General features: G+C 49.8%; 1 protein-coding gene across 2 annotated transcripts; it reads left to right on the plus strand.

The window, feature by feature from the left end:
* The first annotated feature begins 8,104 nt into the window (after positions 1-8,104).
* PLA2G4E (phospholipase A2 group IVE) lies at positions 8,105-41,886 on the plus strand. 2 transcript variants are annotated; one of them, XM_036084593.2, is made up of 20 exons: positions 8,105-8,218; positions 13,346-13,418; positions 19,495-19,631; positions 21,593-21,724; positions 22,545-22,585; positions 24,795-24,837; positions 25,700-25,763; positions 26,570-26,730; positions 26,828-26,917; positions 27,282-27,319; positions 29,038-29,173; positions 30,434-30,570; positions 32,792-33,014; positions 34,953-35,067; positions 35,582-35,719; positions 36,069-36,176; positions 36,710-36,913; positions 37,770-37,936; positions 39,199-39,382; positions 39,799-41,886. In XM_036084593.2, exons 1-20 carry the CDS (start codon positions 8,105-8,107, stop codon positions 40,017-40,019), a joined length of 2,526 nt encoding a protein of 841 aa, XP_035940486.2. In that variant the 3' UTR covers positions 40,020-41,886. The 2 variants fall into 2 exon arrangements, with proteins under 2 accessions (XP_035940486.2, XP_077935618.1); XM_078079492.1 differs by lacking the exon at positions 39,799-41,886 and adding an exon at positions 39,609-39,784.
* Positions 41,887-51,067: the final 9,181 nt, after the last annotated feature.

The raw sequence follows: 51,067 nt of genomic DNA on the forward strand, positions 1-51,067 counted from the left end.
TCAACAAGGGCTCCCTTTGCTCCACGTCCTCGCCAACACTTGTTATCTACTGTCTTTTTGGTAACAGCCAATCTGACAGGTGTGAGGTGGTATTTCATCGTGGTTTTGATCATCTTTTTTTTTTTCCTTAATCCCCTTGGTAAATCTTTGATTCTCAGGAGAGGATAATTCCTAATCAGAGTCCCTCACTCAAAAGCAGTGTCTGTTCAGAGTCCGTTTCTCCAGAATCAGAGCCTAGTGAGGAGCCAACGTTCTCCCCCAGTGTAATGTCATCTGCTGCAGGTACCTGGCGCCACGTGGGCTCCATGGCCAGGTGACTTTTGCCCGATACCCAGGCCCTCCCAACCGTTTAAAGCAGCCATATGGAAAAACAGTGTCTGCCTATGTGGACTTACCCCTACCTAACCATGACGGACAGGACTCTGCTCTGGCCTGGCGGGGCCGACTAAAGGCAAAATGAAGAAATGAATAGAATCTGCAACCCGCCCCCCTTCCCCCCCCATCTCCCTCTGACAAGCCTGCTCTGGAGTCAGCCCCCTCCTCCACAGATAAGCACACCTTTATCTTTCCCGAGCCCCAGCCCCTTAGGTCCCGAGTGGCAGCTAGAGAACCTGGGCCAGGCTGCATGGAGCCAATCGGGCATGTGGAGAGGACGAGACCCAGCAGCATTCCTCACAGGTGCAGAGGGAGAGGTGGATGGGGGCCTTTCGTAGCCCACAGCTTGCCCCCGGGGGCCACACTGGGCTGATAAAGGAGGCACGCCTGCCTTCCAGCGCTCGCAGGCCGCACAGTGCTGCTGGTCACCTGTTCTACCCCGGGGGGCGGGATTTGCTGTCTTTCTCAATCACTCTGCTCAGGAACTTTCCCCAAGCTTTACCACGGCCGGCAAAAATCATGATTCTTGCACTTGATATCCAAGACTTTCTTTGGTCTCCTTTCTGAGTCTTCACCCCCTTGCTCATGCTATCTTGCCTGACACAGATGCCTCTTCCTGCTTTATTCATCAGGGCTCTACCCTTCCTTCGAAGGCAAGTGCAAGGTCTTCCTGTGGCCAGGCAGCCTCTTCTGACCTTCCCGGCCCTGGGTGGCGATGCTTTCTGAGTGGCATACTTTCACACCTCTCCTCATATGTGACAGGATCATCCGGAGACCACTTGCGTGACCTTTCCGACTCACCCAAATAGACAGGAGCTCCTTGGGCAGGGATGATGTCTTAGTGTCTCTGGTATTACTGTGCATCACGCATCTCTGGTGAGAGCGTCGCTGACTGAAGGTCAGCCATGTCCTTAGCACTTTATCTCCTTTAGGCTCCGTAACCACCCCGTGAGGTAGAAATCATTATGCTTTCCATTTCACAGATGGAGAAACTCAAGTGTATAGGGATAAATTCACCCAAGTTCAGGCAGCTAATGGATAGCAGAAGCAGTGTTCAAATCCAGGTCTTTGAAACTTGAAAGTCTAGACCCCTAACCAACTATAGCATGTTCAGTCAGGTTTGAGACAATGGCAATGTCATCCTCACAGAAGCGACCAGTGACAAAGGGTAAGTGCAGTGTACAAAAGGCTCCAGCCAGTCTTGCTATGTGAGAGAGAGTCAAGAGCTGGGAAATAAAACCTATCCTCTAGTTGAAACCAGAGACCACAACTGTTAGGAGCAGGAACTTCACAAGATGGAGCAATGTTGGGCTGTTGACACAAGCACCTTCAGGATGCGAAGCGCTCGGCTGGGCCTTAAACATCTTGTTATAAAGAGGAAGAACGGGGGGCGCCTGGGTGGCTCAGTCAGTTAAGCGTCTGCCTTCAGCTCAGGTCATGATCCCAGGGTCCTGGGATCGAGCCCCGCATCGGGCTCCCTGCTCAGCGGGGAGCCTGCTTCTCCCTCTCCCACTCCCCCTGCTTGTGCTTTCTCTCTCCCTCTCTGTCAAATAAATAAATAAAATATTGAAAGAAAAAATAAGAGAGAAAGAACGGAAAATACTTGTGAGCCAGATCTATTGACAACACAAAGAATATTACCTTCTTTGGGATGAAGGTCCTTTCTTGTCATGTTTATGCGCATTTTGTATCTCCTCATGAAATGGAGTCACGTCTAGCTTGTTGGCCAGAGGTTCTGATACATCTCGACATATTAACACTCATCTCCCGATGTGTGTCTTGTTAGAGCCAGAAGTTCTGGGGTCAGACTGACTTGCCTCCCAGTCCTGTCACTTACCATGGTGACCCTGAGCTAATTACTTATCCTCTCCATGTCTCAATTCTTTTTTTCGTGAGATAATAACACTAGCTACTTCACAGGTAATATAAGATATGTAGAATAGTCTTTGTCACTTTGTTTACATTCAGTAAATGTTAGCCACTTCGTTTCTATTGACATCTGCGTAATGTTCCAGGTATGTGAATGCGTCTTAACATTCAAACCATTCCTTTACTGGTGAGGTTAGGTGTTTCCAGTTGATGAACAAGACAAGCAATATCTCTACCCTATAAAAGGTTACAGTCTGATAGAAAGAGACAAAAAGAATCAATGAACAAGATAATCCAAGATATGATACATTAAATCAAACCAAATAACCACAGTGACCCAGAAGCAAGTAGATGGGTGAGAGGCATACATGTTCTGGAGGGCGGTCAGGTAAGAGTTGCTGGAGAAGAGGACACTTGAGCAGATCTGTGACCATGAGAAAGAGCAGCAACACACAGAGTCAGGGTCAAGGATATCAGGCCAGGGAATGGCAAGTGCAGAATCCCTGATGTAGGAAAGAGCTTGCCATGTTCCAGGCGGGGAGGGCTGGTGTAGCTGGAACTTGTGCATGAGGGGAGGAGGAGAACAGATGTGAGCAGCCAGACCACACCGGACCTTTCAGGGCCATGGCAAGAAGTGAGAGCCACCAGGGGCTGGGAGATTTTACTCAGGGCCATCACAGAACCTAGCTGATGTGGTTATTTGGTTTGATTTAATGTATCATATCTTGGATTATGTTTTTAGGAGACCACTTGTGCCTTCTGCAGAGAAAGGCTTGTAGGAAGGCAAGAGTGGAAGCAGGGAGACCAGTCTGGCTAATGTAGTCGTCAAGATGAATGGAGGTGATGACTGGCACTAGACCAGTGGCCGTGAAGCTGGGGAGCGGTGGAGGGAAAAAATCTCCCCTGAGTGCCGAGGGCTGAGGAAGTGGAGTGTGGAGTGTGTCCTCTTTGGTCCCATGAGCCCCGTGCTTGCCCTCTTGATTGGTTGTTATGTCCTTGTACCCGCATATCCTTCCCCATTCTCTCGTTGTTGGGAAAGGCAACTATGATTCAGCCTTCTCAGCGTTTTCCGATTTAATAGCTACAGTGAAATCTCATTGGTGTTTCAATGTGCCCTTCCCTGAATGCAGATGATTTTGAGCATGTCCTCAAATGCCTGTTAGCCTTTTGGGTTTCCCTTCCTACATAAACTGCAAGTTCCAATCTCTGGCCCATTTTTATGTTGGCACAGCCATCTTTTTCTTGCGGATTACGTAAGAATTCTTTGTATATGCTAGATGTTGATCCTTTGGTATTTGCAAAAGCATTGAAAATACCTTTCATCATTCTGTCTGCATTCTATCAACTTTTTCGGTGTGCTCTTAGTTGATAGAAATCCTTAATCCTTATGTAATGACATTTAGAAATGTTTTTGCCTTATGGTTCATGGTTTCAAAGTGTTGTTTAAGAAATCTTTCTTAAAGTAGATAAGACTTTCTTAAGTAGAGTCTCCTACATTGTCTTCTATTCACTTTATGGTTTTCCATTTCAGGTGTTGATCCCATTTACAGCCTTTTTTTTTTTTTTTTTTTTTAGTATAGAAATAAGTGGGAATACTGTTTAATTTGTTCTATTTAGGGAGCCACTCATGTCCACATCATCTGTTAAATAGCTGTTCTTTCCCTATTGATTTGTGGTGCCAACTTTATCAATGATTACGTTCCCTTAACTATCAGGGCGTGTCTCTAATCCCTTAATTTCGTCCCATTGGTCTGGTTCTTACACCAACAACATGCTGTTTGTCTAAGTGTGGCTTTGTAGTTTATCTCAGAATCTGGTAGGGTAAGACTCTCCTCTTTACTAGTATTTTATTTATTTATTTATTTATTTAAGGATTTTATTTATTTATTTGACAGAGACAGAGAGAGCAGGAACACAAGCAGGGGGAGTGGGAGAGGGAGAAGCAGGCTCCCCGCTGAGGAAGGAGCCTGATGTGGGGCTCGATCCCAGGACCCTGGGACCATGACTTGAGCCTAAGGCAGATGCTTAACTGACTGAGCCACCCAGGTGTCCCTTGTCAGTATTTTTAAACGATGGGTTTATTACCCATGGATATTTATTAAGAGGACTAAATTTGGGATATATTTTGCAGGTAGCAGTGTGCTTGTGGCATCTTTTGCTTTACTGAAATTTTATGTTTCTGTATATTCAAATCTGGTAACATATCCTTATTGGCTTCTAGGTTTTGTACCTCATCTAGAAGATTCTCTTCATCCCAGTATCTTATTAATATTCTCTAATATCTTATTTTAAATCTTCTATAGTTTTATTTTAATGGTTAGATATTTAATCTGTCTGGAATCTGTTTCTGTGTTGTTATGAAATTAAGATCTAACTATTTTATTCCAGTGGCAAGCTAGCTTTTCCAATAATGAATAACCCATCCTTTCATCCGTATTTGAAAGACTTCCTTTATCATATACTAAAATTCCATATATACATAGGACTGTTTGGGGGCTTTATTTTTTTATTTTTTTTTAAAGATTTTATTTATTTATTTGACAGACAGAGACACAGCGAGAGAGTGAACTCAAGCAGGGAGAGTGGGAGAGGGAGAAGCAGGCTTCCCAAGGAGCAGGGAGCCCAAGGCGGGGCTCGATCCCAGAACCCTGGGATCATGACCCGAGCCGAAGGCAGACGCCCAATGAATGAGCCACCCAGGCGCCCCTGTTTGGGGGCTTTACTTGCTTTAAGGAAGGTACTGGAATCCAGAATTTGTTGGCAAAGGATGGATAAGCGTCGGATGCATTTGAGCAGGAGGATGGCAGATCGAAGGGGTGGTTACAAAGCTCCCTGGCCAGCCAGGTGTGTGGGGGATGAATCCCTGAGAGGAGGACAAGGCTGAGAGACAGATGCCACTGGCAGGATGGGAAGGAAGGGACAGGCACCAGAGGCATCTTGAAAGAGGAAAGGTGAGGAATTCACCCTTGTGGGGCTCCCGGGGAAGTGATGTCAGCTGAACCAGCGGGACAAATGTACTTTTCAATGCTGGCTTACCTGAGGCCAAGGGGCTGCTGGCGAGAGGCAGGTCCTGGTCACCCTAGTCAGTGGGAGTCAGTTAACAAGGCCCCGGACACTGCCATGGGCAGAGGCCTCCGAGGACGCAGGTTGGGGTTTCTGGGGGAGATCTCAGACTCCCTGCTCATCCAGGAGGAGAGGGGCTGGGTGGGAAAGAACTCAGTCCCTTCCACTCTGCAGCAGCAGCTTTAGAATTTCCCCACACAGCGACTCTGGGACAAGGGGAGAAAGGGGACCTGGCCTGGAGTATCAGCTGTGTACCAAGAGAACTGTTTTCGCTTAAAATGTGTGTTCATTAGGAGACGTGTTAGATGAGAAGGGGAGGTTGATGCAGTTCTTACTTGGTCACATGGACTGGCACTCCTTACTCACCTTCCCAGCACACTTCCTGCCATCCCCATGGAGGCCCTTCTCCCCTCCGGCCCCACTTAAAGTCCGCGCTGGACCCTTTACCCCTGAGTTCAGCTCCCTCTTCTCCCTTCACTAGATCATAAATTCTTGGTCCTTTCCTTCCAGACCCTGCCCTGAGCAGTCAGCACAGAGCTGGGCACACAGCGGGCAGTAAGGGCCTGCTTGCTGCTGGATTGTTCCCCTTGGTTTACCACCGCACCAGCTCCCACGTGGGTCAGAAGCCACACAGAGGCTGCGGAGGAAGGGGCTCCAGCTCACCTCCTGTTAGCCTCCTATTCAATTTGATTTCATTCAGCTAAATGGGGCCCTGCTCTTGAGGCATTTATGGACAATGAGGAAATACAGGGATTGGAGACCTAGATTTTTCCATGCATTACCTTGGATGGATGGAGCGGGATGTGGCCGGGCTTCTTCAGTGAGGAGAGGATCAAGTACGAGGCTTTGGGGAATGCCCTGGAGTTTGGGGCTTGCCCTGGGCCTATTTGATAGGCAAAGGGTAAGGGAGTGAAGGGAAGGGAGAGACAGGAAGGATCCCCAGTGAGGAGGTCCCCCAGGACTCACCATACCCCTCACCCCTCACTTTCAGGACACTGTAGTGCTGTGGGTTGGGTTGCCCACAACATCAATCAGCATTGCCTTGTTAAAGTTCAGCTCTGATCATGGCACTCTCCTGCTCAAAAACCATCAGTGGCTCTTTATTGCCTATGGACTAAGTTCAAATTTAAAGCTTGGCCTTTGAGGGTCACAACTACTGGGCCCTAATGCATCTTTCCAGATTTGTTCCTTCACAGAGCATCCCTCCTCTCTGCCCAACTTCCACATTCCCACATCCCCTTCCACACCTTACTACTCCAGACTACTTGCATAGCTGAGCATACCCTGCTTTCTGGCCTCCCTATTTTTGCTCATGTTGTTCCTTCCTCCTAGCATACCTTTCTCACCTATCATTAGCTTTTGAAATCCTAGCCATCCTCTAAGACCCAAATCAGGCACCACCTCCTCCGTGAAGCCTTTCCAGATCTGCTCTTTCGCTTCCCAGCCAACATCTACCTCCTATTTTCTGGGCTCCCTAGCCAGTTATTAGCCATGTGACAGAGCTCTATAAACCACAGATGTTTACAAATGTGAAGGCTCTGTATTGCTCCTTCTAGGATGCCCCCTGTTACCATGGGAGACTTGGACCTCTGAGCCTCTGAGGGGTCAGACGCATCTGGCCCCTCACCTGCACGATCAGCAGCTTCCAGGCTGGAATTTCCTCCTCGTAGCATATGTACAGTTGACGCTCCCTAAGTGTGTGAACGAAACGGAATTTAGTGGATTCCACTGAGGGGTGTAGGTGCTGAGTTTGTGTCCTTGGCAGTGGGGTAGATGGTAGGGGAGGGGACGGATGCAGGCTGAGAGGGGTCCAGACTGAGGCCCCATCTGCCTTCTGGAGGGCCAGACAAGCAGAGGGGAGCAGGGTGGGGGACATTTCTGCCTGGCACAGGAAGAGGTCCCACAGATACCACCAACCGGTTCCATCCCTGCGTTCGGGCCTCATCAGCCCTGTGTTCGGATCTCACCCTCAATTTCACAAAATTGCTTTAATATGTGGGCCAGAAAAGCCGGTTGTAGGGCCTCGGGCGATAGCTCAGGCAGGAAACTCCCAGTGTACCTAGCTGGGTGGCCGAGCAGGCGAAGTCACCTCACCAGGCCCCTGAGTGAGCCCGCTGTCAGGCCAGAGATAGGGATCAGCTGGGTGGAGCAGGAGCATCCTCTAAGCTGCCCTGAGATAGGCAGAGGCTGGGCGCAACCTCTCTCCACCTGGCCTCCCAGGAGGGAGAGCTGGGGACACTTGCACTTGACCCTTTCCTCACCAAGGATTCAGGCAATCACTTTTTCTTCTCCCTCTAAGTTTGACCATCATCCCTGCCTCCCATGTGGTTCCTGCCCACAGCTCCTGGGCACCAAGCTGTGGGACTATGCGGAGTTTAGGAGGGAGGGTACCAACCCCCATCCCCCCCCAGATGCCCAGAAGGGTGTCTCTGAGCCATGACCTTGATAACCTGAAGAGAGGGGTCTTTCCCAAATCATGGCTGGGCTCATCCTAAAGTTGTGAGGGCCCAGCATGCTCTTCTTGCCACCCGTTCCCTTGGACAGCCAGGTGGTTCTGAGTTTCTGGGGGCAGCAGACTGCTGACCCCAAGGGTCACAACCCCCTACTGGTTCCTGCATTTCCAAGATCTGAAGGCCTCAGGGTCCCTTGATACTAAGGGGTCAAGGCCCCCCATCTTCCTACCCACCATAACCCCTCCCCTTGCAATCCCAGCCACAGCAGAGAGGTGTCCAGAGGGCGGAGCTCTGAGTCAGAATATAAATACCCAATCCTGCCACCCAGCTGGAGAGCCGCCACGATGCTCAGCGGGCAGATACCCGCCTGGATCTCCCACTACCTACCAGACCTATGCCAAGCAGAAGATGGCAAGCCTTCAGCCCCCTGTGCCTTGGAGGTGAAGGAGCCATGCTGGGTAGGTGGGCCCCGAAGCTGAGGGCAGGAGGCAGGCACAGGAGCGCTGGGAGCACTGTAGACCCCAGAGACACAGAGCACCTGGGCTTGGGCGGCCCCGACCTGGCACCCGGGGTTGTGGTCTGGCCCGGTTGGGGCTCCTGGGTGGATGGCCCAGCTGAGGGTACCCACAGACTCGACTAGGTGCTGTGGTGTGGCTCAGGGCCTTCTGGGGCCAGGCCAGCACCCAGGTAGACGGTGCTCAGCACTGCCAGGGTGGATCCGTGCTCGCCTGTCCTAGTGGTGAGCGGGCATTTACCCCGTGGACATTCTAAACTGCCACGCTGTGTGTGTGTGGGGTGGTGTCTCGGAAGGATCGGTGGCATTGCCAACCTGTCACATCAGCCCAGGAGCCCAGCTGGATCTGTGGTCAAGACTCCTGGGTCCATCTGACTCCTCATGGCCTCCTAGGGAGACACTGGGGTCAAGGGTCAGGTAGCCAGGGCTCTGGACCAGCTCTGCCTCAGCTTTCCCACTTACTTCAAGCTTCCAGTTTGCCATAGGCACGCCATGGCCGGGCCTGGCAGCAGCACCTTCTTCCTCACCCTCCTCTCCAGGCCTCTCCCCCAGCCCACACTGAATCCCTGAATGAGATGAGTGATGCCCTGAAAATGTCTTGTCCTTTCGGGGTGGGAGGTGGAGACCCCACGCAGCCTCCCAGGAGCCCAAGGAGGGGAGCTCCAAGCTGCATGGTGTCTGGTGCCCTGTTGCCCTGGCCAGGATAGGTATCACCTTCTGGGGTGTCCCCACATTTCCCCACAGCCCTCAGGGGGGCTGGAAGAGCCTCTGGTCAGCACCTGTTCCTGCCTCCCTAGTCTGGTGGAGCCTCTGGAACCTGGGCTGGGAGGGGGGAGAGCTTCCACAGAAAGGACAGAGCACCTTGAAGGGGGGCATGGAGCAGCTGAGAACTGTTCCTGTCCCTCTCAGGTCCCCGAGGCTCCGTGCCTCAGAGCTGGACTTCTTGCCCTGACCCCTCGCCTAGCTTGTGTGATAAAAAAGGCAAACAGCCATGGTAGCTCCTCCCAGGAGCGCCCTGCTCTGGGATGTTGCTCAGACTAGCTGGGTAATGTTCTGAGGTCCCATGAAGTCCCCAACCCAATGGTGTCCTTTCAGGGAGGGCCCACACACCCTGGAAGCTATCACCGGGCTGTTGGGAGCTCTGACACAGGTGTTGCAAGGAACCGGTGGGATGGATACACCCAGCTCTCTGGGGAGGAGGAGGTGGCCTCACCAGCCAGGCCTGCCCTGAGAAGCCCTGGGGAGGGAGTTCCCACAGGCTCCCTAGGAGCTGTCTGCCTTCTCCTGTACCCCAGACCTTGTGGACTGGTTTGGTTAGGGTTCACCTGGGGATCACACCCACCACTTCTGAAACCCCACGTGTCAGACCCCCTCCCCATCTCCCACCTCCACATGGGAGCCTGCCCCCAGGAGCCCATTGGTAACTATTCGTCTGACCAACTGGTGGTGACAGCTAGACCTGGGGTGCCCTGAATTGGCAGCTGAGGGCTCACTCCTGCCCCTGCTATTAAGTAGTCCAGTGCATGACCCGGAGCAAGCTTTTAGCCAGTTTGGTTAACTCTCGGTGAGAGCCAGCCTCCGGGCGGCTGGAACGTGTGCCGCCCTGCGGTCAGGTAGATCTGCGCCCGAGGCCTGGCCCTGCGGCTTCTGCACCATGTGCCCCTGTGTGAGAAGCAGTCTCCCTAAACCCAGGCTTCTCTTCCACAAGGTAGGGCTAACAGCACCTTCCTCGGAGCGTGCTGGGGGAGCTAGATGAGAACAGAGGCAGTGCACCCCGTGCGGGCTCAGGGCCTGGCATGCTGGTCCTGTCTATGAAGCTGGGGGCGGGAAGGGGGACTATTGGATTGCCTAATAGCCAGTCCGGAGGGTCAAAGAGCAACATCTTTTCCACATGAGCTGGCAAGATCCCCCTGTCCTGAGTAGGTCTCAAGGGGAAGTAGAGTCCTGGCACTCTCAGCCCCAGGAATCCAGGCCCGAGAGGAGGCCGGAGCCGGAGCTGGGTGTCTGCGGCCTGAGCAGCAGAGCCCTTTCTCCCACGGGGCTTCTCCGAAACCCATCAGGCCCACCCTCCCCGCACAGCTGTATGGTTCCTAGTGCGTCTGAATACGCTTCTCTCCTGTTGGCCAAACAGTTCGTGCCTTGAGCTCCAACCCCCCTGAGTGCTCCCTGGTCCTTACCCAGGACCCTCCAATGACCCCACGAACCAGAGGATCCGTGCCCGCCCGTGCTCCGGGGCTGCAGCCCAGCTGGCCTGATGCCCGGCCGTGGCTGTTGTTAAATAATTTGATTTTCACCCTGATAACCAGCCAAGGCATCCCATCCCAGGGACAGGCTTGTCCAAGTCGTTAAAGGGTTTTACCCTTACCACACGGTAAGCTACCCCGTAAACTTGGGTTCCATAATGTCACCAGTTTCTGGTTCCCATCTGCACAGCCACAGACATTGTGCTTTGTTTTATTGGATCTTTCTACTGTGTATCAGTTACCTCCAGGGCCATGAAGTTTCACTTCTCCCTAGTACCACTTCTGTCGAGCTGCTTAGAGCAGGAGCAAAATAGGTACATTCATTTTTGTCCAAGACGATCATTTTTCGCAGACCTGGTTATCAGAATCATCTGGGCCCAAGACTGGAGTCCCATGTTCCCACGGCCTTCCTCCCAGCGTGACCCGAGGGGTTCTCTCTCAACCCCCCTTGCCAGCTTCTGTCTCCCTGCTGGGAGATGTCAGAGTTGTTTGTAGAGCGCTTTGGAATTGGGTCTCTCCTGCAAATTCCTGAGCTAGAAGTTGTGATTTGAGACTCCAGGTAGACCACAAAGGAGCCTTCTGTGGCTCCTGGGAAGTAGAACTCCTCCAAGAACCTTAGGCTCTGGTATGCACTGGCTCTTTAAAAAAGAGAGAGAGATTGTGGAATATGGTGGCAGAAATATAGCGAGTGCAAGCATTGCAAGTAAAAGGACTATCAGGGTTTGGGGGTTATTGTGGAGTCTTGGGGGAATTCAGAGTGAAAAGAAGAATCTGTCAGGAAAAGAGGTTCTAAGAGGAAAAGATGAAGGAGGAGGGGGTGGGGACAAGTGACACCTGTCTTTGCATTGAACGTTAACGGTCGCTTCCAAGTAAGGCGACACCATGGTCATGGTTACGAGCTCAAGCTGAAGAATTAAAGCTGGATTCAAACTTGGGCTCTTTTGATTCTAGCTGAGGGCCCAGCGTCAAAGGACTCAGTCTCATATTCGCCATCTGTAAAGTGAGGCTAATAATAACTGCTCGGGGGGGGGGGGTTGTGAGGACTGAGCAAGGTGGAACACACACTACGCTTAGCATATGGCAGACGCTCGTCAGGTCGTCGCTGAGGTGGTTAGCGCTGCTGAGTCAGAGTGGGAAGAGGTGGGCAGCCTCCCTAGAGGGTGCCAGGATTAGATGACAGCAGAGGGCTTTTCCTGGAAGGCAGGGGGACCTCGAGTGAGGTCCTGAGGGAAGCCATGAATGCTCATGCCCTTCCAGACAAGACACATGGGGGAGGGCAGCCCCTCTGGGGGGTAGGAGAAGGGCCGTGATGGCTGAGAGCCCTTCAACACTATGAAATGTCCCTGAGGACTGACCCTCACCTGGGCTGAGGCCTCTGGCCGCCCATTTGAACTCTAGATGCTCCTCTGAGAATGTAGGCCAGTGAGAACAGGCTTTGCCACAACCACTCTCCTGGGTGAAAACCGACTCCCTCTTCTCGCCAGATCAGACCAGGACACCCGCTCTGCCTGGTGGAGGGGTGAGAAATGAGGAGCCCACCCTGCCCAGAATGGGTCTGGCCAAAGGCCCAGCCCTATTTCCAGAGCCAGGGGAGAAGTGGTGTTTATGGCCTTTGGCTCGAGTCATACAGCTCCAAACAGAATCCTGTGAGATCAAGTTATTGACTGTGAAGACACCCAATATTTCAGAGCTAACCTCACGAAGGGATTCCTCGCACCTATTTATAACTGTCCGTTTGGCTTTTGCTCTGATTCCGAGGCAGCTGTTGGGGATTGAGGAGGAAGAGGCCCTAATTCTATCTCAGGGTCTATGTAGCAACCTTCCCAGGCATCATTCTGAAGTTGCTGCTTAGAATGAAACCCCGGAAGAGGCTGGAAGGACAGACATCAAAATGATGACAGTTCTCATGACAAGAAAAAAGATCATTGTCACTATGTATGGTGGTGGGTGTTAACTAAACTCATTGTGGTAATCATATTGCAATATCCATATATCAAATCATTACATTGTACACTTAAAATGAATACAATGTTATATGTCAATTATATCTCAATTTAAAAAGATAGCAATACCTCTGTTATAAAGGTCTTATGAAGATTTAAAAATGTAAGAAAAGTGTCTGGCAAATAGTAAGTGTTCAATAGATGCTAGCTTGCTCTTGCAATATTATTATCTCTGACAATAGCCAAGGCAGATGAACTATCTGTGTTGAAAATAAAAATAATTATAACATTTAAAAAAACCCCAAAAAGGTGATAATAGTGATCGTCTCTGAGTGGTGGGATGCTGGAGACTCTTCTTTTTCTTCATATTTTTGTGTTTTTCCCAAAACCCCCATAATATTTTAAATAGAGAATTGCATCCTCTTAAAGATGTATAACGAGATTTTGGCAACATAGGGTGAACTATGTGGAGTGTAAAGGGTTCTAGTTCAAAGGCCTCTATAAATATGGTCATTTGGTCCGTGGGAGGGATCCCAGGGCATCTGCCATAGGCACGGGCTAGGAGTGATGGTAAACAGACTCCTCTAAGCCTGGGTAAAACTCTCGGGGAAGGGACTTCAAATCCTGAGATTCAACCAGGAGAAGCATGAACAGAACAGGCCTGAAGCCGTCCCCTTCCAAGGGGTGCTGGCTCGTAGTGGGGGGGGCAGAAAGCCCCTCACCTCAGCAGCCCTGGGGACCAGCAGCATCCTCCGGAGCCCAGAAATGCAGATTGACTGGGAGGAGCCTTCTTGGGTCTGAGCAGTGGGCGCCTGAGGCCCACTTGAGCCGCTCTGTCAGTTGTCATTGCCCGAGGAGTGAGCCTGCTACCCTCTCGACCCACAGGGCGGGCTGTCTCCATGCCACCTACTGACCGTGAGGGTCATCCGGATGACAAATGTCCGACAGGCTGATAGGGGTGAGTATCCTCCTGTCTTCCCTCCTTCTCTGCTGGAGGGACGTGGCTGGAGTCAGGCTCTGGCTGGAGACACATCAGAGGTGTGTGGGGGTGCGGGGAGGGGTGGGGGGGTGTGTCCGCCATACTCAGGTTGTATTTCAGACTTTGGGGTTTACATCATTTTTCCAGGCCCCTCCTCTCACCTGTGACCTTGGCACTACCAGCCCCTGCAGTCCGCCTGGGTCTGAGAACCCTGTCACCTCACTCTCTCCTCCCCACTCCCCCCTCCTCTAGCACCCATTTCCAGGAGCATCAGCTTCTCCCACACTGGGCCCTCCTTGCTTCTGCATGAGTTGATGTGCTGTTAGAGGTGAAGGAGAGGGAGAGGCCCATCTGTCAGCCTAGCCCCAGTGCCCCTTCTCGGCGCATGGATCCTAAGTTGGGTTCTGGAGTTCACGACAGAAGCCACATAGCGCCAGCTCTGCAGCGTAGTCCTGTGGATGCAGTTTGACTCACTGGCGCTGTTTGTGCGGTGTTTTCTCGCAGACTTAACTTCGCCCTCATCCCAGCCCCTGCTGCATTCCCAGGTTATGGGGGGCCCTGGGAAGTCTCTGGCTTCAGTGAGAAATGAATGCATCTGGGTAGGCAGGATGCTCCCCTCACACTTGTCTTTGGGGTGGAATTTGAGAACTCCAGAGAATCCAGATCCCCTCCCTATGCCACCTTCAACCTGCCCCATCCAGAGAGAAGCTTGGCCCTCAAGGAGGAGAAAGCTCTGTGTCAAGGCCCCTTGGCTAAGAGCGTGTCCCCACTCACTGGTGACCACACAGGAATAGCCCAAGAGCCACCAGGGCTCCCCAGAGCTCCATTATATTCGTACTACCCTCACCCTGGGATTCAGGCTGGAGAGGGCATCAGGGGGGCAGAGAATGCAGAGAGCTATATACCAAGTGTGCATTTTAACAAGGGGAGACATTTATACCCGAAGCAATTATAGACTAGTAACAGGAGATGGCCTTCTAACTTGTCACTATAGAATTTAGAACTGGGCTGGGGGGGGCGCCTGGGTGGCTCAGTCGTTAAGCGTCTGCCTTCGGCTCAGGTCATGATCCCAGGGTCCTGGGATCGAGCCCCGCATCGGGCTCCCTGCCCTCCCTCTCCCACTCCCCCTGCTTGTGTTCCTCTCTTGCTGTGTCTCTCTGTGTCAAATAAATAAATAAAATCTTTAAAAAATAAAAAAGTAAAAAGAACTGGGGGCAACTGGGTGGCTCAATCAGTGAAGCAGTTAAGCCTCTGACTCTTGGTATGGGCTCAGGTCATGATCTCCAGGTTATGAGAGGGGAGCAGCATAAGCGTAGGGCTACATGCTCAGCAGGGAGTCGGCTGGAGACTTTTCCCCTCCCTTTGCCCCCCCACCGTCCCACCCCCTGCTCATGCTCTCTCTCTCTCTCAAATAAATAAATAAATAAATAAATAAATAAAATCTTAAAAAAAGAACTGGAGGAGGGCACTGAAAGCTGGGAGTAGCTAAGGAAGGCTGCTCTGAGGGCCTGGGGTCTGAGAGGGGCAGAGTGTGAGCGCCTAGAGGTCCTGGGAGCCCGATCTGGGGGGAGAGGCCATCTTGAGGGCGGGAGAGAAGCCACCTGGCCTCTGTGAGCACCTGCCGGGGGCCGCCTCCAAACAACACTTGCTTCTCTGAACAACCTGAGGGTAGTGCTGACGCCCATTCGGCACGTGAGGGCTAATGATTGCCTAAAGGTGGGAGTAGTAGGGGGGACAAGCAGGAGAAGGAGGCTGGGGCCCGGCAGAGGAGGGATGGGGATCCAAGGGACAGGGCACCCGAGCTCCTGAGGAAGGGATTGCGTGATCTCCTAAGGCAAGAGGCAGACTATGCTGGAGCATAGGTGGGGAGAGGCTGACAAACTTGCTGAGAAACTGTTGCCACAATGCAGGCATGAGTGTGCAGGGCACAGGTATAGGGCCCTGGGGCTGAGGGAAAGCCACGTGGTCGGGAGGGACTCCAGCTGGACCCCCTGGAGGGCGGGTGTCCAGAGCCCAGGTCAGCCAGCGTCCAGCTTGGGCCCGCGCTGCCAAGAGGCTGGCAGGAGAGCCAGGGACTTCTCGGGCTTCTCGGGGCCTCCCAGGCCACCGGAGAATGAGCTGAGAAGTGTTCCCTGGGCAAGGCCTGGCCACCTCTTCTGCCTTTCTTGCCCATGCCACGGTGGGTCACTCAGACACTTCACCCACCCCCGGGCAGTGCCCACCCACTCCCCGCACCCCCGGGATACCCACGCTTGCACACGCCCACAGCTGCCCTCATCTGTCTCCACTCCTGAGGTGTGTCCGTCCCAACCCTGCGGGTCACCCGGGCTGCACACTCTTGTGGCATGTCTGTACCTGTGTGTGCAGACCTTCCCTTTGTCCAAGCCTCTCTCTTCTGTCTTCTCCTGCCACACCTGTCCCCTGCATATCCCAGAGGTAAGGGGATGGGGGAAGAGGCAGCCAGACAAATGGGCTGAAGTTGGACCCACCACCTTCTTCTTCCCTTTCCCCACAAGTCCCTCTGGCACACAGACTGCCTTTGGGAGGTTTCCAGGTCCCCTTGGGGAACCCCTTATTGTTTATGTTGTCCTCATTTCCCCTGAGGAACAGGGTGGGAGGCATCCATGGTGTCTGGGGGGGCCAGCCCGGGGCCCGTTGTGTGTAGACCCCACAGTGGACCTAGGCTGGGCTCTGTTGCTGCCTTGCCTGATATGGTTGGTGACTATCATGATGTCTTCTGGGTCCTGGGTTACTCTTGCCCCAAATTGTTCTCTTCTAGCTTGGATCAAAAATGAGCTTCACTCTGGTTCAATCCTCTAGTGTGTGCCTGAGTTTCCCAAGATTTCAAGAAGCCTGAAAGGGATGAGATTCGGGGATGACTCACTTGTCAAGGAGCACTCCACCCAGCCCTGGGCCAGGACTGGATAGGGTGGACCTGGAAACCTCCCAGTGGCCAAGAGCTTTTATTCCTCTTGGGAAAATCAAGTTAAAACTCAAACCAGTACCCCAAGTGATGCGAGACGGGTGTCTCTAGAGGTATTAGGAAGATCATGTTCTCAACATCTGTAGATCTCATTGAGTCATCTTCTGTCCTCCATATCCCAGGAAAGGAGACATGTCATTCAAATGACTAAGCCCTCTATCACTTAAGAGGAACAAGGATTAGAACCATCTATGCCTAGGAAATCCCCTGCAGTCTCTGAAATCCTCAGAATTGGGTCAGCATTGCCTAACCACTCTCTATTGCCAGCATGCCGGTCACTCCCCTTCCAGTCAGAGTATCCTCCGGGCCCCTGGCGGCCTTACTCCATCAAGTCATCTCTCCCTTCCGAGGATTTCCCCCTTCTTCGGCTGCACTCTCCTTCCCAACCTTGTGGAGAGAGGTGGGACCAGCTCTCTTAGGAAGAACTGAAAAACAAATCAATGCTGGAAGTGTGGGTGTCTGATCAATCCTGTCTCTTCTAGGAGTATTTGTATCTTACCTAGAGATTTAAGCCTTAGGTCAAAAATACTGAGATTTTATTTAATGGGCTTAATGGGAGAATTTTAGGCATGGACTGATAATAGGAAAGGGATTTTAGAGGCAAAGGGGCCTTTACGGAGTCGATCAAATCATGCTAAGTAAATGGGTATAGAGTTGGTGGGGTCCCTGCCTACAGGCTCCTTCCTACTATACAAGAGGCAGACCTGAGGAGAATGTCTCAGGCTGAGGAGGAATGGTGGGTGTTCCAGGAAAAGCCAACGGAGGGGTCCCAGGAGATCCGTGGGGAGTCTCCCTATAGGCAGAGCAATTAGAGATCCAAGTTGCTTACCTAAATCTGGGGTACTCGGCCCAGAATTTGATACAGTGCTCTCAAGCAGGAAGTTGGGCTTTTCCATTCAATTCATTTATTTATTCAACAAATGATTAGCAAGTGCTGACACATGGTCTCCAGGCCCTCCCAGCACTCAGGGTGCAGTGGAGACAGATGCTCTGACTTGCACTGGGGTGAGTGTAGCCAGTGCCCTGCCAAGAGAAGGGCAGAGACTCTAAGCTGGGGCGGGGGGCACCTGGCCGAGATGTGGGGGTTCAAGGAAGGCTTCCAGAGGAGGTTCCTTCTGAAACCTGAAGGGGCCAGCCAAGGGAAGGGTGAGGCAAAAGTGGAAGAGAACGGTGTTCTAAGCAAGGGAATGGCAAGACAGCATGGCACTTCTGAGACCCACAAGTGACTGGGTTTGGCTGGAGTCTAGAGGGTGAGCGCAAGCACTTGTGTGTGTGTGTGTGTGTGTGTGTGTGTGTGTGTGTGTGTGTTTGGTGGCAGGGCAGGGGCTGGGTGATAGGGAGAGTAGAAGGAGGAGGCTGAGGCTGGGGAAGTGGGAGAGACAGCCATGTTGAGTGGTTGGAACTCCTTCTTCTTGAGGGCAGATGGGAGCTACTGAAAGATTTTAAACTGGGAGTAATATGGTCAGCTCTCAAAAGATCCCTCTGGTTTCTCCTGAGAGAAAAGACGAGAGTAGGGCAAGACAAGAGCCAGGGCGCCCAGTCGGTAAGTGGCAGCAGAGATGGTGGCCTGCAACAGGGCAGTGGTGGTGCAAGTAAGAAGTGGGTGGGCTGGAGAGGTCAACGGAGTTAAACGTCATGGAAGAGCCAAGGATGGTACTTGAGGTCTGGCCTGGCCATCTGAATTGATGGTGAGGAGGAGCAGGTTGGACATGGAGGGGATGGGTGGGGATGATGAGGTCATCATTTTCTTTAGATTCCTCTGGGTTTTGGTCATTCTTTGTGTCTGGATTAAGCAATTATGACCTCTAAAAGGCAGTGTCATCCTACCTTTATTCAGTGGGAAGAGGGCCATGAATTCCAATTCACTGAACGTCAAGGCCTCAAAGATTAATCAGACATCAGAGATGAAATCAGAAGCTAGGGATGCTTATGATGCAAACCATGGTTCTTAACTCTGCTAATGTTCTCAGTGGAGTGACAATGTAAGACTAGTCAGTCCAGGGGGGACACCTTTCATTCTCACAGGACATTATTACTAATAACTATGAACTAGTTTTGGTCAGTCCTATCTTCACACCAGCTCCACCATCTAGAGGATTCTCTGACACTGGAGACTGTATTGACTTTTACCATTTTCTACATATCTGGTGTGTACCCTGGGAATCACCCCAGCAGATTGCCAGGAGAGGGACAAGGGCAGGTACAGCACCTCTTCCTCCCTCCTCCCAGGTAGAATGGAGGGAGCCAAGCTAGGCTGCTATTTTTTTTTTCACCTCTATGCCTTCTGCTGCTCCAGCCAGAAGACCTGAGAGGCCTTCCTCTACTTTGGGAGGGCCTTTTAAGAACAAAGCCTTTATACCTTCTCCAGAACACATCCAGCAACATCACCCTTGGGTTGTTCATTTCAAATGAGAAAAAAAAGTACATGCCCTCAGATGTGAAGGTTTCTTGGGTCACATGCCTCAGGCTAGGAGACCAGTGTAGGGATAAAGAGCCTGGCTAGGTGCAGTCAAGACATTAGTCCTATGTAAATGATGGCCCCTACTTCTAGATTCTCCTAAACTCTTATTCCACCCAAGCCCTGCCCCATCCTGGACCTCTGGGCAGGCTCTGTTCCCCTGCTTCTCACCAGCCCGGAGGAAGAGCAGAGCCCCACTTTGTTTTTCCTGGTACCTTGCGCTAAGGCAAGAGTTAAACTGGACTCTGTGGGGGCTGGTCCTCCAGATCTTCCCCTGGTGGAGGAAAAACTGTGTAGCCAGACCTTGTCCCAACCTAGCAGGCATTTGCTCAGGGAGCTGGGATGCTTCTGAAAAGAGCCAGAGCCATCTATGTCCAGGAGAGTGATCAGTGGGACATGAACCCCCTCTCTAAATTTTCTAGCCTGTAGGCTGTGGTCTTCTCAGGGGTTCTGGGACAAAGGTCTCTGGAGAGTCAGACCCATGAGTGAGGAGGGGAGACTAGGGCTTGCTCTGGAAGTGACTTGCCTGAGGTTTCCTTCTGACTCTCCACTCTCCTCTCTGGACCCGGGTTGGTTCCCCACCCTTCCCCCCAACCCTTGTCTTCCTTGGACAGTGAGCCAGACAGACTGCTTTGTGAGCCTCTGGCTGCCCACTGCTTCTCGTGAGAAACTGAAGACTAGGACCATCTCCAACTGCCCGAACCCAGAGTGGAATGAAACCTTCAGCTTCCAGATCCAGAGCCAAGTGAAGGTGAGACTCAGAGGACACCATGTGTCTGTCAGCCCTGCCTACATTTCTATTCTCCTCCATGCCTGCTTGTCCTTCTGTTTGCTTTTGTGTCCTTCTTATGTCTATTTGTCTTTCTTTCCACCTACTTCTTCTCCTCCTAGTGACCCATCTTCCCACTCACCCACTTCTTCATTAGGCCTGCCTCATATTTGTCCCTCTGGGTCTACTTATCCTTCTACCTTCTTTCCTTCCTCTCTTGTCCTTCTACCTAATTGTTGCTGGAATTTGTGGTTCCTGCCACAAAACTGAGCGTGTTTCAGAACATGCTCCAAGTAGGAAAATACATGGAGGGGAAGGGCCATTCTATTCACTAGGTCCAAGGCCAGTCTAATTCCAGCCAGAGGGTTTTCCTTATCTTAACTCCTTTTTAGAAGGCTTTATTATTTCTAATTCCTTGAGTGTCTGTTCTTTCATTTATTGGGCTGTTGTTTCATGGTGTTGGCCTTCTTCAGGTGTATGGCAACTCTCCTATGGGAGAATTCTCCCTTGAGCATACTGAGCTGTGACCAACTCAGCAGAGTGCCCTTTTTTATTTTTATTATTATTATTTTTTTGCCTAATGTGGGGCTGAAACTCATGACCATGAGATCAAGACCTGGGCCAAGATCAAGAGTCGGACACTTAACTGACTGAGCCAACCCCAGTACCCCCTCAGCAGAGTGCTCTTAAAACAAACTTGGCCTCATCATGGAGGTATCAACCCAAGTCTTGGGGCATTTGAGGCTTGATATCTCCAGCTTGCTGCTTCCATATTTTAGGGTGATTCTTTATTTCTGGTTCATGATAAGTCCTTTTTTGTTTTCAAGAAGGGCTTTAGGGGCACCTGGGTGGTTCAGTCAGTTAAGCCTCTGACTCTTGATAATGGCTCAGGTCATGATCTCGGGGTCTGCTTGGGATTTTCTTTTCCTCTCCTTCTGCCCCTGCCCACCACCACCCCCACAGATAAATAAATAAGTCTTTTTTTAAGAAGGGCTTTATATTTGTTACTATAAAAATATCTCTTCTATCATATTTATGGTTTTGGCGAGGAAGGAGGATTTTGGCATGGGCTCTGCCATCTTGAAATCAGAATTTCGACTCCTTTGTCTAAAGATCTATGGGGCTGCTCATATGAATCTATGGGGTTGGTTCTGGGGCATGTCTGTGTTTCTAGTAATTACAAGGTCAACAGATCTCATTCAATAAGGAACCCTCAGACCACTTTATGTCCACCTGATAAGGACCAAAGAGGCAAACCCAGCCCCAACCCTCATCTCCCAGGGTCCTTGAAACAAGAGACCTCAGAGGCTAATCCATGTTACCCAAAACCATTGACCTCAGTGTTCAGCCAGACGTCAGGGTAGCTGCTCAACTCTTGACATGCAGCTTTGAGACCACCCATGAGACCTCTTTAGGGGCTGATGAATCAAAGGATAGAGTTCAAACACCTCACCCCAAGCCCATCAAGTATGAGAATCCCTGTAATCTGCCACATCACCTTCCAGGAGTGTTAACGTGTTAGCTTCCCTGAATTGTTTTTTTTTTTTTTAATTGGGTTTTCTAGCATTTAGTGGGCTGTCTTCAGCTCCAGGGGCCCCAGTGCTAAACACAGTCTATGAGTTGGCAAGGATCTTGCTTGTTCTGCCCTTCCATCATTCCCCCAGGTGAAATGATATCCCTTACACTTCACGGGCCCTTGCTAACCTTGCAAAAGAGCAAAATTCTCCAGGAGAATCAGAGCAGAGGGTCAGGAAGTCTTCAGAGAATTAGAAAGGAGGGTTTAGGTACCATCACCCGTGAGTTCATTATTCTACAAATGTCTTTCATACCTGAGCCCCTAGGGAACTCTGTGCTGTTCCCCATCCCTCAGACCCACCTCCTTCCTAGGAAAATGGGCCCATGCAAACACAGTAACCAGACTTGCACCCTCCTTTCTCCCCTAGAATGTGCTAGAGCTGAGCGTCTGTGATGAAGATACACTGACACCAGATGACCATCTCTTGACAATCTTCTATGACCTCACCAAACTCTGCTTCCGAAAGAAAACCCATGTGAAGTTCCCACTCAACCCAGAGGTGGGTGCCGGTGTCCAGGCCCTCAGCCTCCTGCCTCATGAGGAGCAGCTGGTTATGTTCATGATGCCACCCTACGGTTTCTCTCTGTGTCACCGAGTCAGGAAATGACAGTACTGCTGGCTCAGTCCCAGTGCTATGCTTACCAGCTGTGTAACCTTGCAGAATGTATTCAATTCCTCTGCATTCTGTTTCCTCATCTGTCCAATGGCAATGATGATACGTACCTCACAGGGTTGTTGTGGTGCTGAAATGGGAAAACATAATTAAGGCCCTTAGCACCGTTCACAGTACAAAATGGAGATGAAGTACGTGTTGGTTCCCTTTTTTTCCCTCAGAGTCCTGCTGCTGAGATAGCCCAGGGGACGGAGGGCAGATGAGGGTAAAGAAGGGCAAATCTGCAAATCAGAGAACGTCAGAGCTGGAAAAGACCAAGGTGTTATCAATTCAATCATTCAACAAATCCTTGATTTCCTACTATGGGCCAGACACTGTTCCAGGCCCTGGGGACACGGCAGGGGACGAGTATCCCTGCTCTTGGCTGGCTTACATTCTGGCAGGGAAATTAAGGTCCAGTGAAATCACAACTTCCTGAAGTTACACAACGAGAGGTGTGAAGGAATAGATGAGGGAAGGGGCCCCTATCCTTCAGAGTTGAGCTGGCTGGGGACGATATCTCAACTCTCCCTTGCCCTGGGTACTGAGCCCCTTGGGAAGGCAGGCGAGCAATGGGAAGCTGGGGGTAGAAGCTAAAGGGACATGTTTGGGGGGCAGACAGGGGCAGCCCCAGGTCACAGCTGCCTTCCCTTTACCCCCCTGCCAGGGCATGGAAGAGCTGGAGGTAGAGTTCCTGCTGGAGGAGAGGTGAGTAGGCCCAGCCCCCTAGGACCCCGCCATGGTCCTGACTCCCAAGTGGCTCCGAGCAGGCATTTCAGAGCCTGGTCTGCCTTTTTGCTGCCCTCCCCTCTCCCACTCTCACCCCTGGCACCCCACACTGTGCCTCAGAGTCACTTGGGAGCTTCTAAATACTGTAGGTGCCTGGGCCCCAGCCCTACTCATCCTGTTCTACTGACATCAGTTTTGCTTCAGAGATCTAGAACTCTGGCCAAATTGCCTGCCTCAGCTCCCTTGCATTCCTGAGAGTGGCCTCTGGGAAGAATTCCTGCCACATGGTGATGGGGCCTTGGAGAGGCCAGGCTGAGAAAGAGGTCAGGACCAGGGGGTTTCCTCCTTGGCCCTGAATTGTTAAAACAAACTGCCCCAGGGGCACCTGGGTGACTCAGTTGGTTACTTGTCTGCCTTTGGCTCAGTTCATGATCTTGGAGTCCTGGGTTCAAGCCCCATGAGCCCTGAGTCTGGCTTCCTGCTCAGCAGGGAGTCTGTTCCTCCCTCTCCCTCAGCCCCTCCCCCTTGCTCATGTGCGCGCTCTCTCTCTCTCTCTGTCTCAAATAAATAAATAAAATCTTAAAAAAAAAAAAAAAACCTCCCCCAAACTCTGGCCTGAAGCAGCCTGTCCCCCTCTGCAGCCAACTCTAGAACCACATCAAGGAGATGCTCAGGTCCAACACGTGGGGTTATTTCTCATCATTTTCAACTAGGAAAATGACCCAGGGTCCTGGAGATATGACTATGCTGGGCACTCAAGTAGAACTGGGCCCCAGAGCTGAAGGATAGGAAGGAGAAGAGGACAAAGAGAGAAGGGGAGAGAAGGGAGAAGCCTGCTCAGGATACTAGTGTGCCTTGTGATTGGGCAGCCGACTCCTCTCCTGGTAGCCCTGGTAGGGCTGAGCCCCTGGACTTAGGATCAGCCCGGGAAAATGCAGAGGGTGAGAGGCAGGAGTTAGAACAAGAGCTTGTCAAACTCCACTCTGAGAGAGTCCTCTACCTAGGGGCACTTTGGATTCTTTGGGCTGCCTCATTTACCCTCAACAGCTGCTTAACAAATTAAAATCAACTTTGTCTCCCATTGAAGAACATCTGGGCTCTCTCCTCCAATTCTTGACTCAATAAGACTTGGGGAAAAAGTCCTTGTAGCTTGCAAAATGAAACATGTCGAAATTGGTAGTAAGAGTTGATCTGGAGGCACAATCATCTTGGGCCTAATTTTGGCAAGGGAAGCTGTAGACTCGCATAGGCTAATTGTAACCTTGGAGACTTATATTCTTGACTTTATAACATGAAGACATTTCATATGCACCAGGCCCCTCTCCAGCTGGGTCAGAACTGTTTGTTCAATGCATGAATTAAATAAAGCCCAGAAAGGAGAATGGGTCATTTCTGCCACCAGAACTCTTTACATCTGCTGCAGGTGGCAGGCTCGGGCCTTTTCCTGCTACCTGTTTATCCTCATAGTTCCTTACAGTTGTGCATAAAGCACAACTTATGCATCTGGTTGAGCATAAAGAATAGTTAACCCTTTAAAAGGTGGGGAGGGGCACCTAGGTGGCTCAGTTGGTTAAGCGACCGCCTTCGGCTCATGTCATGATTCCAGGGTCCTGGGTTCAAGTCCCACGTCAGGCTCTCCACTCAGCGGAAACCTGCTTCTCCCTCTCCCTGCCACTCCCCCTGTTTGTACTCTCTCTCTCTCTATCAAATAAATAAATAAAATCTTTAAAAAGAAAAATAAAAAAGGAACTCTTCTCTTCTTTCCAACCTATACATTTATTTTTTCCTATTCTATTTAAAATGTATGCCACTTTTCTCCTTGACAATCCACAGATCTAAGGTTGCTTTTTTTTTTTAATATTTATTCACTTGAGAGAGAGAGAACGAGTGAGCTGTGGGGTGGGGCAGAGGGAGAGGGAGAAGCAGACTCCCTGCCAAGCAGGAAGCCCTCATGCGGGGCTTGATCCCAGGACACTGAGATCATGGCCTGAGCCAAAGGCAGATAGATGCTTAACCGCCTGAGCCACCCAGGTGCCCTGTGATCTAAGATTTCTTAAGCCGCTATTTTTGATAAGGATCAAGGAGGCTCTGCTATCTCATTATTGACCCTATCCAGGTTCTTTAATACCTCTTGAGAAATCAAACAAGAATGATATAACTGACCAGGAGTTCTCACTTTGTTTTCCAGTCCCTCTCCACCCGAGATGCTCATCACCAATGGCGTGCTCGTGGTAATTTGTCCTTCCAGGTTCCTGTAGCTCCGGAGGCCACACGCGGCTGCCGCTCCCAGGGGAACAGAACTGTGGGGAGAATACGGCCCACCTAAGCCCTTGTCCTAGAGCCTGCCAGGAGTCAGACTAACTAAAGCAGGCCAACGGGGCTTGGGCAGGTGGGGCAGGGGCCGGGCCCCTGCTGGGGAGGCGGGAGCTGGGGCATCCATCCCCTGGCCCAGCATCCCATATCCCACAAGGGTGAACCCTCTCCTTGGGAACCTCCCCAATAAAAGCACCTACTTGCAAGCATCCTCCTCCCAGATTCAGCCTCTGTCCCCTTCCCCCGCCCCCAGCTCCAATTCCTCTACAAGCATAAGCTCGGTGTTTTAAAAGATTTTCATAATTCAGCTGTTGGTACAGACATTTCAGTTAAATGCATCTAAAGCCTCAGGATTCGAGGAGATCTCTCCCCCAGAAATCAGTCTTTAGGAGGTTGTGGTAAAAGAATCTGACTTTTAGAAGACTATCTTGCTGGAAGTTCTCACTTCCAAAGCTCACAGTGGAAAGCTCCCTCTTTTTATTTTGGACCAAATCATGCAGCTTCCATCCCTGACCTGCAGCTGAGAATATGACCCCTAGTAAATGGTGACCATATAGCCTAGATTTTTCAGGACTGCTTCATTTTCAAGTACTCCATCTCTTAATGAGATGACAAGTCTTGACTGGGTTCGGGAAATGTGGTCAGCACACCATTTTTCCCTGGAGTCGGCCCCAAATCCGACTAGCACTGAATTTATCCCCTGGTTCATCTCCTCCATTCGGCCTGGCAGAGGGAGGGGGCAGATGGTGCTCAGACTGACCCTCCCTTCCTTTGTTTCAGTCTCGGCAAGTCTCCCGCCTGGAGGTTCATGCAGAATGCCAGAGGCGGAAGAAGAGCAGGAAAAGTGAGTCCTTTGACCTCTTCTGCTGCTGGGGGGACAGGGGTGGTGGTCAGTGTTTCTTCCCACAGCTGCCCTGGGCTCAGTCCCAGCTGAGCTTGGCCGGGGCTCCTCAGGATCACCTCACCCTCAGAGGTCATGAACCCCTGGCCTCCCCCCTGCTCTGTAGGGACATGCACTTCCAGGCACCCATGGGACCCTCAGAACCTTTCAGGCCTGACGAGCGCCCTGGGCCGGGGTCAGTGACACAGCACGGCCCGCTCTGCCCACACGGGTCGGGGCTGCACGCCTGGTCTGGGCACTGGTCAGCCCCAGGGCAGGTGGGCACTGACAGCACCCACGGCCCCTCCAGCTGTGCCCCTTCCTCGTGGAAGGTCCCAGCATCTTATGGCTGGCAGGGACCTAAGAGACCCACAGTTACAAGAAGCTTCCGTTCACTGCCCCGTCCCATCTCAGGAGAGCAGCATGGCTGTGCGGACATGGGAGAGGGAGGGGGAAGAAGCTGCACCCCCAAACTGGTGGTATGGTGAGGGCCCGTTTTCAGTGCAGGGCACCTCCTGCAGAAGCAGAATCTAGGAGGACCTGTCCAGAGGACTCAGCACCTCAGGGCTTGCTGGGGACCTCGTCTGTCCGCATCATACACAGCCTCATTAAATGCAGATTCCTGCCCGGACCTACATTTTAACCAGTGCCCTAGATGCTTCTAAATCCCTGTCCCAGGTTCTGCCAGCTCATCAGCTTTCTCCTGGCCCAAGTTGTGGCGGAGAAGTGAGAGGCTTCTAGGGGCTCAGGCTTCTTGTCCCCTCTTTCAGTGAAGGACCTCCTGGTGACAGTGAAGGAGTCCTTCGAGCACACCCAACACGTTTCATGCTGCCTGGAGCCCTGCTGCGCAAACCCAGCCTACTTCCACTACCCCGAGTACTTCCAGCCCTGCCTGCACGTGGACGTGCCCAAGAGCCCGTGGGGCCGCGGGGTACAAGACAGTGGCGGTGGGGGGTGGGGGGGACCGGCGCAGGCGGGGCTGCCAGAGGAGCCCCTCACCCCCTCACAGAACCCTCCCATCCTTCCAGCTTTGCTGTTGCTGTGCACACAGGAAGACCAGCCCTGTCCGCCAGCCCCTTGACTGCCTCCCCGATGGCCAGACGGTGACCCTGCCCGTGGTAAGGGGCCCTTGAGTAGCAGCGCGGCCCGAAGCTCCTGTGGGAGGGAGAGGGGGAGAGCAGCAGGGGAGGGGATGCCGGGGGGGGGGGGGGTCTCTCAGACAGGACAGAGGAGTGTTGTGGGGGAGGAGACTGCAGGCTCCGCTGTGGAGCCAAAGAGGGTGTGTAGAGGCTGAGCTGAGGATCATAGAGGGAATCCAGGAGAGGGAAGGAGGGTAGCGTGTGTGCGTGTGCATATGCGTGTGCACATGTGTGTGCTGAGTCAAGTCAGGGTGGACCATGTGGCGACACGCCGCTCCTTCGCTTGGGACCACTTGGCTCTAAATTGTCATCCCTGAAAGGCTGTTCATCTTTCCCTTCCCAGGGTGAGAACTGTGAATTACATATGAAGTCTACACCCTGGTAAAGTACCCTCCTTCTGTCTGTCCCTCTGATTTACTCAACCTAGGGAGTGAAATGTGGTTTTGATTTCTATTTCCCTGATGGCTGATGATGTTGAGCATCTTTTCATGGGCTTACTGACCATTTTTATATCTTTTTGGAGAAATGTCTATTCAAATCCTTTGTCCATTTTTAAAGTGGGTTACTTGCCTCTTATTGTTAAGTTGTAAGAATTCTTTTTATACTCTGAATACAAGTCCCTTGTCAGATATATGATCTGCAAATATTTTCTCTTAGTCTGGAGGTTGTCTTTTTATATTCTTGGCTATGTCCTTGGAAGCAAAGGCATTTTGAAATTTGGTGAAGTCCGGTGCAGGCATATTTTTTCTTTTGTCACCTATACTTTTGGTGTCATATTTCAGAAACTATTGCCTAATCCAAGGTCATGAAGATTTACTCCCCTGTTTTCTTCTAAGTGTTTTTATGGTCTTAGCTCTCACCTTTAGGTCTGTGACAGATTTTGAGTTAATTTGTATATACAGTGTGAAATAGGGATCCAGCTTCATTCTTTTGCATGTGGATATCGGGTTGTCCCAACACCATTTGTGGAAAAGACTATTCTTTCCCCTCTGAATTGTCTTGGCAACCTTGCTGAAAATCAGTGATCTGACAAGAGAAACACTCAGCAACTATCAACCAGTGTTGTTATTACTGTTGTTTTATTATTTATTTTTTGTTGAGGCCAAGGAAAGAGTTATTTCCTCACCGTTGTGTCTTAGGCCTGTGCTCAGCATGGAGGAAACATGATGGCAGAGCTCCCAGGCTCTGTTTTCAAGGACATGTGATCTGGTTGGTGACTCAGGCCACTAAGTAAGACTCAGCTCAGAAATTGTCAATGCCCATTCACCCAGAGTCCCCGGAAAACTGAGCCTGGGAGGACACCAGGGATGTGAGTAGGCAGAGGGAGGAAGCTTCTGGTGAAGGCAAGGGCTGCACAAAGGCTCAGAACCGGGACTGCTTCCGGAATCTGAAAGCCTATGGGCCCCTCCAAGAAGTAGGAAATGGTGAGGTTGCACAGAGCAGCTAGGGTCTTGACTGCCAGGCCAGGAGCCTGGACTTGTCCAGGGCAGGGATGTGGTAAAAAGAAGGCAAGTGTTGGACATGCTATGGCAGCTCCGCCCCACCTGCCTTGCGGACCTGTACGGATGAGAGGGTGACATCAGGAATATGAGGGGTTTTGTCAGTTGCACAAACACACGGAAGGAGTATTTACTCCAGGAGCAGGGAGAACTTACCAAAGAATGTGAACTCCACCCGAAAGCCCCTTACTGTAAAGCCTGGTCCAGAGGGATTGGCCAAAATGATCCTAGGGCTCCTTGTCACCCATGTCTAGCCTCAGGTTGTAGAAGATACCTGGGGCAGCCTTCCTGGACTTCCCAGATAGGGCTGAGGATGCGGAGGGTTTGATGAGTTCCCCGATTTTGTCGAGGACCTGCTCAGAGTGTGTCAGCTGAGGCTTTAGGGGCTTTCTGTTTGTCAGTCTCATTAAGTGCTGAAGACAGTGCTGAGAGGTAAGCACGATTAGCCCCATTTTACAGATGAGAAAGCAGAGACCCCAAGTCACAGAAATGGTATATGGCAGAACCAGTCTTCAAGCCTATGACCCGCTGACCCTAAAGTCATGTCTTCATCGTGGTGAAGTCTACAGGCTCGCTTACCAAGGTCCTCTGTCCCCGTAGCCCTCAGACGCTGGATGTACGGCTGGGCTTCAGCCTGTGCCCCGCCGAGCAGGAGTTCCTGCAGAAGCGGAAGGTGGTGGCGGCGAAGGCCCTGCAACAGGTGCTGCAGCTGGAGGAGGGCCTGTCTGCGGACGAGGTGGGTAAGCAGAGGCCTGCCAGCCGGGGCTTCGTCCCCCTTGGAGCCGAGCTTGTCCTGCCCACAACGCACCCTGCCAGCCGCCCCCGAGCCCTTCTCTGCCCCAGGGTGGCCTCGCCACTGCCTTTCCTGGGTGCCCAGCTGAGGGCTGTGCTGGATGTGATTCAGTTGTGTGTTTGCAAGGGGAAGGGCGGGGAGGGCAAAGTAGAGAGAGAAAGGAAGGGGCCTCGGCTGCTCCTCCCCATGCACCAACAGGTCCCGAGGTGACTAATGAAGTCTTACTTACACAGAGACACACAGCCTCTTCTCCCCAGCCAGGAAAACATCTGAAGCTCTACCACCTCCACTCAAAAGGCCCTGGGCTCTTTGTTCTTCAATTCTCTTCTCCCCAAATAGCACACAAACATAACCCCCCAGAAAAAAACAGCAGCTGGAAACTACAGAGAAGCAACTTCCCTTGCAGGGCCAGCTTCTTCCCACGGGGCAGAAGGTGTGCCTTTGTTAGAGCCCTTTGTCACCTCCCTGCTATGGACTGAGGTCCACACCCCCCAGGCAGCAGGTCACCTTCCAAGTGCAAGAGGTGGAGACCTGGTGCCCGAGGAGGGCTCTGATGGGGCTTTAGCAGACAGAAGGATCTTACCGTCCCTGCTCAAATAGAGTACATCTTGGCAAGGATCGCCCTCCCCACTTTCCCATCTTTAGGGGAAAACACCAAGGGCATCTTCGACCTATGTAAATCCAGAGGTGACAACCCTGCTCCTTCCCACATCAAGTAGGAGCAGTGATTCCTGTTGTTGTCCATACAATATATACCGAGCACCTCTCATGTGCCAGGTCTGGGCCTGGTGCCCTAATATCATAGCCTTGCACAGAAGGAACCCGTAGGGAATCTCACACTAGCTGGGTTCTCGAGCAAGTCCCTCGGCCCGCTGGACCCCAGTGTCATCATCTGTTAACAGAGGGCTAGACTAACAGTGCAAAGAATTCTTCCAGCCACAACGTTCTGATTGAGCAAGCTGTGTGAAGCTTCGGAGCCGCTTACCCTCACCAACTATTGGGTTTGGAGCGAAGATCTAATTCTAGACCTACCAGGTGGCCCATCACTCTATGAAAGGCAGTTTTCAGGTCACTCAGTGCCTCGCTCTCTGCTGTCTGTAGCCAGTTCTCCGTCCTCCACTGTTCTTTCTAAGCTTCCGTCTGTCAGTCTGTGTCTTCTCCTACCCCGCACCGCCCCAAGAGTCTGCCTCCGTATGCTCCCAGGTACCGCTGATAGCCATCATGGCCACCGGGGGTGGAACCAGATCCATGACCGCCATGTATGGCCACCTGCTGGGGCTGCAGAAGCTGAACATCCTGAACTGTGCCAGCTACATCACTGGCCTGTCTGGGGCCACCTGGTAAGGAGCTGGCTGCCACTGCCCTGTGGAGCCCAGAGCAAGCACTAAACAGGCTAGCCGGGGGTCTCTGGTGAAGCTCTCCCCACCCCCAGGTAGGGTGACTCACAAAACCTGGGCAGCTCTACCCCTTACAGCTGTGTGACCTTGGGCAGCAGCTTCACTTCTCTGAGTCTCAGTTTCTGAATCTGTAAAATGGGTCTAACAATAGCACTGACCCCATGGGGTCGTTGTGTGAGGCTCTCCCAGTACTGGGTGTCCTGGGGCTGCAGCAGGGACCCAGAAACACAGTGGCTAGGACGCATGAACCACTCCCGCCACTGACCCATCCTGCCGGGAAGATGCAGGTGCCCTCTCCAAGCCTGCCAGCTCTCCGAGGCCGCGCGGAGCCGGCCCAGCTGCTCTGGCTGCCCCCACCCCAGCCCATCCCCATCCTTGCCTTGCCCCTCTCTCTGCCCTGGGGGCTCCCTCACTCTCTGCTGGTGAGCAAGGACAGCGAGCCAACCCCCCCCCCCACAACATGAGGCCAGTGTGAGGTCGACTTCTCCACAGGAGCCACCGTGCCTAGGGCCCACACTGCTTGTAGAAGCCCAGAAAAATGTTTTACCTTCTTTTAAGATCAGGAAAAAAAAAAAAAAAGAACTTCTCGCCTGAGGACAAATATAACATTATTATATTTGTTTTTATACAACAATCATAAAACATAATTTTTAATATTTTTATGGTGGAAGAGGCCCACCGAGGTCATAACACAGCCCTGGCAGGGGACCCTTGACCACGAGGGGCTGCATCTTCTTCTGTCAGGGACTGGGGCCTCTGAGCCCCCGAGGTCCCAAGCTGGCCCCTCATCCAGGAGGAGCGCTAGGTAACTTTCATCTGAGCAGTGGATGTGAACTTTCCCTAGAAAGGCCAAGGGCTGCTGGTGCATCAGGAACTCCGAGGCTTCAGCCCAGATGGGACAGAAGGACAGCTAACGTTTATTGGCATGGCCCATGGGTGGTACACTAAGGAGATAAAACCTGCTTCCATCAGGGTCAAGGGGCACCTGCATCCTTCTGAGCAGGAGACTGGGAGGAATTTAGGGGGAAGGGGGGGGAAGGGAAGGGTCTCCTGGCCTGGGAAAGCACTGGGAAGTATCCTTTTAAAATCAATCATTTCTAATGGTTTTGAAAGCTCTTTAAACATATAAAAATAAGAGTGAATCTTATGGAGAGCAGCGTGCTTTTTGTCCACGAAATCTCTTGACCAACCCCCACCTTCCCAGACCAGGAACAAGCCCTGTGAAGGCAGAGGCCACCGTTCAGACAACAGTGACGCTGCAGACAAGGTCACCTGGGGCACAGGGTTTCAGGGTGCTGTCCTGACCTCGACAGAAAGGCTGGGTCCAGGCCAAGAAGAGACCTGGGGCTAGAGGGGTCTCCGTCTTTGTTTTACTCCTTCCCACTGCCCCCATATAAGTTCAGCAGAAGCAGGGGAAATAAATCTTTAGCCAGCATCATAATTATGGGAATGAATGTGGCAGAGTGGAACGAGTCCAGGATCTGGAATCAGCCAAGCCTGGCTTCCAATGTTGGCCTCACGGCCCCACGACCCAGCACACACTTTGTGCTGGCCACTGTTCGAACCACTTTAAATTGCATTAACTCGTGTAATCTTCACAATAACTCTTAGAAGTAGGTACAGTAATAATTCTCTCCATTCCACAGATGGGGAAACTGATGTGAAGAGCAGTTAGATAACTTGCCCAAGATTAGACAGCTAGCGAGTGGTAGAGTCTGGTTTTGAACCCAGGAAGATCTGGGTCCAGAATCCTCACTCTTTTTTCTTTTTCTTTTTTTAGATTTTATTTATTTATTTGAGAGAGAGAGAACACGAGCAGGGGGAGGGGCAGAGAGAGAGGGGGAATCATACTCCCTGCTAAGCAGGGAGCCTGATGCAGGGCTTGATCCCAGGACGCCGGGATCATGACCTGAGCCGAAGGCAGATGCTTAACCAACTGCGCCACCCAGGTGTCCCCAGAATCCTCACTCTCAAGCAACATGCTGTACCTGGCACATGGTGGCCATTGTGACTATGAATAATAATGTTCACCCCTTTCCTCCAGGCTCCTTTCCTGGTGAGTTAGGGTCTCCCACCATCTGTCCATCTTCTCTCTGGCCAGGGTCCAGTGTTGATCGGACCTGGACTGGCTCAGTTCTTTCTCCATGTGTGTCTCTCTCTCCAGGACCATGGCTACCTTGTACCGTGACCCTAACTGGTCCTCCAAAAACCTAGAGCCTGCCATATTTGAGGCACGGAGGCACGTGGTCAAAGACAAGATGCCTGCCCTGTTCCCAGACCAGCTCTCCAAATTCCAGGAGGAGCTTCGGCAGCGCAGTCAGGAAGGCTACAAGGTCACCTTTACAGATTTCTGGGGCCTGCTGATTGAGGCCTGTCTGGGGGATGAGGTAGGTGCTCAGCTTCTTCCGAGGTCCAACCTGCCCTGGCTGATGACCAGCTCTCTTTCTTCATGGCTGGGAAGAAGGGGGGTGCGGTTCTGGACTTACTTCTCATGAGAAGGAAGCTAGCTTAGACCTGCAGATTCACCTGTGGACAGTAGGAAGCATGAGGTGCCTGAGTGCATGATGGAGGAAGATGGTGGAATTGTCTTCCCACATGCCTTTCGTGTATGACTGAGACCCTTGTGGTGGGGATGGCTTAGGAGCAGTCCTGCCGAGCGGCAGCATGTCCTCTGACAGCCATGCCAAGACACCAGGAGAGAACACAGGGAGGGAGCTGGGGGAGGCTGGAGAGGCATCAGACTGTGATACAAGTCTGACCCCAAGTGGAGGAGAGAGGGAAGAAGGGCTGGGTGGAAGCATCCTAGACGGCTGGTCTGAAAGGTTCAGCAAGGCCCTTGGAGAATCCTCTAAACAAGCTGTCTGTCAGAGGAGTTTGGTGCCCGCCATGGGCATAAATGGGCCTGCCTCAGGATCCCTGCTGCTCTCAGTCTAAATGCAGGTCATCCCTAAAATGAAGGATGACCTGAACCTTATCTTCAAAGTGCATTCATTCCTTCATTCTTTTTTCATTCAAAAAAATTAAGTACCTCCTGCACGTCAGAAACTGTGCTAGGCAATGCCGATTCAGAACTGAGGCACTCACAGCTTTTGATGGAGCCCCCACCCTCCCCCTCTTGATAACCCACCATCTAATCTGTGCTTATGATGAAGCAGGGCAGGCAGAGACTGAGGGCGTTGGCCTTTGGATTCAGGCAGGATAGGATTTAAATCTGGGTCCTGCTTTGTGCTATTCCTTAAATGGGAACGACATCAATGAGTGGTAGTTAATATTTCTAGCAATACTTAGTGCTCCGTGAGATGAGAGGAAAGCACCCAGGCTTTTGACAACAGACATCTGAGTGTTGCCTGGGGTTTGGTATGAGGAGGAGCCAAGGTTCCCAGGGAGCAAGTGTAGGATTGAAATTAGGAGGTCTCTGCTGTTCCACTCTGGCCAGGGCAGGAGCCTCTTTCCCTTGGGGCCCCTTGACAGTGAGTATGGACTGGGTTCTTCCCTGAGTCTATAGTTTTCTCTCTACTCCCAGGACTCAGCTCTGCAGTGCCCGGATCCCTGGGCCATTATGTGAGGCACCCTGCTTGCCTTTCAAGGGAAGCCTAAGAGTTGTCTGTCCCACAAGTGTGTTTAGCAGCCCACACAAGGTCGGGGCCTTCACACACTTGAATAACCAGGGATGGGCAGCCAGCAGGCAGCTGCTCAGAGCCTAGGGTCAGAGCGTGGGCCTCTAACCCCTCAACTGGCCTGGCTACACTGGCTGATTCATTTCGGGAGGTGGCTTGTGGCCCTGGCCGGTCTGCAGGCTCCCCTCTGATTTGGCAGCACCATGCTCTGGGGACTCAGAGGGACCTTGGCTGACAGCTGGTGCACCATTTCCAAGCCTTTTGTTTAAATTTTCTTACAAGCAGCTTTTTCCCCCTCCCAAACAAATTTTATGAGGGAGCCTAACATGCAAAGCAGATAAGAAAAATGGACCTGCTCCAGGGTACATCAGGTGGAAGATGATGGGGATGAAGAGGGACAGTGGTGGCCTTTTCCACCCCTAGCTTCTCCTTCCCTGGTCCTTGAGACGCGAGGAGAATCCTGGGACTCTGAGGGACAGCCCTAAGCTGTAGATTCAGTCCCACTCCCGTCCATACGTCTGGGATGGTGACTAGCCCAGGGACGAGCGAACATTGTATGGGTACATTGACTGGTGTCGGCTGGGACCTGCACAGCCGCCGGGTGGGCTCAGGAATCGGGAAAAGGCCTGCTGCAGGTCCAGAGCGTCCCCCTTATTCTGCACTGTCTCCAGGCTGCCTCTGCTCCTTCACCATTTCATTTCCCCACAGAGAAATGAATCCAAACTGTCAGATCAGCGTGCTGCTCTGTGTGAGGGCCAGAACCCCCTGCCCATCTACCTCACCATCAATGTCAAGGATGATGTAAGCAACCAGGATTTCAGAGGTAACACTGGTGGCTAGAAATTTATAAGGGTGTCCCTTCTTGGCAGGCAAAGGTACCCAGCGCCCCAGCACACGCACAACCCACCACATACCTTTGCCACCCTCCGTCTCGACTTTGCTACCCCTTCTGTGTGGCTAGATCAGGCTGGTGGGGGCTTGTGGCTTTTCTAGGAGCAGACGTTTGATGGGACGGGGTAATAAAGTTATGAAGGGAAGGGGTTCTAGATATTTCTTAAGGTGCCCAGAATGAGGGACTCTAGAAACCTGCCCTGCTTCGAGGTCGGTTGTGGTCTCTGTTTATCCAGTTTGGTGGAGCAAATGAACCATGCAGGTGGCAAAGCTGTTTTGCCTGGCCAACAGAAACCAGTCGTGGGCGCCCCCTTGTGCCCTGTGGGGGGACTGCGGCCTCCCTGTCGCAGGTCCCCCAAGGCCCCGGACCTGTAGGAGCCCTGAGGAGGGAGGGTTGGACTGTCCAGGCTGGAGACTGACACCCCGCCCTGCTGCTTCCTGGGCAGAGTGGTGTGAGTTCTCCCCCTACGAGGTGGGCCTGCAGAAGTACGGGGCCTTCATCCCCACCGAGCTCTTCGGCTCCGAGTTCTTCATGGGGCGGCTGATGAAGAGGATCCCAGAGTCACGGATGTGCTACATGCTAGGTGACTCCTGGCCCAGGGAGGCCCATGGGCACCCCTCCCCATGCTGGGCAGGCCCCCCTTTGAATTAGAGGAGTGACAGGGAGGCCTGCTCCGTTCCCCCAGGATCTTGTCCTGGGTGCTGGTGCTGGTTTGGGTTATCCCTTGAGCATGCAACCCTCCTGCATTTGCCAGCATGCCCTCATCTGTCATGGGGGTCCCGCTGCCCTGTGGGGGGAGGGGAATCAAAGTCTGTCTCACCCCCTGAGCAGCCCGACTGGGAGGGAACATCAAGGCCAAGGTAGAAGCAGTCAATGTTTGGGTGGCTGGGGGCTCTGGGGCAGAGGTGCTCACGGCTGGCCCTGCCCCCTAGGCTTGTGGAGCAGCATCTTCTCCCTAAACTTGCTTGATGCCTGGAATCTGTCCCAAAGCTCGGAGGAGTTTTTCCACAGATGGACCAGGGAGAGAGTGCACGACATCGGTGGGTGACCCCACTGGCTTCCCCTCTTGGTTGGGTGATGCGGGGGAGGGGTGGATCACAAAGCAAGGCCCAGTCCACCTGCCTCATGTTTCAACGTCATCTCTGTGGTTCAGAGATGAGAAAGCAGCTAGGGTGGGGTCGTCCCTGCCTGGAGGGGAGGGTGATCAAGTCTCCGGCACAAGCTTCAGGGGTCCGCCCGGGCCTGGCTGGGGGTGGAGGAGGGGCCAGCAGAGTGGTACAGTGCCCAGGAGAGCTAAGGGGGTAGGGATCCACAAGCACAGTTACAGGGGGGCTTCTAGATTCCCTGTCCTCTCTGGGACCCGCGCCCCTTACCTGTCATCACCCCTCTTCTCCACCACCCTGTCCCTGGTCTCTAAGTCTCCAATGCCAGGGCCTTAACAACTAGGCAAAGGAGGTGTGAACCGCACTTACAGTGCTGACCCCTGGGTGCTGGGTAACCATGCAGGCTCCATCTGGGCCACCTGGGGACCCCAGCTCTTGTGACCGCCTTCCGTCCTCCCTCTCCCCTGCAGAAGATGAGCCACTCCTGCCCGAAATCCCCAAATGTGATGCCAACGTCTTGGACACTACAGTGGTGATCCCAGGGTCGTGGCTCTCCAATACTTTCCGCAGCATCCTCACCCACCGGGCCTTTGTGTCTCAGTTCCACAACTTCCTGTTGGGCCTGCAGCTGCACACCGACTACCTCCAGAACAGCCAGTTCTCCATGTGGAGAGGTAACCCTCCCTGGCCGCCTGCCTCTGCCTGGATAAAGCAGAAGTGCGTGTTGAGGCTGCCGTGGAGAAAGGGTGGCAAAGCTCCTCCGACCATGTTCGTAGGGGTGGGGGGAGGGGGGGGCAGACTCTGCCGAGGGCGTCTTCCATGTTTGGTGAGGTTCTGAATGTGGGTGGAGCAGTGTTGGTATTTAATTACTTGAATCTGTACAACAATCCCAGCAGGTAGAAGTTGGGACCCTGTTGGGGAAATGTGGGCCCTGACTTTCTCTCGTTGTGCTCTGGGGGCACCTTTTAATGTGAATGGTGCCCCCGAGAGTTGGGTAGGGATGGCCCAGCTCAAGAACCCCCAAATGGTAAATGGCAGAGCCAGGTCTTAAATTGTGGTCATGTAGCTTCAACTCAGTGCCCCCTCCCCACCCTGCTCGAAGATTGACTCGCCCCCATCGTTGGTATTTTCCTTGGCCACAGCCTGCAAATGGCTGCTTTGACCTAGCCTAATAATCCTCATTCTCGCTGTCTGGGGCAGAAAGGGTAGCTGGCTCTGGGCCCAGGGTGTGCACTCATTTATAAGATAGTCTTATACCCCCGCAACCCCAAAGCTCTGTGGCTGAGTCAGAGTGGTTTTTCTCTGTGTGTTCCATAAAAGACTTGCTACAACACCAAGATAATGCTATTCTTTATCAGCCCACCCCAAGGGGCACTGGGACTCACTGGGGGTCCTGGCTGGAAGGGGGAGGGCCCAAAGCCCAGGCCCAGGGGAAGGAGCTCCAGGCAGGGCATTCTGTCCACAGAATGGGACCATCTGCTGAGATCAGGGCACCAGGGCGTGATGGTAACTGGAAATCTTGGCTTTCAGACACGGTGCTAGATGGCTTCCCAAACCAGCTGACAGAGTCTGTGAGCCACTTGTGCCTGTTGGACACCGCATTCTTCATCAACTCCAGCTACCCACCCCTCCTCAGGCCCGAGAGAAAAGTCGACCTCATCATCCACCTCAATTACTGTGCTGGCTCCCAGACAAAGGCGAGTGTGACAAAGAAAGGCTCCTGCCTGAGCAGGAGCGCTGTGCCTCTTCTGAGACAGGCCACATACTGAGACTTCACGAAACTGGGAAATGGGAGAACATGCATTCCCCACAGGCCCCAAGACTTAGCATCAGAGAAACTCAGGTGGCTCTACCTGACGTGAGGTTAGCCGTCCAAGCCTCGGGGGGCAGCTGGCTGGCCCTCACATGCAGTGTGGGCTTTAAAGAGACCCAGGGAGTGAATTCTAGTTTTATTTCAGCAATTTTATTATCTGACCATTTGCTGTATTTGGCAATTCATCAGCTGCAAAAAAAAAAAAAAAAAAAGGAGTTCTTAAAAATAGACTTAATGGAGTCCAGTCAGTTCTAAAGTTTTATACCACTTCAAGAGTTTATAATGTCCTATTTTCAAAATAATCACATTGCCCTTTTCCTCAGGAAATATGACCCTCCATGTGATTGTATTAAAAGCCAGGACCAGAGGTTTTTATTTATTTTTCTCTATTTACCTTTGAAAAGTTCTGGCCTTTTAAGGGGAAGAAACTGTTCTTTGGTCTCCTTTAGTACAGTCTTATCCTGAAGCCCAGGAAAGGGGCGTACAGACAGAGGATAAGCATGACGCCAACGATAAGGAGTCAAGTTTATAAATGAGTGACAGCGTGCTTTCCTACACCTGCTCTCTCTTGATCTTTACACCAGCTCTTCGAGGTGGATGGCACAACTGCTATTATTCCTGTGTTATAGGTTGGGAAACTGAGGCACAGAGAGGGGTCAGTGGCTCGCTCAAGATCACACTACTAGTGAGCTTGGAACGGGGGGCAGAAGTAAGGGGATTCTGACATTCTCAGTCCACCGCTCTTTCTGTTACATCATGTTTATAAAGATGCCCTTTCAGAGTCCTTTCCAGCCTTGTGGCCCTTTGTCCGTTCCAAAGGCCATGCACATCCCCCAGGAGCCTGGCCGGACATGGCCAGATGTGCATAGCTCCAGTCACCCTCATGCTGCTGCCCACATCTACCCAGGTCTGTGTTTGGGTGAAGCATCATTGAAAGGGCTTCTGTCCACCTTCAGAAGGAGCTTGTAGTTGGACCCACACCAACCTACTGTCTCAGGCTCTTTGTTCTGAAAATAGCACAAAGAGGCAAAGTAGTTGGAGACCTGAGTTGTTGGCTGGGGAAATCAGGAAGCTGGATCTAGAGCTCCAGGTTGCTTACCCACCCCCACCCTTCCTAATCCTCCAACGTGTCCTGTTCTTTTCCAGCCCATGAAACAAACCTGTGAGTACTGCACCGTGCAGAACATCCCCTTCCCCAAATACGAGCTGCAAGAGGATGAGGAAAACCTCAAGGAGTGCTACTTGCTGGAGAACTCCCAGGAGCCTAATGGCCCCATCGTCCTTTTCTTCCCACTCATCAACGACTCCTTCCAGAAATACAAGGCCCCAGGTAAGCCGCCTCTGAACTCAGTTCCCACCACCCACTGGTCTTGGGCTGAGAGCTCCTATGTTTGGACTTGTGTAGTCTTCTGATTTTACTAACAGGGACGCCCAGCTTAGCTCTAGTCTGAACCAACCTTGGCTTTGGAAGAAAGCAAAGCCCCCCACCCCTGCATGAGCCAGCAATGTCATCCTTTACTCTTTCAGTCATTCAACATTTATTGACATCCCACTAGGTGCCTGGCTCTGTGTCCTGCTAGGGTGGTCCTAAGATGGGCAAGCTGCATCCCTGCCCTGAGGAGCATGGAGGTGTGCATGTGCATGTGTGTGTGTGTGCCCACGTGCGCTGGGACAGGCCATGGGGAGAGAGACAGACACAAGCCATTACAACCTTCTGTGTATAGTAAGTCCTTCTGCTGCCTCCAGGTGTGGAGCGAAGCCCCGAGGAGCTGGAACACGGCCACGTGGACATTTATGGCCCCCAAACTCCATACGCTACCAAGGAGCTGACATACACAGAGGCCGCCTTTGACAAGCTGGTGAAGCTCTCTGAGTACAACATCCTGAATAACAAGGACAAGCTCCTTTGGGCCTTGAGACTGGCGGTGGAGAAGAAGAAACACCTGAAGAGCCAGTGTCCCTCCTAAGTCCCAGCGAGCCTCACCGATCTTGTGTCTGCTTCTATGGTCAGAGGCGTGGAGCCCATCAGGGCTGACCAGCCTGCTCAGCCGGCTCTGCTCTCTGGCAAGGGGCGTAGGCAGGCTGACCGGGGCTTTTTATCAAAAAAATAAAAATTTTAAAAAGTTGAGGGAGATAGAGAAAGAAACAAAAGGAACATAACACGGGCATGTGTTGGGATTTTCAACCCACAGGAATTTTTTTAAACCTTTCCCTGCAGGGAAGGGGTCCAGTAGCCACAGGGTCCCACACATGCCCCAAGTATGGAGAATAAAAGCATGGCCTGCGGAAGAGATGGGTTCCCCAGAAACAGCCTGCGAGCTGGAGCTAAAAGCCCCCTCGATTCTACTCCTCTCGGCCTCCTGGCACAGAGGGCCTCCAGGAATAAACAAGAGGAGGACCTGAAGAGTACTCTGGGTTCTCTGGAAAAAACGCCTTTTTAAACTTAAGGCAATCATTATTTTTATAGGCTATTGTATTTTGTGATTTTCGTTGTTTTGAATCAGGGTATTCATAGATAGTGTGATGATCTAGAATATCTAGACCGAGCACTAGACCGAGAACTGGTCTCTTCAGCAACAAAGCCAAACAGGTAACCAGCGGGTCTCAGCAGTCCCTCTCCAGCCGCTCAGAGCCCCTGGACCACTGATCCCTGGGATCTCAACCAGGCAGCCTCATCTGAGCACCCAGCTCCAATGACATGCCCAGCAAAGCCCGCGTCTGCAGCTCAAGCTCTCGGAACAAGAATCTGGGGTGCAGCTCAGGGATGTCTGAGCAGGGAAATGGAGTCAGGCGTCAGGCCAGCACTCGCTGGCCAGCCTGTCCCAGGAGCACTCCTCGGTTCCCTTCTCACCTTCCTCTCTGGTTTCCAGACGGGATTATGTATTCTAAACGGGATTCCTCTTATTTATCATGTAAACACTGTGGCCAATACATCCCTAGCTCTTGGAGAGTCGCCAAGGTGACTCTCAACAAGGAAGACTCAACCCTTAAAGGAGTAGGTTAGCCCTGAGGAAGAAGCCCATCCATCCTTGCAGAAGGTTGGCAGACAAATCACTGGGAAAGCCCTGGGACACAGAGAAGCCCAAAGTACCCAGGCCTCCCATCACGCTAGGAACTTGACTAAAGAAATATGTAACCTGAGCCATGGAGATGTCCAGGCCCATGGAAGATGTGACCAGAAAGGCATGAAGCCCAACAAACCTGGAAGACTTGGCCCTCTTTCCTGGCCTCTATGCTCCTGAAGCAGTCCTTGGGTTGCTAGGAAATGATGAGTGGTGACAAGTAACGAAAGTCCAGAAAAATCGGCTTCCAAAATCCATCCTTGCTACTCAAAGTGTGGTGGGGGACTGGTTAGACATGCAGAGAAGCTCAGGCCCCACCCCAGGTCTGCTGGATCAGAATCTGCATTTTAAGGAGGTTCCCACCTCCTCTCTGCGCACCGCCCACATCCCCATGAGGCTACACGTATTAAATTTCAGTGGTGTGGATTCATGCCATACTCTCCTATAAGCTTGGAAAGCAGGAATTCATCAGTGCCCCTAACCCACTGGTAAACAGGGCTCCTGGACCTGCAAAACTGGTCCACACTCAGATAATCCAAACCTGGGATGCCGCCCGTCCTCTACGCCAGAGCAGCCAACAGCCTCCACTTTGACATCTTTTCTCTCCATCTGCAACAAACAGGCTCTCCTTAAATTAGAGTGAGCCATGCTGTAAGACCTGTTTGCTGGACAGTAAAGACAGCCCTGCCTTGGATTCATCAAAGTGTGTACAATGAGGCTTATAAAATCATTGTAGTATTTGAGCCCAGAATAAAATGGCCATGTGGGTAAATGCTGTTGACTCATCTTCATTCATTATCTGGTGCTGCAAAACCAGCCTGACTCCTGCCCTCACCCCTGCCTGGGCTTCTCACACACCACTGTGTTCTGTCCCCACGTCCCCATGAAAACACTTCTCCCCAAGGTCACCAATGTCCTGATTGCCAGATACACTAAGCCAAATGGCACCAGCCCTTTACAGGCCTTATCTTACTTGACTGTTCTCGGTATTTGGCACCGCAGACCACCCCTCCTTCCTGAAACCCTCCCTTCCCACACTTCCTTGCCAACAGCAGTTCAACTCAGTTCCGCCTGCAAATATTTCTTGCTTTCTCGCTGCATGCCAGTCACTGTGGTAGGCACTGGGACAATAAAAATGATTAACAGTTGACCCCACACTTCAAGGAGCTTCCTTCTCGTCCCACATAGAAGAGCTTCATCAAAACAGAGCCTTGCAAAACAAAGGGAAAGTTTGGTATTAGCCGTGTACATATGAGGAACACATTAGGGGCTGCCAACTAGGCTTCCCCCTAGAGGGAAGGGGCCAGGTTTGCTGGACACCATCCATCCTGGTTTCCTTCCCACTTTCCAGCCCTTCCTGTGGTCTCACCCCCCCTGCTCTCCATTAACTGCTGGTATTCCCTGAGGTTCTCTCCTCAGCTCTCCTCTCTTCCCACTCCGTACTCTCCTTAGGCAATCTCATCTACAGCCAGGACTTCAACTACCACTTCTATTTTGAAAATTCTCAAACCTTTAGCTCCAGCCAAGCCAGTTTCCTAAGTTCTTGTTTCATGTATTCAAATTCTATACCAGTTAGCATTACTTTTCATTACATAATCAAAAAGATCAAAAAACTTTTGATCTTTTGATTCTTAAGAGTATCTTAAAGAAGATAGAAGAAATTGATTTATCTATTTCTTAGCAGATACCCAGGCTCCTTTCAGCTCTTGCTTCTGCCATCCTCAAGTTTGCCTTCTGGTCCAATATGGCTGCTGGAGCTCCACCCATTGTGTCCACATTCCAGACAGCAGGGAGGATAAAGGGATCTGAACTCCTGCTGACAATGAACACACCAATCTAGCCCTGGTCTGCCTACCTCTGAACTTCTTTTCTGTGACAGAAAACTAAACTTTTACCTTAACAAGATAATGAGAATTACCAGTTGTCCCAATTATCTATTGTTGAGCAAACAAACAAAAACAAAACAAAACAAAACAAAAAAACCCAAAATGTAGGCATAAAAGAACAACCATTTGATTATGCCCACAGATTCTATAGGTCAGGAATTTAAAAAGGGCACAGCAAGGACAACTCTTATTCATGGGTGGGGCCTCCCCTGAAATGACTTGAACTGCCTGGGGAGGGCTCAGATGGCTGGGGTCTGGAATACCTGGAGCTGAAGGGTCTGAGATGGCTCTTTCCTTCACATATCTGGTTCCTGGGTGACCAAAGGACAAGCTCAGTCTGACTGACTGTCAGAGCACCTTCACGCGGCCTCCTTAGCATGGTGGTTTCAAGATCATCAACCTTCTTAAATGGCAGCTCAGGGCTCCAAGAGCGAGTGTTACTCGGTGACAGGTGCATGGTGTATTATGACCGAGTGTCAGAAGTCACAGAACATCACTTCCACAGGATGCTATTGGCAGAAGCACTCACAAGCCAGCCTGGATTCACGTGGACGAGACCAAGATCCCATCTCTCGATAAGAGGCATGTCAAAAAATACATGTGGCTATATTTTAAATCCCAGCCTGCAGTAATTGAATCCTTCCTTAATGCTGACCCTCACCTCTCTTCCACTAAGGGAATGTCACATTTTGGGTTCTGTTACTGGAGATTCCATTTCTAGGACCAACTCAGTGTTAGGAATTACTTTCATCTCTCACTAGCGGAGACCTAACAAATAGGGGCTTCAATACATTCATGTGAAAGCCCACAAGGAGGCCATCCAAGGCGGGCATGGCATGTCCAGGATTCATCAGGGATTCTGCCCCTCCCAGCTCTGATTTACCTTCCCAAGTGTAGTCCTTGGCCTCATGGTCCAGGATGGGCCCTGAAGCTCCAGCCATCATATCCCTATCCCAGACTACAAGAGAGAGGAAGGGGAGAGCAAGATTGAACTCTTTTCTTTCTAAAGGAGACTTCCTGCAACTCCCACACATCCTTCAGGTAACCTATCAGCAACCAGCCCTTGGTCTTATGATCACACTTAATTGCACAGAGACAGGAAAATTTTGTTTTTACCTGGGTGGCAATGCGCCTGGCTGAAAATGAGAGTTCCATTGCTGAAAAACGGACCATGTGTAGGCAGCTGGCTGTCTTACTGCAAGTACCTCCCAGACATCTCCACCTGCCGTGTCCTATAAGCTACATCTCCAAGTGGCAGCAGTGACCTGGGTAAGTGGCACAGAGAAAGGAGAGGTGTGTCTGAGAATGAAGGGGGCTCTTTGCAGGCCAAAGTACCTCCTCTAATCTCTTTAGCATGTGTCTCTCAGGACTTTAACTACTCTGGGACTTAAAGTATCAGAGTAAGACACTGCACTTGTTATGCATGTAGAACCAAGCCCTGAATACCATCTACAGCTAACCTTGTGAGGGGCGCCTGGGCGGTGAAGTCAGTTAAGGGTCCAACTCTTGATTTCGGCTCAGGTCATGATCTCAGGGTCGTGAGATAAAGCCCCATGTCGGACTCTGGGTTGGGCGTGGAACCTGCTTAAGATTCTCTCTCTCCCTCTCCCTCTGCCCCTCCCCACGTTGCTCATGCCCAGGAGCTCGCGCTCTCTCTCTCTCTCCTTCTCAAATAAATAAATAAATAAATAAATAAAGCAGACCTTGTGAACATCAAATTACCAAGAATAAGAAGGAAAAAAACCCCTTCCACAAGAATTACAATTAAAATTTCCATATAGCAAAGAGAGTTGAGTCTTATTATCAAAATACTTATTTCATGAATTATTTAATCCAACAAAAATCCAGGTAACTAATGGCACTCTCTGTAAAACTACCTGAAATAGGATTTAGCCTGAAAAAACAATTCGATTCAGATGAAAAGGTGACTGTAACTGGGATTGTTGAGTCTGAAAAAGGAAAACCAGAAGAGGATTCCAGCTTGCAAATGGATGCAAGATGATTATCCTAAGGAGTGCCCATCACTCTCCTGCCCCACTAAGGACGGATCAAGAACACGAAAGCAGGGGCTGCAGTTGTATGAAGACAGAGAAGGGAGAAAAGTAAGACATTATGATGTGTCCTCTTGTTCCAGGCTCTTTCAGGACTTTCACTGGTTTTAAAGATTAAAGGCAATAACTTTTTTTCTTCCTTCAAATTTTTTTCCGATTATAAAACAAGAACATGATTATTGTGTAAAATCTGAAAAATGCTAAAGCACATAAAGAAGGAAACTAAGATCATTTATCATTCCAAAAGTCAAAGATCATTACTATTTTGGGGTTTGTCTTTCCCATGTTTTCACTTCCTTACTTTAAATTTTTTTTCAAAAGTACAAAAACCCTATAGATTCATTTTTTTTTAAATTGTGGTAAAATATACATAACATAAAATTTACCACCTTAACCATTTTTAGGTGTATAGGCCAATAGTGCTAACTATGATCACATTGTTGTGATCTCCTGAATTTTTTCATTTTGCGAAACTGAAACTCTATACTACTGAAAACTCCCCCATTTCCTACTCCCTCCAGTCCCTGGTCACCACCATTTGACTTTCTGTTTCTACGAATGTGACTACTTTAGATACCTCATAGAAGTGGAATCATATGCTATTTGTCTTTTTGTAACTGGTTTATTTCACTTAGCATCATGTTCTCAAGGTTCTTGTAGATAGAGGCATATGACAGGACTTCCTTCCTTTTTAAGTCTGAATAATATTTCATTGTAAGTATATACCACATTTTGTTTATCCATTCATCCATCAATGGAAACTTGGGTGGCATCCACCTCTTGGCTATTGTGAATAGTGCTGCTATGAACACGGATGTGCAGTATCTCTTAGAGAACCTACTTTCAAGGTTTTTGGATATATACCCAGAAGTAGGATTACTGGATCATATGGTAGTTCTATTTTTAATTTTTCAAGGGATTGCCATACTGTTTTCCATAGTAATTGAATGTATTCTCTCCTGTAATCTTTTTTCCACTTAAAAATATATTCTGAGTATTTTCCCAGGTCATTAACATTCTTTTTATATGACACAATTTTCAGAGACTGCATAGGAATCCATTATCTATCTAACTAATCCTCCATGGGGGAACAGCTAATCACAGCTTTTCACTATTTTAAGTGTTATGCTGATAAACATGCTTTAGATAAAGCTTTACATTGACTATTTCCTCAGGGTAAAATTTCTGAGTCTAGAAGTATGAGCATTTCTAACAACTAATAAAGGTATAATTGACACATTATAAACCGCACATATTTAAAGTACACAATTTGATGAGTTTCTGCAGATGTATACAACTGTCAACTATCACCACAATCAAGGTAATGAACAAATCCTTTGTACTCATGCCCTTTGTAATTCTTCCCTATGCTCTTCCCCTGCTGCATCATGTGGTGGGTATATGCTTTACTGTTTAAGAAATTGCCAAACGGGGGCACCTGGTTGGGTGTCGGTTAAGTGTCTGCCTGTGGCTCAGGTCATGATCCCAGGGTCCTGGAATCGAGCACTGCATCAGGCTCTCTGCTCAGCTGGGTGTCTGCTTCTCCCTCTCACTCTCCCTCTGTGCCCCCTACCCCTCTCAAATAAATAAATAAAATCTTAAAAAAAAAAAAAGAAAGAAATTGCCAAACTGTTTTCCAAAGGAGTTGTATAATTTTACATTCCACTATCAACATATGAGAGTTCCAGTTGCTCCACATCCTCACCAACAATTGGTATGGTCAGTCTTCTAATTTTAGGCATTCTAATAGGTATGTAATAGTATCTTGTTGTGGTTTTAATTTGCATTTTCCTAATGACTAATGATGTTGAACATCTTTTTATGTGTTTATTTGCCCATACATCTTCTTTGGTGAAGTATCTGTTCAAATATTTTTTCCATGTCTTAAATTGGGTTGTTTCCTTATTATTGAATTTTAAGAGGTCTTTATATATTCTGGATACAAGTCCTTTATCAGATATGTAATTTGAAAATATATTTTCCTAGTCTGTGCCTTGTCCTTTCATTCTCTTAACAGTATCCTTCAAAGGTCAGAAGTTCTTAATCTTGATGAAGTCCAATTTATTAATTTTTTTCTCTTATGGATCATGCTTTTGGTATCATCTAAGAAACCTTTCCCTACATAATATCCAAAGATTTTCTACTGTGTTTTTTTTTTTTTAAGATTTTATTTATTTATTTGACACAGAGAGAGAGAGAGAGCACAAGCAGGGGGAGCAGCAGAGGGAGAGGGAGAAGCAGGCTGCCCGCTGAGCAGGGAGCCCGATGCGGGACTCGATCCCAGGACCCTGGGATCATGACTTGAGCCGAAGGCAGACATTTAACCAACTGAGCCACCCAGGTGCCCCTGAATTATGTTTTCTTCTAGAATTTTCATAGTTTTAAGTTTTACATTTATGTCTATAGTAATTTTGAGTTAATTCTTACATACAGTGCAAGGTGTGGATCAAAGTTTATATTTTTGCATATGGGTATTCAATTGTTCTAGCATTATTGGTTGACAAGACTTTTTTTCATCCATTGAATTGCCTTTGCACTTTGTCAAAAATCAATTGGCTATATATGTGTGGGTCTATTTCTGAACTCTATTTATTTCATTGATATATTAGTCTATTTTTATACCAATACCACAGTCTTGTCTTGATTTCTGTAGGTTTGTAAGTCTTGAAATTAGGTAGTGTAAGTCCTCCAACTTTGTTAATTTTTTCAAAGTTGCTTTGGCTAGGTCTTTTTCATTTACATATGAATTTTAGAATCAGCCTGTCAATTCTTACAAAAACAACAGCCTGCTGGAATTGCACTAAATCTATACATTAGTTTGGAGAAAATTGACATTTTAACAACATTGAGTCTTCTGATCCATAAACATGGTATATCGTATATATCTCCATTTATTTAGGCCTTTTTTATTTCTCTCAGAAATACTATGTGGTTCTTAGTGTATAGAGCTTGTCCTTTTTTTTTTTTTTTTTTTTTAGCGAGAGCACACACAGGAGCAGGGTGGAGGGGCAGAGAGAATCTTTTTTTTTTTTTTAATTTTATTTATTTATTTGACAGAGAGACAGAGAGGGAACACCAGCAGGCAAAGGGAGAGGGAGAAGCAGGCCTCCCGCTGAGCAGCGAGCCCGATGCGGGGCTCGATCCCAGGACCCTGGGATCATGACCTGAGACGAAATCAAGAGTCGGACGCTTAAGCAACCGAGACATCCAGGCACCCCTAGACCTTGTACATTTTTTATCTGATTTATCCTTAAATATTTCATATTTTTGATATTATTACAAGTGACATTGATTTTTTATTTCACCGTCCCATTGTTCATTTCTAGTATATAAAGACATAGCTGGTTTTTGTATATGTATATTATATCCAGCACCCTTACTAAACTCACTTATTAATCCTAGTAGCTTTTTTGTAGGTTCCATAGAATTTTCTACATAGAAGGTCATATCTTCTGCAAATAAAGACAATTTTACTTATCCCTATCCAATCTGGATACCTTTTCTTTTTCTTATTGTACTGGTTAGAACCTGTAGTATGACATTAAACAGAAGTGATAAGAGTAGACATCTTTACCTTGTTCCTGATCTTAGCATTCAGTTATTTCATCATTAAGTATGATGTCGCAGAAGTCTTGAATGTGTGTTTTCAAGATTTTTGATAAGTATGGGCTCCATTAAAGTGCCAGTTTATACCATATCCAGCAATGTATGAGATGGTATCTTTTTCCACACTCTTGTCAACATTAGGCATTATCTTATAAAAATAAGTCTGCCATTCTTAATGTTATCTATTTATTTTAAATTTATGTTTTTTGATCATTAATGGAGGTTAGCATCATTTAATGTTTATTGGTCAGTTATATTTGTCTTGTTAGTTGCCTATGTCCTCTGCTCATTTTCTAATGGAGCATCATTTCTTTCTTAATAATTTTACAGTAGCTTTTAAAGTTCTAATATCCTTAATTAAATATATTTATTATATATGTCTGTCAATAGTTTTCCCAATTTGTCTTTTGCCTTTTACCTTTGTTTATGGATTTATTTATTTTTTACATATGCTATTTTTAATAGAATTTTTTAGAGCAGTCTTAGATTCACAACAAAATGGAGCATAAAATACAGAGAGTTTCCATGTACCCCTGCCTCCCCAATACATAGCCTCCCACTATCAACATCCCATATCAGCAATATCCTGCACCAGAGTGTAATTGATTCATTACAATCAATGAATCTAGTCTACAATGACACATCATTATCACCCAAAATCCACAGTTGACATTAGGGTTCACTCTTGGTGTTATATGTTCAATGGATTTGGACAAATGTATAATGACATTATCATACAGAATTATTTTCACTACTCTATAAGTCTTCTTGCTCCTCTTATTCATCCTTCCCTCTTTCTTAACCCCTGGCTATCAGTGATCCTTTTACTGTCCCCATAGTTTTGCCTTTTCCAGAATGTCATATAGTCAAATCATACAGTATGCAACCTTTTCAGTGTCTTCTTTCACTTAGTAGTATGGATTTAAGGTTTCTCTCTGTCTTTCCCTGACTTGATAGCTCATTTCTTTTTAGCACTGAATAATATTCTATCAGCTGGTTGTAGCATAGTGAAGTGTATCTAGCAAAGGACATCTTGGTTGTTTCCAAGGGTTGGCAATTATGAATAAAGCTGCTATAAATATCCATGTGCAGTTTTTGTGCAGACATAAGTTTTCAACTTATTTGTAAATACCAAGGGGTACAATTTCTGGATCATATGGTAAAGAGTATGTTTACATGGGTTTGTATTTTTAAAAATACACTAAATCTTGGGGCGCCTGGGTGGCTCAGTCGTTAAGCGTCTGCCTTCGGCTCAGGTCATGATCCCAGGGTGCTGGGATCGAGCCCCGCATCGGGCTCCCTGCTCAGTAGGGAGCCTGCTTCTCCTTCTCCCTCTGTCTACCACTCTGCCTGCTTGTGCTCTCTCTCTGTCAAATAAATAAATAAAATCTTTAAAAAAAAAAAATACACTAAATCTTTTACTTTTTTGTTGAGAAAACTGTCAACCTTTTCCCTCATAATTTGTCTTTGGTTTTGATCAGAAAAGCTTTTCCCTTCCAAAATTTTATAAATCTTCACCTGTACCTTCTTCTAGTAGTTCTGTTTATTTTATTTTTACATTTTAATCTTTGTTTTATTTTGACATGAGGCAGATATCTAAGTTCATTTTCCTTTGGCTTTCTTTTCACTTCCTTAGTTACATACAGCTTCCTCTAAATATTTGATCCACACAACAACTCCCGAGGAGTTCCCATTTTTACAAACAAGGAAACTGAGGCAGAGAGGCAGCTCATTGCATTTAAAGCCAAATAGCCATTAATTTCTGTAGTCAGCATTCAAACCCAGGTCTTTTGATGCCAACTCCTGTTCTCTCTTCACCACAGCCCTGGCCCTGCAAGTAAAGTCCATAGACAAACAGCAATGGAAACACCTGAGAGCTTGTCAGAAATGCACACCCCTGAATCAGAATCTGCATTTCTATCAAGTTAGAGAAGTACTGTTGGGCAATTTATTTCCCCAAATTTAGGGTGTGTCAGAATCACCTGAGAGCACTTGTTGAGCCATCCTTCCTCAGTATTTTAACTCAGTGTGTCTGGGGTGATGACCGGAAATCCACATTTTAACAAGCATCCCAGGTTATTCTTATGCAGGTGACTCCATGGATCACACCTGAGAAACGCTCTAAAACAACAGAAATATTCTCAAACTGTTACCTAGAACACCAAAAGTGACGGCTGATTATTTCTCCCAGTCTCAATTTAGATGTGTCCTTTTAACCTGAAAAAGAGAGAGCTAGGGGGTAATAATAACTCTTTACATGTCCATATGTGGTAATTAGGTTGTAATGATGAGGATGATGATAAACCTTCAATTTTACATTAAATCAAATAAAGAAAAATAAGGGCAAAAGGCTTTCAATCGATCCCAGAATTTAGTGGAGGCAGTGTGAAGAGAAATATCTACTCAAGTA

Source organism: Halichoerus grypus, chromosome 8 (assembly GCF_964656455.1).
Source record: "Halichoerus grypus chromosome 8, mHalGry1.hap1.1, whole genome shotgun sequence".
Classification (NCBI taxonomy): Eukaryota; Metazoa; Chordata; class Mammalia; order Carnivora; family Phocidae; genus Halichoerus; species Halichoerus grypus.

Bases quoted from the DNA above. Each gene is read 5' to 3' on its own strand.
- PLA2G4E (XM_036084593.2), top strand. From the start codon at position 8,105: ATGCTCAGCGGGCAGATACCCGCCTGGATCTCCCACTACCTACCAGAC. The intron at 33,015-34,952 runs GTAGGTGCTCAG...ATTTCCCCACAG, and splicing joins AGGCCTGTCTGGGGGATGAG to AGAAATGAATCCAAACTGTC. The intron at 35,720-36,068 runs GTGACTCCTGGC...CCTGCCCCCTAG, and splicing joins ACGGATGTGCTACATGCTAG to GCTTGTGGAGCAGCATCTTC.